General features: G+C 35.2%; 6 protein-coding genes, 1 long non-coding RNA gene and 1 pseudogene across 9 annotated transcripts; 7 read left to right on the top strand and 1 right to left on the bottom strand.

Annotated features, from left to right (window-relative positions):
• Positions 1-1830: 1830 nt before the first annotated feature.
• On the top strand, positions 1831-2818 carry LOC132600090 (uncharacterized). The gene is made up of 2 exons (XM_060313211.1): positions 1831-2017; positions 2108-2818. Exon 2 carries the CDS (start codon positions 2171-2173, stop codon positions 2813-2815), a length of 645 nt encoding a protein of 214 aa, XP_060169194.1. The 5' UTR covers positions 1831-2017; positions 2108-2170; the 3' UTR covers positions 2816-2818.
• Positions 2819-13333: 10515 nt separating this feature from the next.
• LOC132601064 (5S ribosomal RNA) lies at positions 13334-13451 on the bottom strand (annotated as a pseudogene).
• Positions 13452-17059: 3608 nt separating this feature from the next.
• On the top strand, positions 17060-18956 carry LOC132645950 (heavy metal-associated isoprenylated plant protein 35-like). Its single transcript, XM_060363222.1, has 3 exons — positions 17060-17288; positions 17406-17481; positions 17659-18956. The coding sequence occupies exons 1-3, from the start codon at positions 17238-17240 to the stop codon at positions 18624-18626; spliced, it is 1095 nt and encodes a 364-aa protein (XP_060219205.1). The 5' UTR covers positions 17060-17237; the 3' UTR covers positions 18627-18956.
• Positions 18957-27873: 8917 nt separating this feature from the next.
• On the top strand, positions 27874-30808 carry LOC132600089 (uncharacterized). The gene is made up of 3 exons (XR_009567116.1): positions 27874-28633; positions 29405-29455; positions 30522-30808. It is a non-coding gene; the product is annotated as an uncharacterized LOC132600089 (long non-coding RNA).
• A 278-nt stretch (positions 30809-31086) lies between these two features.
• LOC132645949 (uncharacterized) lies at positions 31087-35647 on the top strand. Of its 2 annotated transcripts, none has more exons than XR_009584203.1 (3): positions 31087-33472; positions 34244-34294; positions 35361-35647. XR_009584203.1 is itself a non-coding variant. In XM_060363221.1 (3 exons), the coding sequence occupies exons 1-2, from the start codon at positions 31133-31135 to the stop codon at positions 34264-34266; spliced, it is 1458 nt and encodes a 485-aa protein (XP_060219204.1). In that variant the 5' UTR covers positions 31087-31132; the 3' UTR covers positions 34267-34294; positions 35361-35647. The 2 variants fall into 2 exon arrangements, 1 of the variants encoding a protein (XP_060219204.1); XM_060363221.1 differs by having other exon boundaries at positions 31087-32567.
• Positions 35648-36965: 1318 nt separating this feature from the next.
• On the top strand, positions 36966-38560 carry LOC132645948 (glutathione S-transferase U7-like). Its single transcript, XM_060363220.1, has 2 exons — positions 36966-37521; positions 38037-38560. Exons 1-2 carry the CDS (start codon positions 37201-37203, stop codon positions 38394-38396), a joined length of 681 nt encoding a protein of 226 aa, XP_060219203.1. The 5' UTR covers positions 36966-37200; the 3' UTR covers positions 38397-38560.
• Positions 38561-48367: 9807 nt separating this feature from the next.
• On the top strand, positions 48368-50889 carry LOC132600088 (glutathione transferase GST 23-like). The gene is made up of 2 exons (XM_060313210.1): positions 48368-48907; positions 50343-50889. Exons 1-2 carry the CDS (start codon positions 48590-48592, stop codon positions 50706-50708), a joined length of 684 nt encoding a protein of 227 aa, XP_060169193.1. The 5' UTR covers positions 48368-48589; the 3' UTR covers positions 50709-50889.
• A 13004-nt stretch (positions 50890-63893) lies between these two features.
• On the top strand, positions 63894-67236 carry LOC132645947 (ferritin-like catalase Nec2). Of its 2 annotated transcripts, XR_009584202.1 has the most exons (4): positions 63894-64324; positions 64898-65123; positions 65352-65791; positions 66881-67236. XR_009584202.1 is itself a non-coding variant. In XM_060363219.1 (3 exons), exons 1-3 carry the CDS (start codon positions 63978-63980, stop codon positions 65730-65732), a joined length of 954 nt encoding a protein of 317 aa, XP_060219202.1. In that variant the 5' UTR covers positions 63894-63977; the 3' UTR covers positions 65733-65959. The 2 variants fall into 2 exon arrangements, 1 of the variants encoding a protein (XP_060219202.1); XM_060363219.1 differs by lacking the exon at positions 66881-67236 and having other exon boundaries at positions 65352-65959.
• The last annotated feature ends 4634 nt before the right edge of the window (positions 67237-71870 follow it).

Here is a 71870-nt window from a genome sequence, read left to right as displayed (position 1 = left end):
GCATTCCGATTTTGAATCCGGCAACCATGGTGAAGAAGCTCCAAATGAAGAAGCTAGTCGTTTTTTTGAACAGTTGAAAAAGGCTAGTCAGCCTTTATATGACGGGAGTCCCCACTCTCAATTGTCTATTGCTGTTAGATTATTAAGCATCAAAGCATATTGGAATGTTCCTCAAGGTGCAATGGATGCTGTGATTGGCCTTATACATGAATTAGTTGACCCGAATTTAGAGATACCTGAAAATTACTATAAGGCAAAGAGACTAGTGTCTAAGTTAGGACTCTCGTCGATGAGAATTGATTGTTGTGAAAATGGATGCATGTTATACTATAAGGATGACGAAGGTCTAGAATCGTGTAAGTTTTGTGGAAGAGCTCGTTTTAAGCGGACTCGTAGCGGGAAGAGGGTTGCCGTTAAGGCAATGCATTACTTACCTCTTACACCAAGGTTAAAGAGGTTGTACGCATCAAATAGCTCCGCTCCTCATATGAGGTGGCATAGTGAAAATAGAAGGCCGCCTGGTGTTATGTGTCATCCATCAGACGGAGAGGCTTGGAAACATTTTGACACAACATATCCAGACTTTGCGGCTGAACCACGAAACATTAGGTTGGGTTTATGTTCCGATGGATTCACTCCACATTCTGTTTCTGCTACACCATATTCTTGCTGGCCTGTTTTTTTAACACCATATAATCTTCCACCTGAGTTGTGTATGACTAGTCCATATATATTCCTTACTTGCATCATTCCTGGCCCACGTAATCCAAAAGTTTTGATTGATGTACACTTGCAACCTTTGATTGATGAGTTGAAAATGTTGTGGGTTGAAGGGGTTGAGACGTTTGACGTTTCTCTTAAGCAGAATTTTAATTTGCGGGCCACTTTAATGTGGACTATTAATGATTTTCCTGCCTACGGGATGTTGTCTGGGTGGATGACTGCTGGAAAGTTAGCCTGTCCTTATTGCATGGAGAATACTAAATCGTTCACTTTAAAGCATGGCAAAAAAAATTCATGGTTTGATTGTCACCGTCAGTTCTTGCCAATGGATCATGAATTTAGGAGTATGAAAAATGCATTTAGGAAGAACAAAATTGAACGAAGCTATCCACCTCCAAGACTTTCGGGAGTGGAAATATGGGAGAGGGTTGAGAACTTTCCAAAAGTTACTGAAGAACCACCGTACAAGTTCGATGGGTATGGGCTTGCACATAACTGGACCAAACAGAGCATATTTTGGGAGTTACCATATTGGAAGGATAATCTTCTCCGGCATAATCTTGATGTTATGCACATTGAAAAAAATTACTTTGATAATTGGATCGGATGCATCAGAATATTCCTGTAATAACAAGTAAGTTAGAGAAAATTATTCCACCGGGGTTCTTCGATGTGATGGAACATCTTCCAATTCACCTTGCGGAGGAAGCTCGACTCGGAGGCCCAGTTCATTGTCATTGGATGTATCCCGTCGAGAGGTAATAGGTGTAAATTTTTATTTATTTCTCTCTGCTAATTTATTGTAAAAAAAAATAACGCTTAAAATAATATTATGTAGAACTATTGGCAAGTCTAAACGGGGTATCAAGCAGAAACATAGAGTTGAAGGATCAATTTGCGAAGCCTACCTTGCTAAGGAAACAGCTCATTTCTGTTCTTACTACTTTGGGAATGATGTGCCATGCTTGCGAAACAGACCCAATCAGCATTATGAAGGAGGTGATAATGATGCTTTAGCAAAGCCAATATCAATCTTCAATCAACCGAGTTCAGGTTCAAAAAAACGTACAAGACAATTTAATGATAGGGAGTCTAAATCTGCATCGATACATGTCTTGCTAAATTGCCCGGAAGTTCAACGATATTATGAGTAAGTTATTATTATTTTGCACTAAATATCCAAGTACAAAGCATAACAACTAACTCAAACTCCATTTTGTCGGACAACTACTTTGTGCATCTAAATGGCATTGAAAAAGTGTACGACCAGTTTGGGAAGTGGTTTAACAATTATGTAAGTGTTACAGCCTTTTCACAAAGCTAATATAATTTAAAAAGTGCGCATTATATTATTGCTAACTTACTATTTCTTAACTACTAATAGGTTTACAGTACAGAGTATGGTTACCATGACCAACTTTTAAAGGACATATCTTGGGGACCCGGTATGGTCTATTCTATGGACAAATATGTGGTAAATGGTTTTAAATTTACTACCGAAGAACGATCTAAGCATACAAAAACTAACAACAGCGGGGTTTGGGTTAAAGGTGGTGATGGAAACCAAGCCGGGGTCGATTATTATGGTGTAATTAAGGAGATCCTAGAACTGGAATATTCTGGTGGTGGCAAAAAAAGAATTGTACTTTTTCGGTGCAAGTGGTTTGATCCAACCCCTAATAGAGGTACAAGGGTACTCAAGCAGTATAACATCATAGAAGTAAATCACACGAGGGAGTATGCGGCTTATGATCCTTTCATTATTGCACAAAATGTTAGACAAGTGTACTATGCTCCTTATCCCTTGCGTCCAGATAAGTCTGCTTGGTGGGTGGTAATTAAAGTCAAGCCTGTGGGTCGAGTGGAAGTGGAGAATGTGTTGCCTGTTGCGTTCCAGGACGACGACATATCAGTTGTTCACCAAACAGTTGACAATGAGTTAGAAGATGATTTAGAGCATGCAGAACACATATTGGAAGAAATAAATGCAGAAGATATTAATGCAGAGGTGAACGAATGTAATAATGAAAATGAAACAACTGATGAGGAAGAATGGTCAGAAGAGGGAGATAGGAATGGGGATGACGACTAATAGCAATTAGTAAGTATTTTTTTTTAGCTTTATTACTCGATTTTCGAATACTATCAGTGTTTTGAAATTGTTCACTTTTATGAAATTACATTTTTGTGCATCTTTATTCTTCCTCCTTTGCCTCTTAAAAGCATCCTTATGTTTATGTTGTTTCTTTCTCTTTTGTTTCCTTTCAGATACCTCAACGAAGACATTCTTTGAGCCATTTCGACATTTTTTAGAGATCTAAGAGGGGTAATGCACTTGACAATCTTGACCGAGTAGTGGTACGTTTTATGATGTTTTCACTTTTGTAGAATTTTACCATGTATTGAGGCAAACTAACATATCTGTGTACCATGTATACCACTGGTATATCTGTGTATATCAATCTGTTATTCAGACAAAATTAGAAATATTTTTCTCCTTCTGAAAGTATCTAATATTTACACTGGTACTGCATTTGGTATACAGTATAGTTTTCTAGCAAAAGGGTATCAATTGAAATCCCCTGCCTAACCTGTATCTGTCATTATTTGGAAATAAGAGATCTACTAATTACATAATGTTTCTTCATAACAAAATGTAGTGTTATGAAGAATGGTGGTCAGTCGTGTGGCTTCCCTTCTTGAGTCCTTTTGTAGTTGCTGGTTTGTTCAGGCATGTAATATGACCATATCGGGACTGTTTATTTGTATCCCCTGGTTTCATGAATCGATAAGTAAAGAATGCATATTTTGGTTGACCTTTCTAGACAGCTTTAGTCTCTTTACTGTCATACTTTGTTAGATGCTTTACATGTTGTCTTGTAGTCTTGAAAATAAAGGTGGGAACTTGTTTGAACGACCTATTATCATGTTCAAGAGTTTCAAGTTGAAATCATAGTTGCTTTATATTCTGGACGTATTTTATTTTAAAAGTTGATGTGCTTTCAGCTGGATGTTTAAAGCTGAGATCTGTGCTGGTTTCTGCATCTGACCAAAATTAAGCACAATAACCAGCAATACTTCATGTTTTGTCTTAACTCTTAAGGTCTAATAACAATTAATATATGCACTTTACAGACAAGTTTTCAGAAGTGCATGTGATGGTCTTTACTAAAGTGTAATGAAAATCATTTCTTTTTTACCTTATAAGAAACACAGAAGATAGATTTTTTTTTAAAAGGAATAGAAAAACTTAGATCAGTCTGTTGCAATATTTTTTTTCCTTAGGCTGTTGATGTCTTATTTGTCTGTTTTATCCTGTGATGATCAGTGGCAACTGATGCATTTAATCACCAAAGCAGTATCTTTTAGCCTGCAACCTGCAGCAAATAGTCACTGCATTTCTTCAACAGAACTGCACATCTGCAGCCTACAGGTCCTATCCTGTGATTTTTACACATGTTCATCTTGTGTCTCCTTGTTAAATCACACTAGCAGCCTGTTGCACATTACTCCTTATTTCCATTCTGATTTTATGTAACACCTCCAGTCTTAGTTAGCATTATCCACCAAAGAACACCAGATCTTTGTTCTCATGCCATTTTCCTGAAAACCAGCATTGCACCTGTGCTAATCCAAGTGCCCATATATGTTCCCTTTCTGGTGTCCAGCAGCAGCAAAACACTGCTGTTGTTCAAAGTGTCCCAAATCCTTTGCACAACCTGTATTTTTTACTGTCATTTTCTGCATTCATTTGTCTGCTGCAGTATTTATATATATATATATATATATATATATATATATATATATATATATAATCCCCTCCTGGTGCACAGCAGAAGCATTCTGCATTTATGCTTGTGCACCAACAACACCAAATCAAAGCTGCAAAGTGACAGTATGAAGTTGTTCCTGTAATGCATATCTAAAAAGGATAGGCATTAGCATGTGTGTGTAGCCACTAGCAGCTGATGCATCTCAGCCTGCCATCTCCTACTGCACACAAACAGAACAGCTGGTGTTGCTACACTGATTCCACTGTGAATTTGTGTTGTTTTCCTTGTGTTTCTAGCCTGTAGAGAACCAGTTCTCAGCACCTCTTGAAAGCAGACCTCTTTCTTGTAATTACTCCTTGTAGATTCCTCCAGTTGTACACTCAATTGAGATACCAACAGCTATGTATATTTGACTCAGCTGAATCATCTAAGCAAACTTAGCCAAGAACTCCACCAGATTTATACAATTTGTATCAGGCCACTCTCAATGCCTCCACCCTGATTGTAACCAAATGCCCTCATCCACCAAGTAATTACGTTAGAGTAAGCACAATATCCAACTTATACAAATTACTCCTGAACCACCTGCTACACATATCAATCTGTATCTTCCCTGCTGTCCACAATGTCCTTTTTTTTTTTTTTTTTTTTAAATGAAGTTCACTAGGCATTTAGGTGCCTAAGGCTGATTTTATAATTTTTTCTCAAAACAGATCCAAAGGTCCTTACAACTGTAGCCAAAAAGGCTAATAAAGAATGCAAGAATTATACTAATGACCAAAATAAGCCTTATAAGTTGACTTAAATTGGTACTAAAAATTGCTAAACTATGAATATGATAAAAAAGATGAAACATGATAACATGAGCTGCTAAATCCACTGCACCAACAATCTGCCACTTGCTTGCATTTTGAACTATAGCGTGTTTTTTTTTTGGTAGCCAAATCTAATAAAGTGTATTAGAGTAACAAATATGTATTACTACTACTATGTATTGCTTTTCGATTAATTTATATTTGCGATACTTACACATATTATTGTATAGATGGCAGGTGAAAAAAAGGGTAAGAAAACAAAGAAGGCTAAGGAGACGGGGGTTTCCCAAAGACCACCACAAAACCTTGTGATTAGAGATAGAAGCTCGTCGCCACATCTCCCACCACGCGGTGCTCCATTGCCTCATGATCCCCTCATGAACGGCATTGCATATAGTCTTCCACCTCCATACAGCTTTGGTTGGCCCTATATGGCTCCACGCGAGGGCTTTACTGAGGCGCCTCCCCAGAGCCCGTCGATGATGTCCACACCAGGTTATCCTACCCCACAAGGCTTCACTCGGTATACTTCCGGATCTCAGCAGGCTACGTCTAGTGGTACTCCGACGGCCACTCCCAGTCCGACTGCATCACATCATTCTTCATCATCTATTGAACAACACAATATTACGGGTCCAGATCTTCCAGAAAGTAGTACTGCGCCTCACACTCCTACCGCGAATGACTTACGTGGAGGTTTAAGTGCTTCACAACTGGAATCTTATGATTCATCAGGGCGACTGATCATCGAGCCTACAGGATACGGGTATGAGTTTCCTTCTGCTAGAAATGCTCCTATCGCCAGTTGCCTTTATCAAAAGATTATGCACTAAATCAATTCTAAGTGTTTAATTTTTATATTTTTGGTAGTTGGTTACCAGACAAAGCTTCAAGACTCCTTACGGATGAGATAGAAAAACTATTTAAAGGCTCACCTACTTGGGGCCAGATGTCACCAAACCGCCAGAGACAGATCTATTATGCATTTAAGGTATATGCATTTATTATTTTTAAGTGTACAATCCGGTTATATTGATCGATTCCTTATTATTAAACTCATTTACTTTTCATTGCAGGAAAAATGTGTCTGGCGCCTGGAACATGAGACGCAGCTAGCCCAAAACTTCAAGAAGAAAGCTCAGCGCTTACTAAGTGACATGTTAGGAAGGGTTCATGAATCTAACAAGAAGCCCAAGTGGATCCTTCCTGAAAACTATGCCAAGCTACTTCATTACTGGGCAACTAATGAAAGATTCTTACAACGAAGTGACATAGGGAAGAAGGCTAGAAATTCGACAAAGGGTGGCTCCCTACACACTAGTGGGGCTATGAGCCAAGAGGCCGTGAGGAGGAAGCTGGCAAGTCTACCTTAAGTGTACTTGTAGGATTGTGAATTTACTTTATTTTCTTTATGTCTAATCAATTTATTATTTTGTAGGAACTAAAACGGGGGACGCCAGTGCCTCAAGATGAGGCGTTCAAGATCACTCACGTGAAGAAGAAGGCAAACACTAATGATCCAGACGAGTGGTGTGACGAACGTTCTAAGCAGACCTACGTAAGCTTTCTTTTATCTACTTCATCTAGTTTGTATATAGATTGAAGTAAACTGAATACTAGTTCACATCATCTTGACAGTATTTTAGTAGGAAAATATGCTTGTGTTGACAATGGCTGGAATCATGATAACAAAGTGAAGAGTAAAATCAGTAGTTAAACTTGTTTTTTTTAAAGTCACTGCCACAATAAACATTTATATAACTTGATATATTATACCACATCAAATTAACTTACCTTCGTATTCCTTTTTCCATTTCATGCTAATGAGGTGGTTAGAGGGTTTCTACAACAGCTAATATGTCTCAATGTCAAACAAACTGGGGCTAGCTATATGATTCTTGTTGTCCATGTCGCTTCATTTGAGCTCATCTCAAGCTGATATTATACAAAATAAAATGGTTGGAGAGTTTTTAGTGACAGAAAATTGTGATGATATGTGACACCAACTGTTTGGCTCTATTTTAAATTAGTACTGTAGAGAAAGATGTCAAGAAATGTGGAAGTGAGTCCTATAAGGAGCTACTGATATGTGACACCAACTGTTTGGCTCTACTTTTCGGATTACTACTGTAGTACTGTTAAATGAGCTTATGTGAGTGATGATGCATTATTGGTTAAATGCTTGTGAAGCTTTTGCCTCTGTTGCTTTGCTGCAACTTTGCAGCAAGATCTAATCCTTAGTTGTGTTTAAATCACTAATCTCAAACTTGTACATGAAATCCTTAAGAAACCCGTCAATTCCGAGCTCTCCAAATCTTGTACTTCAGGCTTGTGAAATACATCAAGTGCTACAAAGTTCTTATTGGTCGAAAAAAATGGCGGTCGTTATGAATTTGATCTATGATTTTCGCAATTGCATACTAAATTAAAGAATATGAAGTGAAAGGGAACTAATACGAGTAGAACCAACATCTTGTACATACCAAGTATAGTACTGTTTATAGTTTATGTTGAGTAATGAAGTTGATATTCATTCATTTTTCTCTCGTCCTTTTTGTGAATTTTTTGGTCAAAACTGAAAATTTGCAACTGGAATTTTTACACAACCTGCTTTTTTGGACTATAGAGACAGGATTCTCAAAAATAACCTATTGATATAAACTCTATGTTTCTACTTCCCTGGCAACTACTTAGCTTCCACCTTCAAAAGGAAAAAACTAATTAACCCCATCCTGCAAGTAGCTAACATCAATCAACAAGGGTAACTATTCAAACTGAGAAGTGTTTGAACCATTTAACTTGGCTTCGTCCTGCAATGTGCAGCTGTAGGGCTGTTTCTTTCGTTCTGTCCGCATTGCTCCTGTTTACTTGTTGAAATTTTCTAGCATTCCTCTTAGCCCATATGTGATAAACTGCAACAGCAAACACAAAAGATCAAAAAGTTGTCTATTCAGTTAATATTTCTTGGAGAATCCCTCACATTTCTTTCATTGAGAGGTTTCTTCCATGCTATCATATTGAGCATTTGTTCTTAGTGTGCTAGATCATTTGTACTCATTTAGTTTATTATCTATAGGCAGACTTTTTTTTTTCCTCATGTTGTAGTTCCAAAAGTAGTGGTTGAAGACATTCTCAAAGAACATGTAATGTTAAGAGAATCCCAAACAATAAAGGCTAAAAGAATATAAATCTGAAAATTAAATTTTTAGTATTTTACTTGTTAGTTTCTCCATGAAAATCCTTGGAAAGTGGAATAAGGAGTATACGACATTTCTAATTTTTGTTTCCAAATAGTTGCCTTCTAAATTCTTGAACTACATGTTTGGAGACCTGTGAGACAATCATTTGCATTTTGCTGTATCAAACGTCTCACCAGTAAATTTGACCTCTTGCAAAAAGAAAATTGAAGTGTTTATATGTCAAGATACCAAATCACAGTTAGAAGAGAATAAAGTAGCTTTAATTTATATCAGTTTTTGTCCTTATAGAAGGAAATTGTAAAAGTAGAGTTTTTCTATGCAGGAAGTCATAAATAATGGAAGTAGTATTAGTTTTCAATCAGATGTACTGGTCAATGTAGCATTTTGGCTTATAATGACTTGTCCCTTGTGAAAGTAGTAGTAGTAGTTTTCAATCAGATTTACCCAGTGATGGATACGATTGTAAAAGAGACTTTGAAGTCTGACCATTTAAATATGGCGTGTGCGAAGGTAAATTAGAAAATATTAAAGGTCCAACATTCTAAAAATCATTAACTGAATCCTATATGAGATTTTCTCAGACACGTTTTCTTTTTTGCTATTAAATCAGTGAACTTTTTTTGTTTTGTTTCGCTTTTGTTGTGCACACTACTACTATTCCTGTCTCTAAGTTGTGATGCTATCTTTTGTACATCACAAATGCTTGAACAACTCATATATTTATCCAATAAATGCTGGTTGTAACTTCATAAAGTTGTGCGAACAAAATCAAGATACAGATATAAAAAAAAATAACTGCATGAGCCGAACATTTTTCGAATGTATGCATTTAACGTAAAATTGAGTGTGACATATCAACATCTCTCTTGCTGGTGGCTATGATATGATTTGAGACTTTGAGTGGTCAGTACAGCTCAAATTCTGAACCAACCATATGCCATTTTGAACTTTTACTCTGCATCCTTCTACCAAGCCAAGCAACTTCATTTTCCCAGCAGTCAATTTGCCTATTTATGCCCATCCAGTGAAGAAGTTTTTTCCAGATAGTTACAAACTACTACTAGGAAAATAGCCACATCTACATTATGGTACAAATACAAAGAGTTACTCTGCTCTTCAGATTAGAGGGAATAAAAATGTGAATATAGGTACTCTCGAATTTTATAGTACTATTCAGATAATGGGCCTTCAAGCACGATTTGCTGAATCGCAGCACCTCCAACCCTGTAGTTCATGTATTCTTTTTCGGGGCCTTCATCTTCTTGTGTCTATTGATGTACTTCATTCAGCCATAGAGAAAAAGCGATACTTTGCAGGTATTCTTATGTGATATATCAACCTGTGACATAAATTGGGAATGACAGTTTGGTGCCTAAAGAGAACTCCTCATTCCTTTTATGCACTCTGATGGACACTAGAAGTCACATGCTACTGGTGATGCGGCCAAATTTGGCCAAACATCTCAAGTAAAAGGGATCTTCTTTACTAGTGGTCCAATTGCATATGTGGATGACAACCCTAACTATTCTATTTATAGCTCACCTGAAGCTAGATGGTTAAGTTTATTGAACTGGGTTAAACTATTCTTTTAGTTGAATTGTTAGTAGTATTGATTTCAACCATGTTCTATTTTGGTTGTTTACTAAATATTTGATAGTTTTTTCTATTGAATTCGAGATTTAACTTGGTTGCTAATTTTACTTTCTAATTTCAGAATCAATTTCAACATTCAAAGGCGGAGTTTCTTCGTACTCAGCCACCCAACACACAGCTGGCAGAAGAACAGATGGAGGAAAGGTGGCTTGAGAGTGTTGGTGGTCCCACTAGGTTTGGCACAGCTTACGGAATGCCACATCGTGCATTTCGTCAATACCGGTCGCCCTTGGAAGGCCTACATTCTTCCAATACCATGTCGTTTGATAGAGTGAGGGCCATGGCCATGGAGCAAAAGATTGTCGAGCTATATCTAACCACCTGCAGGCCTCAGAGGAAAGGGAGAGGCGAAGGGATATGCAGTTTGACGGTATGAGGGCCCAATTAGACGCATTACTTGCTTCGAGGGGGATTCCCTCATGTGCTGATGATGCTCGTAACCCCCATACTCAATCTAGTGGTGCGGATGATGATGGGACTCACGTGTCAAACACACAAAGGCATGCTTGAATGTTAATGTTGTGGTGGATTTGTGGATTGTGTAAGTATTTTGTGGATGTTTGCGACGAGTGAAGTAGTCTAGTGTTGTAGACTAACTTAGTGTAGATTAGTTTAATGTTTTGTGGATGTTTGTAAAGGTTGAAGTAGTTTAATGTCTCTTTTGAATGTTTCAATGACGTTTTGATTCAACTTTGAAGTAGTTTCGAATTCAATTTGATGTATTGGTGGTTGTAGTATATGTGCTTGTTTAAGTAGCTTAATGTTTTATGTATTTGTAGTAGTTTGGTGAATTGTTGGCTGCTATTTGAATTGGTTTTAGTTGAATACTGCATTGTTTTCATCTTGACAGGGGGCAGCTGGAATGGTAGTTAGTTTTTACCAAATTTTTTCCAGAATACCGACCTCATGAGGTCGGTTTCTGGAAAAAAAATATTCAGAAAATTCAAAATAGCGACCTCATGAGGTCGGTTTTATGGAAAAAAAATTCAGAAATTATAAATTACCGACCTCATGAGGTCGGTATTATGCGAAATTTTCTACAAATTACAAATTACCGACCTCATGAGGTCGGTTTTATGTAAAATTTTCAATAGAAATTAGAAATTACCGACCTCATGAGGTCGGTTTTCTGTAAAAAAAAATCAAATAGAAATTACCGACCTCATGAGGACGGTTTTCTGTAAAAAAATTCCAAAAATTAGAAATTACCGACCTTATGAGGTCGGTTTTCTGTAAATATTTTGCAAAAATTGTAAATTTCCGATCTCACGATGACGATAATCTAAAACAATATATTACACAGTCATATAAATTACCGACCTCATGAGGTCGTTAAAATCATATCATTATATTATTAATATAATTACCGACCTAACGAGGTCGGTAATTTATTTAATTAATACCCGACGTAAAAACTGTTACCGACCTCGTGAGGTCGGTATTTTGCGACCTCGTGAGGTCGGTTATATTACCGACCCACTCTTTTCCGACTTAATTTTGAGGTCGGTTTTTGGCCAAAACCGACCTCATGAGGTCGGAAATAGCTATTTTTTTGAGGTCGGAAAAACGTGTTTTTTTAGTAGTGAGTTAGGATTTGGCCAAGGAGAAATTCCTTAATCCACTAAGAAGATGTCCATTCTATAGTGGCAACCACTCATTGCTAGAATTTCTTCTTGGACTGCAAAACAACTTTCATATGCTGGAAGAATTCAACTAGTGCAGTCTGTTTTATTTGGTATACAGGCTTTCGAGGCACAGCTACTTAAAATCCCTTCTAAGGTGATGAAAGCTGTTAAGGCTCACTGTAGGAGTTATGTTTGGTCAGGGACAAATTCTATTACTAAAAAGGCTCTAGTATCATGGGACAAGCTATGTACCCAATGGCGGAGCCACGCTATGCCGAGGGTGTTCATCCGAACCCCCTCGGCAGAAAAAAATACTGTTTTTATAAGGTTAAAATTATTTTTTATGTATATATAGTAGATGTTGAACCCCCTTAGGCTTCTTCGTATGTTTACTTTTTTATATTTTGAACCCCCCGGAAATCCTGGCTCCGCCACTGTATGTACCCCAAATGCGTAGGAGGCTTAAATCTTATCAACTTACATGTGTGGAACAAAGCTGCTCTTATAAAAAAAATTGGGATTTAGGCCATAAGCAGAATAAAATGTGGATTAAATGGGTGCATATGTACTACTTAAAAAATCAATAACTGGAGACCATCACAATTCCTAAGAAGGCTAGCTGGATGCTGAGAGATTTTTGCAACACAGTCTATTTGGAATGATTTGCAACACCCTCTTAGAACTGACAAGAGTATAATGAGCCAGATATATCTACGGCTCTTGAAATAAAATGTGAGAGTACCATGGAAATGTTTGATGTTCAGGAATGCAGCAAGACCTAAAGCTATTTTTACATTGTGGCTTCATATTCAGGATAGGCTCCTTACCAAAGATAGATTGATAAGCTGGGATATGACCATAGATCCTAAATGCGTATTCTGTAATGCATTCTTGGAAACTAGAGATCATTTGTTTGTTCTTTGCCCCTTTGCATGCTCTCTCTGGATAGATTATTTCTTGGCTACAAAGATATCATCCAAGACCTACAAATTGGGACAACCATCTGCAGTGCATAATTAAGAGCAGCAAGGGGAAGAGACATGCTGCACAAGTGATGAAAATGGTATATACTGAAGGTGTTCATGCTATATGGATGGAGAGAAATCAGAGGCAATTTGAACAAGTGACCAGGACTGTGGAAGTAGTAGCAAAGGAGGTGGCATTTACTTGCAACATCAGAGCAGCACCTGGTATCGAAGACTACTGCAACGGTGCATCTTCTAGCTGCTAGTTATGACCCTATAGTTTATGTACGTGTATCCCCTGTTATGACCTGAGCAGTTGCACCCTTCCTATTGGGAGATTGGCTACCTGTTTTAGTGCCATCCCCTTAGCAGGTTATGATTCTGTGCTTTGTTGTTTTTTGGCAGCAGGTTGTGTAAGTCTAGCTGTAGCACTGTAATATTCACATTTTAGCAATTGATAAAGCTAAGTTAATTACCAAAAAGAAAAAAAATTGAAAAAATACCCATTTGAAGAAATATTACCAGTTAGTTTTGACAAAAAAGAAAAATTTACTGTTTTTTTTTTGGGTTAATAAAAGAGGGATGTAACACGAGGACTTTCGAAGGGTCACCCATCCTAGTACTACTCTCCAACAAGCACGCTTGACTTCAGAATTCTGATGGGATTCGGTGCGTTAGTGCTGGTATGATTGCATCCTAGGGGGTCACCCATCCTAGTATTGATTCAGTACCCTTTAAAGTTTAAACACACTTTATTATTTTTTTGATTTCAAGGTGGAAGTTCATGACGTTTATGAATAGAGCAACATAACATTGATTCTCAAGTTTCGACAAAGGTGCAAATATACCCCTCAACTTTGCGATTTAGAGCAGATATACCTCTCGTTATAAAAGTGGTGTATATATACACGTGTCATTATAAAATGGTGTAAATATACCCCTGCCGTTACAAAATGATGCAAATATAACCTTTTCGCTGACGGATTTTTTTAAAAAAATTATTTAGGTTATTTTTTAATTAAAAAAATGCTACGTGACTTTTAAAAAAAAGTCTACCTATTTATTTTTGAGTAGACATATTTTTCTAAAGTCACATGGTAATTGTTTTTTTTTTGTGTGTCGGACCTGGTTTGTTTAAAAAAATATCTCCGTGACTTTAAAAAAATAAGCCTACCAATTTTTTTAAACGAACCAGACCTGATCCACCAGAAAACAAAATTACTATGTGGCTTTAGAAAATTATGTTTACTAAAAAAAATGGTAGGCTTTTTTTTAAAGTCACATGGCGTTTTTTTTAATTAAAAAATAATCTAAATGATTTTTAAAAAGAATCTCGTCAGTGAAAAGGGTATATTTGCATCATTTTGTAACTGCAGAGAGGTATATTTTGCACCATTTTGTAACGACAGGGGTATATATACACCACTTTTGTAACGAGGGGTATATCTGCTCTAAATTGCAAAGTTGAGGGATATATTTGCACCATTGCCCTTTTTAAAATCGGTAAAGGGCCAAATATACCCATGTACTATTGCAAAAGGGTCAAATATACCCCTCGTTATATTTTGGGTCCAAATATACCCCTATCGTTATACTTTGGGCACTAATATACCCCTCCGCCGTTAAAGTTGTCCATCTTGGGCATCCTATCCTACGTGACAATGATATATGATGAGGTGCATGCCACGTGGCATTGCCACCTCATCACCTCTAACCCATTTTATTTCTCTCATCTTCCATCACTAGAACTTCCACCACTCCACCACCATTTCCACTATTACCACCATATAGTTAGAGCTCTAGAATTTTTTTTATCCATTCTGCCTAGTATTAAATAGTAATTTATTACTGGTCTGTTATATTATATTGTTTGAATATACATGGTACCTAATTCTTTAACCATATATATGTTGAATAATGATTAATATACATAATGATTTTCAGAGTATATTAAAATTATAATTCATTGTTCTGTTATTTTATTGAATATGTGACAAATACTATTAAAATAGGTAACTTAAGTGGACTTTTTATTGCCTGAGTCGATCGGATCTGGTTGAGAGGTGGTTGAGAATTGTGAAGCAGTGGCGGTTCAATGGTGTTTTCAGGTGGTTGGTTGCTAATGATGCAAAACTGCGAATGGTCCACAACCATTATTCCTTAAGCCTCACCTTGGATTTTTCATATACCTTTACCAGGGATGGAAATTTTAGTGGTGGAAGATGGGAGGAATAAAATGGGTTAGGGGTGACGAGGTGGCAATGTCACGTGGCATCCACCTCATCAAATATCATTGCCACGTAGGATGGGATGCCTAAGGTGAACAACTTTAACGGTGGAGGGGTATATTTGTGCCCAAAGTATAACGGTAAGGGTATATTTGGACCCAAAGTATAACGAGGGATATATTTGACCCTTTTTCCAATAGTACAGGGTTATATTTGGCCTTTTTCCGTTTTAAAATTCCAAATGATCGACCATTAATCGACCTAAGGATCCCAAAACTTTTTGAATCCTCTGTGAAACATCTTCGAATATGTTAAGAAAATTTTCCTAAAATAGATTCCACATATACACGTTTTCTTCCTTAAAGTCGAGCTTCCAATACGGAGAAATTGTGGTAAGGACTCTATAGTGGAATTCAAATCTTCTCTAGGTCCATTGAGAGTTACATATCTCTCATCGTAGAAATCAAAGTCTTAACCCAAATATAATTAATGATATTTCAAGTGTGAGGTACATAAAACCAACTGCTTTCTTGTTTTGTACCATGATTAATTCGTACAAACGCAAGTAAATAAATATATTTTCTAGCAACTTTTTTTGTTTACATGCTACATTCGCAAAAGTTTATGGAAAAGTTAAAGAACAAAGGCTAAAGCAAAGCTTTTCTTTTGGTTTTCATGAAGGAGTATCCGTAATTTAATTTTTAGTTTTCTACAATTAAATATTATTGCAGTGATGGTCCCTTTCCCTTTTTTTCCAATCGTATGTTTAGATGAAATTTCACATTAATTTAAAAAAAGTTGTTATTACGTGTTCCGTCAAAGATGAAAGTATAAGTATGCTTGCACGGCTTCTTGCAAAACAAATAAAAATGTTGTGCTTGATCGACAAATTTTCTTTAAATATTTTTCACCTGCAGCAGTAATTCTTTGATTTTCAAAGGTCATTTTTCCAACTCCAAAACTTTTTTATTGGAGTATACTAATACTTTTGGTCTCTACGTTATTGATAAATTGAAATATGGTCCTTATAATATGCAATTCAGTTAAATAACTAGATATTTTACACCAAACGAACGAAAAATATCGATGGTTTTGCTCATTCAAGGTTTAATAAGCATTTCTTGGGTAAAACTATCTTGACAAATTTTTAAGAACTTTTGAGAAAAAAAAGAAATATTCACACAAAAACATCAGTAGTAACAACATACTTAGTGTAGTCTCACAAAGTGGGTCTCTGAGGGTAGAGTATACGCTGATTTTACCCTTCTATCTTGAGAGATAGAGCGCTATTTTCAGTAGACCCTCGGCACAATATTACTCCCTCTGTCCCATATTACTTGGTCACTTTCCCTTTTGCATGCACCTTAAGAAATCATAAATAAAAGATGTATTTTACTATCTTACTCTTATCTCTTTCCAATAAATACATTATAATCAATATTGACTATTTTCAAGAACATTTAATACTAAGGGTAAGATTTAATTAATTTTATCTTAATTTTATAATGAACAAGTAATTTTGAGATATATATTTTTAGTAACATTGCTAAGTAATATGAGACGGAGGGAGTAGTACAAAATAACGTTTTAATTAAAAGAAAGATTCTTCAAAAAATCTTCTCCAATTTTTTCAAATAAATTCTTTTTGTTCCTTTATTCTATTACTTCCCAAGTTTCGAAGCACGCACGTTAATTGATACTACTCCCTCTATTTCATAATAAGTGACTCTTTTAATTCATGCACACTCTTTAAGAAATTAATTACTTCTAAAAAATTATGAGTATTGTTACTAATTTATCCCCAATTAATGCTTAGAAAAAGAAATATTATTTAATGATTTTTGATTAAAAATAAAGATAAATTTAGAAGAATAAAATTAATTTCTTCTTAAAATTTTAAAACGTCACTTATTTTGAAATAAAATAAAAAATTAAAAAAGTCATTTAATATAAAATGGAGGGAGTAACATTTGCATTTAAAAAAAAAATGATTCAGGAAATTATGAAAACAGAATTATGATTCAATTGGTATGTAAGTCCCGAAACTCAACAGTATAAAATACACTCCGTGTAAACACCAACATAGCTTCGCGCTTTTCTCTATGCACTCTACTCTCCCTCACTTTCCGCTTTTCCTCTCTCTTGAATAAAGCCTTCTCTCCCTTCACTCTCTCTTTAGAGCAAACAAATCTTTTAATTCCTCTTCTTCACCCAATTCCTTCCTCCTCCTTCTTGGCTTATAGTCTAGTAAAGCAATGGCAGCACAAGACGGTCAAGAAGACCACCCTGAACGCCTCAACTACAAGGTTTGTCTTCTTAACTTCTTACTTCCATTCTTCTTTGTGTTTTGCCTCAAAGCCCCCCCCCCCCCCCCCCTCCCTTTTTCTCTGCTACTAATATTTTCTTCTGTTTTATTTCTACAGACATGGGTCCTGAAAGTTTCCATTCACTGCGAAGGCTGCAAAAGGAAAGTCAAGAAAATTCTACAACAAGTCCATGGTATTTATCCCCCCCCCCCCCTCTTTCCTTTCTTTTCTTGAGCTTCATAACATGGTTTTAATTTGTCTGATGATAAAAAAAAAGTATCTTTTGAAATTTCTTTATCTGGTTAGAATGAAGTTTGAAAGTTTCATGTTGGTCTGTCTTGAAAGTTGAATTTTTATCTCAACTTTTCAGGGGTGTATGCTATAGATATTGATCTCAAGCAACAGAGAGCAACAGTTACTGGGGACGTAGAAGCAGAATCTTTACTCAGGAAACTACAAAAGTCTGGCAAACACGCCGAATTAATACCCCAACAGTCTACTGATCACAAGGAGAAAAAGCCTTCTAAACCCAAGAACAAAGATAAACAAAATGGCCCACAAAACAAAGAAGCACCAACAACTAGCCAATCCGAAACCAGTAACCACAAAGATGTCAAATCAACTGAGAAAAATGTAGTACCCAAAGAACCTTCTGGAAAAACTCAAGATGCTAGCAATGAAATACCCAGAAAGAGTGAACAATCCAGTACCGGTTCAACTAAACCGGAGGAAAAAACCGGCACCGGCTCTGCTGATGAACCGGCAGTGTCTAAGGATAATGTAGGCGGTGATGAAACGGTAAAGGAATCAAAATCTGAAGGGAAAAAGCCGGTAACCGACTCAGCCGGTAAACAACAAATTCCTAGTGATAATGCTTCTGCTAGTGGCGAAAAAAGCGGTGGTGACCCAGGTGATGAAGCAAATAGCACTATTGGCAAAAAGAAGAAAAAGAAAGGGCAAAACAGTAACACCGAGGGCACACCATCAATTGTTGTTCCTGCTGGTCCACAATTCGAACATCATGACATGGGACCACAAATTTCTGCTCCAGCCAATCATAGCCCTCCACGTCATCCAGGTTATCATTATTACCCACAGCAGGGACCTCAATACTACGCCCCACCACCAGCATACGTTGTTAGCTACAATACCGCACAACCTACGAGCAACTATACGGCGTCATATTATGCTCCAACACCTCCAACTTCGTATGCGTATACGTATTCTGGTCCTGTTACGGTACCTCCACCGTCCGATGTGGATACGTATCCACGCCAGCCGTTAGATTCGTTTGAAATGTTTAGTGATGAAAATCCAAATGGATGCTTTATTATGTAATGGAATTACATGTATAACGGCTTATACTACTTGTATAACTACGGGTTTTGTTTTCGGTTTTTTATTGTAGATATTTAAGTATGAAAATGCAGAGATTAGGGTATAATTTAGAAAATGCCAGGTGCTAGTGTTGGGGGGCTTTAATCTTTTAGTGGGTTGTTGCTTCTTTGTTGAATGTTTTAGCTTTATTTTAGTAGACTATATTTCGTTTTTTAGTCTAAAGTTAGCTTAGCCTTCGTAATGCTTAGTTGTATTTTGGCCCTTTTGCCTCATTCATCTCCCTTTTTCCTCTATAATTATGTGTAATTAAATTTGCTAATTTGTCTTGCTTGATCTATTATTAAAGATTTAAGTATTCAAGATTAATCACAAAAGAATAAATACACGCCTATAACTTTTAACTCATGAAATATAAGGAAAAAACATATTGAAACATGATGATATTCCAAATTAAATGAATACATGACACATGTTACCTAGTATTTTTCATCCAAAACAAATTAATGCATGACATTTTTTATTGCTATCCATAATTGATTACTATGTACTCTCGCCTAAACCTATCGCTTAAGTATGGTATACCGATGAGGTTTGGTATAAATAATTGGTGTACTAAAGTTCTTTCCAAAGTATAATGCCTTGGGAAATAAAGTTATTCTCTTTCCCAATTTGAACTTGATAGTAATGCGAAAAGCAAATGATATTTTCCTTTTAACTTATGAGTAGTATACGATTTTCTTTTACAGCAATCTTTTCAAGTGCTTTTGTTTTAAATATTTAGAATATTTTCTGTAATTTCATATTAAAAATTGGAGCAATCAATTTTCAAATTAAAACAATTTAAACTAAGAAGTTTGACTTTCATATTGTAGAGGAAGCTTAATAAGTTCGATAAATATCAAATTTGATTTTATCCCATTTTATATTAGTGAGTGAATATGTGGGCTATTAATCGTTGTTTAGCACGTTTCATGTGATAACCGGAATCTATGATCATGTGAAGAACATGAGAAAATCTTGCAACAATAACATTATGAGTGTATACGGTAAAAACCGGATGCGAGGCAAACCGGTGGAGCGAGGGGACCGATTGATCTGTCTTCTTCGTCATTGGAACAACCAAGCCCGGTGACCCGAGCATTCATGGCCGTTGGTCCGTATAGCCGTTGGTTCGAGTAGCCGTTGGTCCGTGTGGCCGTTACACGCGAGCCACGTGCCAGTAGCGTCCTGTCATGGTCAACTACCCACCATGCGTGTGTCAGACGGCGCCGTCAGTCTAATCCCACCAAATCCGTGCAGAGTTGTCCTTATTATTATTATTTTATTAATTCATATTGGATGAAACCCATGGAAGTCACACTATAAATAGGGCATATCCCCCTCCTTTGTAAGGGTTGACTTCTTTATTTTCTAAGAACACTTGCAATAGAAAAATATATATGCAATCTCTCTCTTAATATCTGATCCGGCCAAGGCCGTTTGTTTCCATTTACGTTGTGTTTCTTCCATTAAGTATTCAACATGGCTTCTAAACGTTCATGTCCGTAGCAAATTAAGCAAATCACCGTTACTAGCCGTTTTATTACCAAATACTCACACGCTTATTTTCCGCTATTAAATATAAATCAAGATCTAAGCACATATCCTATACCCGCGTACAAATTCAATTGGTTTCCCAATTTCGGGGTAAACAATGAGAGGCTTCTAATGTTAGAGGTCAAAGCAAGCAGTGAACAACTTGGAAGAAATACATTGGACTTGTTTGGGGTATAAATAGGAGTATTTCAATATTACAAATATCAAATTTCAGCGTTTGCGATATCCATTGAACATTATCTTACAATATTATACACTTATACATAATTTTTATTTTAGTAAGTTTTTTTAAGTAAAGTTCGTCTTATGAGATTTATGCATAAACACAATTTTAGTATAACAAGACCTATTTGGAATAAGCTAATTTATTTGGGATCTTGTAAATTCACTCTTTTCACACTTTTCACATCGAAAATTATAGTTCCTTCTATATATATAAACACTGATTTACCATGAATATGCAAGAAAAACTTTATGGCCAATTTTTTTAATACAAAATTAAGAAATAATGATTAGTTTTGTAATGATACTTCTTCCGTCTCAAAATATTTTTCGTTTTATTGATCGAAGATAAAATTAAGTAGCTTTTTCCTAGTATGCCCTTGTATTAATTACATCGATCAACTGATTTTATGTGTTCACATACCAACATTTAAGAATATTCATCATTAATGGAGTAAATATTTATTGAGGAGAGAGAACATGATGAAATATGCTAACGGGGTAAAATAGTCAAAATTACTACCTTTATAAATGCTTTATTAAGGGTCGTATAAATAAATAAAAAATGCGATAAATATTTTGAGATGGAGAAAGTAATTAAAATGATTTTAGTTTCTACTTAATGATAATCTCTATCACACCAGCTATTCAATAAAATACAAGTTATTTAATACCCCTAAAAATTAGGAATATGCATTATCTAGTTGCTGTATTTGGGCCAGCAAATCCATGAGAGGTTTAATCTGATGTGTAAAGTGAAGTTGGTGATGTGCAGAATTGTAAGAAGGTTAGGCGAGAGAAGGGAAGGGAAGTGGTCCTTGTTTTTGGTGTCTCTTTAGGAAAGAGACACCTTTCATCAAAAGTCACAAATACTGGTTGAGGTTTTGATGGTTTCTTTTGTCTTTTGCCCTTGTTGCTTAACCTAATTATGACACTAACCTCTTTATTCTCTTTCCTTCTTTCTCTCTCCTTCACTTCTTAACACTCTTTTTTTCTCATCCGGTGTGTCGGTACACATTAAAACTCTGATTAAATTCGAATGGCATATTGCATGACCCAGTTTTTGGGTGCGCCACCAACATAATTTTTTCTGTATCAGGGGACTCGAACCCATAATCCCTGATTAAGCGTAAGAGGAATCTCAATCATCTCACCACACCTTTTGTTGGTCTTCCTAATACTCTTTACTTTCTCTGGTTTAATATATGTGAAGATGTTTGACTAAAAAAAAAAATTATCTTTTTAATTTGTGGTTTAAAATGAGTTATAAATTGTCTAATTGATAATTTGAAAATTAAATTGTTATTAAATATTGAAAAATGTGTTATTCTTTTGTTACCCTAACTAGTCGGTCAATGTTACTGCTCTTTCTTGGACTTATAGTTTGTAATGATGTTTGTCACTTTGTGTTAGTTACTTTGAATCTTGAGACCCCCATGTGATCAAAAGCAGTTTGTGTTGTTTGGTTCTAACCATCACTTCTTTTAACAAACACAACGACTCGCCTTTGTCTTTGAGTGGTGACAAAAAAAGATCCATTTTGACTCTAGTTTGACTATTTGATGTCCTATTTTAAATGCTTTCAGTTACTATCAGAATTTCTTCAGATCTAGTTCTAGTTTTAGTTGGATGCTGGTCAAACTCCGGACTTCCCATAACAAAATTACCAAAAATAGAGCTGTTATTAAACTCCAGGGGACAAAAAAATTGCGAGGAAATTTTGTGTATTTGGATTTCCATAGAAGATTTTTTTTCGAAAAATATTGTAGTAGTTTTTTGAAAATTGAGCTCTAATTTTGGCTTTTGCTTCTGTCAAAAAATGTAGTTTCATTTTTTAAGCAAATTTTTTATTCTTAAAAAGCACATAAGAGTTTTGAAGTTCTAATTTTTTCTCGAAAAGCTTTGATAGCAAAATTGAACCCAAAAAGTGAGGCGCACTTGTTGAATAAGTAGGGAAGAGTTAAAAGAAAGTTTTTTATTGCCTCTAACATCACATTTTCCATGAAAAGAATGAATGAATGACATCTTGGAGTTAACAACCGCACTCATGCTTGAAAATCAATGAATCTATGGTGCACTCAAAAAGTCTGAACTAACGGTTCATGAAGTAGGTAACTAGAGAAAATTATTAGGCGATTTCTTTTCATTAGAGGAAAATAATTATGAAAATTTATGCATATACATAATTGTGCAATATAGTAATTCCGCATGTTTTTTTTATCATCGTCTAATTATAATGTTATTCTTAATAAATCATGTTTGGTTGAACAAGTATGATTACATATGTAATATTATTCTAAATAAAAGTTAATTAAAAATGAGACAAACTTTTAAAATTAGATTAACATGTAATTAAGTTTTAATATGTAATGTGTGTGTGTGTAAATGAAAAAATAAAATAAAAAATGAATTCATATGGTAATTACGCTGTGACATTTCTACCAATTCGCCGGTTACTTTGGAAATTGGAAAGTATAATTACTTCCCCTTTATTACACCTAATGTTATGTTGACCGAATAATTTTAACCCGACAAAACGTTAGAATATATTATACCTGTATCTAATTATAAAACGGCCTTCCAAGCATATCCTTGAATTTTGAAGGCAAAGTTATTTGCTACTTCTGTTGGTGGAAGGTAATAACATAATCAAAACGAATTAAAACTGATCCAAACACTATCGTGATACAAATCAACGAAATTTTGTTTTATGATTTTGTCTTGCAAGCTTTACAACCATATAAATTGCTATCTTGTCCTTAATAAAAATTTGGTTGTCTAATGCTTAATGATTGACAAAGTATCTTGAAGGTAATTATAACATTGGGAAAGAAGGGAATGATCTGTAAATTTTCTCTTAGCAACTCATCATCAATTATTGATCTTGAAGGCCTTGGAATAATGGCATCTGTTGGGGTCCTCAATGTTTTGGAAAGTTATCTTTTGCTCCATTATTCCTGTCATCATTTGCTTTAATTTAATGGTCCCAGAGCCAGAGGACTCAATACTCTCACTAAATTAGATAACTTGCTTGATAGTTTCTCATTATTAGAAGAGAAATGAGAAAAGAATACTAATAGAATCAAAGGGTAAAGTGTTCTCATTTTCCGACAAGTTTAAATTATATAAATACTATCGGTGTAAGAATTTTCACGTAATCAAGTCACTCTGACATGTTTTAGTAAACGGGCTGTTTTATTTTTAAGATTACAGATCTCGCATTTTAAAAAAGCTTGCCTTAAAATATTCTTTGAATATATATATATATATATCCTCTTCTCTCTCAAAGTGTAGTGTGGTGAGGTTTTGCCTCACAGACAGAGTGGGAAATTGGGAGAAAAATACTTGGATCATTTCCTTCTAGTTTGCACTAAAGTGGCTTGAGTAGCCTTCAGGAGTGAAAGCCACTTGACTGTATGGAGAGGAGTTCACGAATGTTTTTTTCTCATCGTGTAGCCGGAGAATTTGATTACCACTGCATCCTTATATATATATATATATATATATATATATATATATATATATATATATATATATTTATATCCTTTTATAACTAATTGAACGGAGAACTACCACTTGTTGTCCACTTGTCTATCCAAGCAATGGGTGAAGTGAATGTTCTCCATCCCTTTTCTTGATTTTGAAAAGGTTGATTACCTAGTCTAGAAAGTGTATTGACTACAACCTCCTAAGTAATTATATATTTCTCCGGTTCTAATAAAATTGATCCTCTTAATTTCTTTAAGTAAAAGTCTCGTTTATTCTTTTTTTTTTTTTCTCAAAAGTTCCGAAAATCTCGCTTTTTCAACCATCTAAAGTATTATATGTTCAATATTATATACGTCCTGTCTCAATTTATATGATACTTTTTTTTAATCAATTCAAAGAGAATGACATTTTTCAATAATTAGAAATAATTTGAATCTTAAATTTCTTCTTTTACCCTTAATCAAAATGATTTTCTAGCCATAAAAATTTATTTGGCTTGTTTTAAATCACAAAATTCAAAAGTCTTCATTTTTTTCTTAAATTTCGTGGCTAGTCAAACACTCTGTATAAATTGGAACGGAGGGAGTATGACTTTAAATTTAGCTTGACAACTTATCAGCTATCTGTTTTCTCAGTTTTGCTGAACCTCTCACATTTTATAATCCTTCCTTTAAAAATTATTAAAAAGAATCGAAGCATCTAATTCAAAGAGCGTTGAGTTGAGTTGTCTGAGATCATTAATTTTAAACTATTTTGGAAATTCTTACACAATCTGTGTTGGGACAAATAATATCTTCTCTAACACGATCTTGCACATATAAAAATCTGTTATAGAACTTTAAATGTGAATCTAATTAGTTTTTTTTTTTCGTGAAAAGGTAAAAATGACTAAATAGGGTGGAGAGAGTGCACACGCTCTTGAAGAATATGTCTAAATCAAATAGAAAGACTAACTTCAATATGCTAAGGAGTTGGCTTAGAGTAAAGTTAATGACTTAATTGATTGAATTAAGAAAGACAACCCTTGAACAACTATGAGCAAAATAGAGAGAAGTTATTGTGATAGAATATTGAGAGAAAATAATTGTGAAAATGGACATATTAAAATTTAGTCCTAATATCACGTGAAATGATGTTGAAAAATCCCACAACATGTGAGAAATGGATGGAGGGTATGCTTATATGATCTTCCTTGGACAATTATCTCCTCATAAATTAGCTTTAGGGTTGAGTTAGATCCAAGATTAATTTCATTATATGGTATCAGAGCGGGACCAATTCAATTATTGTACATCGATGTTTGACCCCCATTTTAAATTGCCCATGCTTTAGATGTCAAGCACTGAACGTGAATGTGGTGTTGAAATGTATTACATCGGATAAAAAGGGATGGTTTGTCTCCTTTCTTATATGGGCTTGGGCAAAGAATGCCATCGTGCATTTATGTTTTGTTTCCTACATCATGTATATTAATGATATTTCTTCAAAACACATCTTAAATTATAAGTTTAACGAGGCGTATGCTACAATGTTTATTGTATACAGCTCAACTAATAAAGTCAGGAGTTCAAGTCTCATGTCCATCTTGCTATTTTTCATTTATTTTTCTAAAATTTAGCGCATCCATCGGAGCTGGCCGGTCTAGTGTCCCTTCTTGCTTCTTAAAGAAGTACTTTACTTGTTTGATTTATTCTCAAAATCTCCAAGTCTCTCACATTGAAATCTATATTCTACTTTTAAGTAAGAATTATTAAAATTTTAAAAACAATTTAAACTACTTTTAAGCAAAGACTCGGAATGCTCCACAACTAAGTTTACCCATTCAGACTCGCCTTTGTTCAATTATATTAAAAAAAAAAAAAATGAGCACTTCGATGAAGATTGATAGCATCATTCAAGTAAGTACAGATTAAGATCGTAGAAACATGGGCTTGTGATATAGCAACACCTAATTCCAGACCGGTTAATGCAAGAACTATAAATCCCAGTCCTTTTTTCTAATTTTTTTTATCAGACTTTCTAAACCCATTTGATATGATATAGCTTCCAAGCTTCCTAGCCGACTACACTAGGGCCATCCAGCTGGAATTAAATCAAACCGACGAAGCCGCCCTTGCAGCTAAGATGGAGGAGTTACAGAATAGGGAACTTGCTCGCTCGCTTCAGAATTCCGTTTAGATAGGAGGACCCCTATTAAAATTTTAAAAAGAATTTAAACTACTATTTTAAAAGTATAATCAATTTAATAATAAGAATTAAAGATTAAACTGTCAAATTTAAATTATGGAGTCATCTTTTTTCGTAATAGATCACTTCAACTTCTTGAAATGAAATGAATCTTCATCGCCAAGGCGTTTACTTCTTCATTTGCTTGCAAGTGCCCTGAGAATTAAGCTCTAGCACTTACAAACAAAAAACATTAAAAAGGAAGAAAGATTAGTCGTTCTTCAACATCCTTTTTTCTCCCACCAATAAAAGTGCACGTAGAATATTCATTTAGTCTTTCATACTTGCTATTTCTTAGGATGAAAAGTACGTATGTCTTTTGTTTTTTAATTAGAAGAGTTTCACTTTGTTGCATCTTGATAAAGTGAAGTGAGTCTACTAATTAGGAAACCGTGACAAGAGCAAAGATTTATTGATTGAAATGAATCTCGAGAAGTGGAGGGATAATTGCCACTTCCTTATCCTGGAGGATGTATTCCATCGACTTTGTTCAATTCTTGTTCCATTTATTATTTGATCATCTTTTCGGGGTAAATTAGAAAAGAATGTAATGCAATCTTCAAATATTTAAGAAATTACTGCATTGTACAATATTAAAGTGTGTAAATTTTACTGGCAATCATTCAACTTTGATTCCTCCTCGCCGCTTAGTTAAAGTAAAGTACAGTATATTTTTTAGAATCTGACTTGGTTTATTCCAAGCCTAGTGTATATAGGTTTTCAGACTTTTACGTTTCAGGGGGCCCGAGGCCCATGGGGAACAGAAAACAATTACGTTTGAGCATTGTGTCAAATTTTTTGGGGAAAGATCACGGATGTCCTTTAAAAAAATTACCCGCCCATACCCTTATTATTATTTTCATGCTCGCAGAAAAGATTAAAAATATTTATTCGAGATTATAATACCAACATGATATATAAATATACTGAGATGGTATTGTGAAAGATGCTTCAGTCCTTGTCTTAGTCCTTCATGCTATCATCATGATATATAAATATATTGAGACGGTATCATGGAAAATGTTTTAGTCCTTCTCTTATTTCTTCATGATACCATCATGGTATATAAATATACCGAGACGCTATTATGAATGATCATGTTCATTTTTTAAAAATGACTCATTTTTTTGAAAAAAAAAACTCTATGATATCATCGTCTTATATACATATATCGTGATGGTATCATGAAGGATTGCTTCAGTTTTTCAATGAGACACTCCTCAGGACCATGGTACCATCATGGTATATAAATTGATGGTATATAAATATACTGAGATGGTATCATAGAGGATTGTTTCAGTCCTTCTCTTAGTCTTCCATGATACCATCGTGATATATAAATATACTGCGATGGTATCACAAAAAGAAAGGAGTTTGGCCGAGGGGTATGCCGGCTAAATATTTTCAGCCGGTAGAGGTAGAAGCGAAAATAGTTTGGGAGAAGGCATGAGCGGATAAATATTTTATATTTTAGGGGCAATTAGTGATGTTTCCCTATTTTTTTTGGATTTGTAATGCTTCGTTAACAACGCTTTACCCAGAATATGTTTTTAAAACAGATGAAGTAAGAAACTTTATATTATTAGTACTCCCTCCGTCTCAAAATATTTATCGTCCTTATTAAAAATGCTTACCTCAAAATATTTGTCGTTTGACGAGATTAAGTAACTTTATCCCATCTTACCCTTGTATTAATTAGCAACATTTATGTTACATCCCGTATTTTTGAACGTCAGATTATTTGTAAGCTGAGGTGGGGCCCACACGTCAAGATTTTTTTTTTATTTTTTTTGGGACATGTGACAAATTATATGAATCACATATGTGAAGTTAAACACAACTCAAGAAGGACCCTTGGGCCAAATCAAAGTGGAAGTCCTCCAAACGAATATTTTTAAGAAAACGTTTTCGGGTGACCTGACTTTGGGGGGCAAAAACGGTATTATATGTTTGGAATTTGGAAAAATACCAAGAAGTAGAAGTTGTAGATAATTGAATTATCTTTCCAACCATAGGTCGTGGGTTCCCAGGTGACGTCGGTACAAGGAGATATGGACGTTTTAAGGTCGAAAGGTCAGTGGGCTAGGCCCAACTCGGGACCAACCGAGTTGGCCCAAAAAAATGAAAAGAAAAATTTAGGCCCAAGGTGAGAGGGTGGCCGGCCATACCTGGTCCAAGCCCACCAAATTAATTAATTTCCATGTGGCAAATTAATTATAAAGGGATCATTATCCCTTAGATGATTCAAGAAACTTAGAAGGAGAAAGAACAAACAAAACAAGAGCAAAAAAAAGGGCCATTTCGGGTTTGGCCATAGAAAATTCACCCCTCCAAATCTTCCTCCAAAAATTATTTTCTTGTGGTATTCCTACTAATTTAAGGGTCCTTTACAACTTGGTGTAATTGTTTTGGAAGAAGGAGCACTTATTTCTTCAAGTTGACAACTTGTTCAAGTGAAGGAATTGTAGAAAAAGGTAAGAATCAATTCCTTTTTCTTATGTTATGAAGGTTTGTTTATGTTGTGGTATGTGGAAATGAGTAGAAATTATGGAAATAAGGAAGTTTGCAAAGTGGGTATGTATATATATATGTAGCCATGAGTGTATATATGTTGTATACATATATGAGTTGAATTTTATGTTGTATTCTAGTTGTGGTTATGGTGAAAATTATATTGGGAATGAAAGTTGAATGAATTTTGGTTGAAGTTGGAATGTAGAAGATTATGTCACTTTAGAATGATTTTGTGATATTATGGAAATGAAGTTGTTAAGATGTGAATTATAATTATGGTTGATGAAATTGGAAGATGGAAATATGTTATGAATATGTAGGTTGAAGATTTGAAGTTTTGGGTGAATTATGTTTTGGTGGAAAGTTTGTATATTTTGTATATCTTGTGAATATTTCGTAGAAATGATATGAAATATTTCCAAATTATATTGTGATGATCTAGATTAATGATGAATGTGAAACCATTGAGATTAGTTTGGAAATTGAAGTTGAAATGAAGGTTATGACATTATGTTGGAAAGATAGCTAGTTAAGTTATATTGTGTTTATAGTGATTGTTGTTGTTGTTGATGTTGTTGTTGGGTTGTTGTTGATTGTTTTGGCCGAGTTAAATTCTCGGGGATGCTATATGTATAGGGGAGATGCTGCCCAAATTTTTGTAGGCAATTATGAATAAAGATTGAATACTTAAAGATTGAAAATTGAGAATTGGTAAATGTGACCAATTGCAGATTTTGGGCGAAACGGGAATTGAATTTGGAAAGGCGTAAAGAGCATATAAGGTATGTAAGGCTATCCCGATTCTTCTTTTGGCATGTCCTAGGTGTACTAGGATCGGATTTGAGCCTCGGAAAGTATTCTGCTCATCGGAATCTGCATTTGAAAATACCCCTTTTTCATTCAATTGAATTGAACCCTATAAGTATGCTTTATTGAAAGAATTGTGCAAACTTCCGCAAATTGTCTAGAAAATTTTGGAATGTCCCTAGAACCTCCGTAGGTGACTTTATAAGCTTAAAATACGTAATTTGAGCCCACCGCTTCGTTTGTCCCGAGGTGGGCCCACTATTTCCAATTTTACCCTTTATGTGTCTATGACTTGTCTTCGAGCGTTTCGTTAGAGATACTCTAACTACTCCTTTATCTACTAAATAAAAACTATTTTAAATATTTCATTAAGTCTTATAAATTGTTTTGAATCTTGAAAACGATCTCGGATAGATTATGCCTCCGTAACCCGTTATGACATCTAAATTTACTTACTATGTTTCCGTCCGATTTCATTGATTTGATTTGACATTCGATATGCCTCATTGAGTCTCTGGAAATATATATATGGTATTTTTAGTGCATTTAGTTTCTCACTACTCCGTTCGTGGATGCCTCAATGTTTCCCCCACTGAGCCCGGGCCAGGATATGTTGTCAAGCGTAATTCTCTGCATTGTTCGCCGCGTCCCGATGTGAGGGGGCAGGTATACGCGTACATGGGTCTGTGGAGTATGATGTGCCATGTCCGCCTATTCTGATCTGATCTGTTATGGCCATTTTGATATGATATTATATGATACGGGGCCACGCCCCTTTTCTGATTCCTCTGTATTGTGGCACCAGTGTCGGGAGGGTGACCACGTTCTGTCTGCCGAGTCCCGTGGCAGGGATCGGATATGATATGACATATGTTTCTGTACACATTCTGTCTGATTTGGAAATATGCATTTGACACTCTGGATTTTGTACCCATTTTCTGTAATCATTATGATTTGACTTCTGTGATTCCGTTTTACATATTCAGTACATATTTCGTACTGACCCCCTTTCTTCGGGGGCTGCGTTTTCATGCCGCGCAGGTACAGACGACAGGTTTGCTGATCCGCACGTTTAGGATCCCATTTCTGCTATTTTGGGGCGCTCTCTTCTACAGAGCCCATCTTTTGGTACAGTCTGTCACTGCTATCTAGATATGTACTTTGTTCAGGGTATGACGGGGCCCTGTCCCGTCTTATGATTATGATATGTTCTGTAGAGGTCTGTGGATACATCTGTGTGGGTTCTGTACATATGTTTGGGATGTTTTGTTTTATGATAGCCTTATCGGCTTCTGTGTGCCAAGTCTGCTCTTCGGCTAAATTCTGTAGCATCCACTAATGTTATTATTATATTATTATTCTGATAATATGCTAATTTGGGTATTGGGTACGTATAGGTGCCCAGATAGGGCACTGGTCGCGGCCCACGGGGTTGGGTCGTGACAAAAGTGGTATCAGAGCGGTGCGTCCTCGGAATGTCCACAGACCGTGTCTAGTAGAGTCTTGTTTATCGGTGTGTTGTGCACCACACCTATAAACAGGAAGCTACAGGACATTTAGGGTGTTTCTTTTTTTTGAAATCTTAGATCGTGCGATAGAGCTGTGCTATTAGGATGATTCTGTCCTGATCCGTTGTTGTTTTTCTTTCAGTGATGCCTCCGAAAAAGGCGACGGCTGCCCAGAAGAAAAAGGGCGTGGTAGGAGAGACCAGCCGGGCTCAGAAGGGTACTCGGACCCTTGCTCAGATGATGCGTGATATTGCGTCCCGGCCAGCAGACTCTGCTACGTCTTCATCATCAGAGGAGTCTGGGGCAGCTCCACCAGTAGCTCCAGAGGTTCCAGTACCTGAGCCTCCAGCTCCACAGCCAGGGGCTGAGGATCGGGCTATGAGAGATGCGGTCCAGTTGTTGACCAGACTGGTAGCAGGGCAGGTTCATAGGCACGGACTTGGGGATGGTCGTGCAGACAGACGTGACAGTTCGAGAGCTCGTGAGTTCCTGACCTGTAATCCTCCAGAGTTCTTCGGGACAAAGCCCGAGGAGGATCCTGAGGAGTTTATCAGGAAGATGCGGCGCACGTTACATTTGATTAAGGCATCTGCGACAGAGTCAGTCGAGTTGGCTTCGTACCGGTTGTATGATGTAGCAGCAAATTGGTACGAGTCTTGGGAGTTAGCCAGAGGCGTTGGTGCTCCCCCAGCAGTCTGGGATGAGTTTTCTAAGGCTTTTCTTAGCCATTTTCTGCCTCCGGAGTTACGGCGGGCCAGGGCTGACAGATTCTTATTGCTGAGACAGAGGGGCTGCAGTGTTCGAGAGTACAGTATGGAGTTCGACTCATTGGCCCGATATGCACCTGCTGTGGTAGCTACTATGGCTGATAGAATGCACAGGTATATTATGGGGCTGGACCGTTATTTTGTCGACAGTTGCTTGGTATTGGCCGCTCAGCCCGATATGGATATTGCCCGGATTCAGGCGCACGCTCAGGGCATGGAGGACCGGCACAGGGGTCATCAGCCCGATAGGAGTCAGGATCGGAGACAGCCCAAGAGGGCCAAATCATCTGGGTATTTTGAGGAATTTCGGAGTGGGCAGCCTCAGCAGCAGCAGCAGTCTAGCAGGCATTCTTCCCAGCCGGCACAGAGCACACCTCCGCAGTTCTCAGGCAGGAGATTTGATAGCCCAGGGTATTTAGGAGCAGGCCAGAGCTCCGGGGTTTCAGGTTCGCGGGTAGACAGGAGTTCCGGTCAGACGAGGCCACCCAGGCCTCAGTGTTCTTATTGTGGGAGATACCACCCTGGAGAGTGCTACCGTGCTACAGGTGCTTGTTATTCTTGTGGCCGTCAGGGCCATACTGTGAGAGAGTGTCCGTATAAGGGTAATTTGGGAGGTGCTGCGCAGCCTACCGGATCAGTCGCTGGGTCATCGTCTCCTTCGATAGCCATGCGCCCTGCGGGGCAGGGTACGTCGACATCAGCAGGCCGCGGCAGAGGTAGTGGCGGGGCTCCCAGTTCAAGCGGTCCTTCGAACCGCATCTATGCCTTGACTAGTCGACAGGACCCGGAGGCGCTACCAAACGCGGATACAGGTATACTAATGTCTTTTTCGAAATATAAGTGTATTGACAGATCTAGCCTCTACTTGTGATATATTTTCCCCAAAATGCTTACAAGACCCTATAAGATTAATTTAACATTCGAGGACGAATGTTCTAAAGGGGGGGAGGATGTTACATCCCGTATTTTTGAACGTCAGATTATTTGTAAGCTGAGGTGGGGCCCACACGTCAAGATTTTTTTTTTATTTTTTTTGGGACATGTGACAAATTATATGAATCACATATGTGAAGTTAAACACAACTCAAGAAGGACCCTTGGGCCAAATCAAAGTGGAAGTCCTCCAAACGAATATTTTTAAGAAAACGTTTTCGGGTGACCTGACTTTGGGGGGCAAAAACGGTATTATATGTTTGGAATTTGGAAAAATACCAAGAAGTAGAAGTTGTAGATAATTGAATTATCTTTCCAACCATAGGTCGTGGGTTCCCAGGTGACGTCGGTACAAGGAGATATGGACGTTTTAAGGTCGAAAGGTCAGTGGGCTAGGCCCAACTCGGGACCAACCGAGTTGGCCCAAAAAAATGAAAAGAAAAATTTAGGCCCAAGGTGAGAGGGTGGCCGGCCATACCTGGTCCAAGCCCACCAAATTAATTAATTTCCATGTGGCAAATTAATTATAAAGGGATCATTATCCCTTAGATGATTCAAGAAACTTAGAAGGAGAAAGAACAAACAAAACAAGAGCAAAAAAAAGGGCCATTTCGGGTTTGGCCATAGAAAATTCACCCCTCCAAATCTTCCTCCAAAAATTATTTTCTTGTGGTATTCCTACTAATTTAAGGGTCCTTTACAACTTGGTGTAATTGTTTTGGAAGAAGGAGCACTTATTTCTTCAAGTTGACAACTTGTTCAAGTGAAGGAATTGTAGAAAAAGGTAAGAATCAATTCCTTTTTCTTATGTTATGAAGGTTTGTTTATGTTGTGGTATGTGGAAATGAGTAGAAATTATGGAAATAAGGAAGTTTGCAAAGTGGGTATGTATATATATATGTAGCCATGAGTGTATATATGTTGTATACATATATGAGTTGAATTTTATGTTGTATTCTAGTTGTGGTTATGGTGAAAATTATATTGGGAATGAAAGTTGAATGAATTTTGGTTGAAGTTGGAATGTAGAAGATTATGTCACTTTAGAATGATTTTGTGATATTATGGAAATGAAGTTGTTAAGATGTGAATTATAATTATGGTTGATGAAATTGGAAGATGGAAATATGTTATGAATATGTAGGTTGAAGATTTGAAGTTTTGGGTGAATTATGTTTTGGTGGAAAGTTTGTATATTTTGTATATCTTGTGAATATTTCGTAGAAATGATATGAAATATTTCCAAATTATATTGTGATGATCTAGATTAATGATGAATGTGAAACCATTGAGATTAGTTTGGAAATTGAAGTTGAAATGAAGGTTATGACATTATGTTGGAAAGATAGCTAGTTAAGTTATATTGTGTTTATAGTGATTGTTGTTGTTGTTGATGTTGTTGTTGGGTTGTTGTTGATTGTTTTGGCCGAGTTAAATTCTCGGGGATGCTATATGTATAGGGGAGATGCTGCCCAAATTTTTGTAGGCAATTATGAATAAAGATTGAATACTTAAAGATTGGAAATTGAGAATTGGTAAATGTGACCAATTGCAGATTTTGGGCGAAACGGGAATTGAATTTGGAAAGGCGTAAAGAGCATATAAGGTATGTAAGGCTATCCCGATTCTTCTTTTGGCATGTCCTAGGTGTACTAGGATCGGATTTGAGCCTCGGAAAGTATTCTGCTCATCGGAATCTGCATTTGAAAATACCCCTTTTTCATTCAATTGAATTGAACCCTATAAGTATGCTTTATTGAAAGAATTGTGCAAACTTCCGCAAATTGTCTAGAAAATTTTGGAATGTCCCTAGAACCTCCGTAGGTGACTTTATAAGCTTAAAATACGTAATTTGAGCCCACCGCTTCGTTTGTCCCGAGGTGGGCCCACTATTTCCAATTTTACCCTTTATGTGTCTATGACTTGTCTTCGAGCGTTTCGTTAGAGATACTCTAACTACTCCTTTATCTACTAAATAAAAACTATTTTAAATATTTCATTAAGTCTTATAAATTGTTTTGAATCTTGAAAACGATCTCGGATAGATTATGCCTCCGTAACCCGTTATGACATCTAAATTTACTTACTATGTTTCCGTCCGATTTCATTGATTTGATTTGACATTCGATATGCCTCATTGAGTCTCTGGAAATATATATATGGTATTTTTAGTGCATTTAGTTTCTCACTACTCCGTTCGTGGATGCCTCAATGTTTCCCCCACTGAGCCCGGGCCAGGATATGTTGTCAAGCGTAATTCTCTGCATTGTTCGCCGCGTCCCGATGTGAGGGGGCAGGTATACGCGTACATGGGTCTGTGGAGTATGATGTGCCATGTCCGCCTATTCTGATCTGATCTGTTATGGCCATTTTGATATGATATTATATGATACGGGGCCACGCCCCTTTTCTGATTCCTCTGTATTGTGGCACCAGTGTCGGGAGGGTGACCACGTTCTGTCTGCCGAGTCCCGTGGCAGGGATCGGATATGATATGACATATGTTTCTGTACACATTCTGTCTGATTTGGAAATATGCATTTGACACTCTGGATTTTGTACCCATTTTCTGTAATCATTATGATTTGACTTCTGTGATTCCGTTTTACATATTCAGTACATATTTCGTACTGACCCCCTTTCTTCGGGGGCTGCGTTTTCATGCCGCGCAGGTACAGACGACAGGTTTGCTGATCCGCACGTTTAGGATCCCATTTCTGCTATTTTGGGGCGCTCTCTTCTACAGAGCCCATCTTTTGGTACAGTCTGTCACTGCTATCTAGATATGTACTTTGTTCAGGGTATGACGGGGCCCTGTCCCGTCTTATGATTATGATATGTTCTGTAGAGGTCTGTGGATACATCTGTGTGGGTTCTGTACATATGTTTGGGATGTTTTGTTTTATGATAGCCTTATCGGCTTCTGTGTGCCAAGTCTGCTCTTCGGCTAAATTCTGTAGCATCCACTAATGTTATTATTATATTATTATTCTGATAATATGCTAATTTGGGTATTGGGTACGTATAGGTGCCCAGATAGGGCACTGGTCGCGGCCCACGGGGTTGGGTCGTGACAATTTAAGAGATTCTCACCATTAATGGAGTAAATATTTATTGAGGAGAGATTACATGGAATATTTTTTAGGGTAAAATAGTCAAAATGCTACCATTACAAATGCTTTCTTAAAGGGCATGCAAATGAAAAATACAACAAATATTTTGAGACATAGGGAGTAGCTTATTCTAATTTTTGTTGCAGGTAACTTGTCTTATTTTTTAGATTAATTCTCAAGTAGCTATATTGATCTAATGGGAGAAAATAACACAAAGTTAATTCTCAATTCCTGTTCGACTCATATTGTATTTTTTTTTCCCACCCGGTGTCCCGTAACCGCATTGGAGCTCGATTATATCCGAATTCGCGCCGCATAAGGCCCCATTCGGGGGGGGGGGGGCTCCCTACCAAGAATTTTTTCATATTCAGGGCTCGAACACAAGACCTTTGATTAAAGGGCAAGCAGCCCCATCCGCTGCATCACAACTTTTTGCGGTGGTTCTTATTGTATTTCATTGATAGTTGGGTTAAGTTAATCATTTTTCATTAATGTTAATGAGATTTACAACATAAGTGAGTGTTATTTTCCATGTTTGGAAACATAACATTGTTGTTGTCTTATTATGAAGCTTTATGTGGTACCCAAAAGAATTTTGTTAATACAATTCAGTCATAATATCGTTCCCAAATTATGTATGTAAATAACAAAAATATGTATATATACTGTACTCCAGCAGGCTCGAATGCGAGTTCAGTGATTAAGAATGAAGAAATACTTATCAATCCACCACAATTCTTGTTGGTTTAAATTTCCTCAATTCTATGGTACTCCTAATAGCCATTTAAGTACTAACAATTTACTTTAATTTAATTTAACAAGAGGTAAGAGTGAAAACCAGAAAAATTTGTATGGTTTTACCTTTTGAAGTTTTAGCGACTTTTATTTTTTTTATTTTTTTAATCTTTTGTCATTAGTGTTGAAAATATACCAACACTAAAAGGAATTTAAATAGAAAATAAAATATTGTAACGCCATTTCCTTTTCGGTGTCAATGGAATCTTTTGCGTGTTTCCTTTTTTTTTTTTTTTTTCCGCCCTTAAGAAAACAATAAATCATCAACCTTCAAAAAGGACCACAGTGGAAACATAGTTTTCTAACACACAGATGTGACATAAAGCTAGTTTCATTGATTGAGGGATAAGGTTACTGCGGAGCGGATTACACCATTCATTATTTTTTGTTCAAACTCTATATATATACTATTAAAATTATCTATTAAATATCTATAGCTCTTTGATTGTGAACCTAATCATTATTTAATATTTGCTGTAAGAGTTCATAAATAGGTTATTCTGTCCCTAGCCTTGTTATCTTAATTTGCATGGAATGACTTAATTGACTCCAAAGTTATTAGTATCCAATTGAAACCTCACATCATAATTTTGTTGGAGAAAGAATGGAGGAGAGTACAGATCTGAAACTCCTGGGCACAAAAGAGAGTATATTTACTCAAAGAATAGTGTGGGCACTTAAGCTAAAAGGCATTGATCATGAATTTATTGAGCAAGATTTCTCCAGCAGGAGTAGTCCATTGCTTGTGGAGCTTAATCCAATTTATAAGAAGGTGCCGGTGCTGGTTCATTGTGGAAAACCAATATCTGAATCACTAGTTATTCTCGAGTACATTGAAGAGACATGGCCCTTTAATCCTCTATTCCCTGTGGATCCTTTTGAGAGAGCTTCTGCTCGTTTTTGGGCTAGGTTTATTGATGGCAAGGTAATTCTGTTTTAAACCATTCTAATTAATTAAAAAAGATTCAGCTTATATACAATTGATGGTGTAACGAAATTTTGCAATATTAGTGTATTTTAACTTCATGTAAATTGTAATTGGTATTTGTCATATTTTCTAGCATACTAATCTCACTTTTTGTGGGCGATGCAATGGATCTCAATATTGGGCCATCTAACTTGATTGTTGAGATTGATGCAAGTGGTTTAGCTAAAACGATTGAATCACTTGAAGCCAAGCGTTTTTTTTACAATTGTGTGAAGTATGACCAGAGAACCATTTACCAATCAAAATCCAAACAGTTTATTTATCTACTTTTAACAATTCTGTCTAGATAGGTAACTGCTTATTTGTAAAAACTGTTTCAATACTTAAAAGTGTTCTTCAATAATTAAGTGATACTTATTAGCTACTTTTGATCAGTTAAGCCTGGCTCTTAAATAGTGGTTGCATTCAAACAAAGTGCTATGCAATAATCTTCTTTTTCATCACTGATGCAGTTCTATGAAGCAGCAAATAAGGCATTTTTCTCCTCTGGAGAGACTAAAGCAGAGGGGGTTGAATCGGTGGCAGAGGGATTACATATTCTTGAAGGGCAAATAATTGGGAAAAAGTTTTTTAGTGGGGAGACAATAGGGTACCTTGACATAGTAGTTGGTTGGATTGCTTACTGGTTGCAATATATAGAGGAAGTTGGTGAATTCAAAGCAATGGATTCAAGAAAATACCCTCATCTTCATGCATGGATCAATAATTTCATTCAAGTTCCGATTATTCAAGAAAGCCTTCCTAAATCTGATGCTGTCAAGGCTGCTTACAAGGGGTTCAAAGATGTTGCAGCTTTGGCTGGTGCAAATTGAAAATATTTGGGGCGTTTGATACGGAAGTTATTATTTTTCTTAACCATTGTTTAAATACGAAAGTATCTAGTAAGTACATCTTTTTTAGTAAGATGTACTAATAAGAATAAGCCTGGATTCTAGTGTCAAAGTGATAGATGCAGACAAATTTTGGGAGCCCCTTATTACTTTAGCCATTTGTAATTGGAAAAAAGTTAATATAATTTAATTGAATTGTAAAGAACAAGACCAAAATTACACAAGAAAAGCCATCGAATTAGCCGAGAGTACTAGGAGATTTCAAAGTAAGAGAATTCATCGAATAACATAAGAAAGAGTATTTTTACCATCCGAATTTGGTTGGCTCTTCTTGTGTTATTCGATGACTTCACAAATAAAGAACTCTTTAATCTACGAAAGAGATTAATTCCGTCATTATTCTCATTGATTGAGTTGGTAAATATACCATAGTTACAATGTCCTATTAGGATACAAACTATACTAACATAAAATAGAAGATTTACAAAATATTCTTTAATACATATTTACACTATTTATCACACCCCCGCAGTCGAAACGGGAGGTTTACGAACGCTGAGACTGTCCCGAAAATCATCAAATAAGACCTATGGCAGTCCTTTAGTGAAAATATCGGCGAGCTGATATCGGGACGGAACATGAAGGACACGGACGTGGCCGCGCGCCACCTTTTCACGAACAAAATGTATATCCATCTCAATGTGCTTGGTGCGCTGATGTTGGACTGGATTTCCTGACAGGTAAATGGCACTGACATTATCACAATATACTAAAGTAGCCTTAGGGATCGGACAATGTAATTCTAAGAGGAGGTTACGTATCCAGCATGATTCAGAGACAACATTAGCAACCCCCCTATATTCTGCTTCCGCACTAGAGCGGGAAAGAGTAGGTTGACGCTTAGATGACCAGGATATCAAATTATCTACCAAAAACACGCAATAACCCGACGTCGAGCGTCTGGTGTCTGGACATCCCCCCCAATCAGCATCAGTGTATGAAACCAAATCAGTAACTGAAGATGAGTAGAGATGCAAACCATGATCAAGAGTACCTTGAATATACCGAATAATCCGCTTAAGAGCAAGCATATGCGTATCTCGTGGAGCATGCATATGAAGACAAATCTGTTGTACGGCATAAGAAATATCCGGTCTGGTGAAGGTAAGATACTGAATAGCACCTGCAAGGCTCCGGAAATGAGTGGGATCGTCACACAGATCGCCAGAAGAGGCACTGACCTTCGGTTTAGTGTCAACCGGAGTGGAAGAAGGCTTACACGAGGACATTCCTGCACGTTCAATAATGTTCGTAGCATAACTTCGTTGTGATAGAAACATACCACCATTGTGACGGGTCACCGCAATGCCAAGAAAATAGTTCAAAGGACCTAAGTCCTTCATAGCAAATTCTGAGCCAAGAAGGCCCATAATAGAACAGCGGAGAGCATCTGAAGAAGCAGTAAGAATAATATCATCCACATATAGTAAAATGTAAGCCAAGTGGTGCCCTTTGCGATAGATGAACAATAAGTGGTCAGACCTGCTATTAGCAAAACCAATGGAAGAAACAAAGTCAGCAAATCTTTTATACTAAGGTCGCGGTGCCTGTTTAAGCCCATATAAGGACTTGCGCAACAAACATACATACTCGGGACGAGATGGGTCTCTAAAACCCATAGGCTGATGCATATAAACCGTCTCCTTGAGCTCGCCATGAAGAAATGCATTTTTGACATCCAACTGATGAATGGGCCAATGTTTAGATAGAGCTAGACTTAAGACAGTGCGGATCGTTGCTGGCTTCACGACCGGACTGAAAGTCTCACCACAATCAATGCCAACCTGCTGTGTTTTGCCATCACCTACAAGACGGGCTTTATGCCTCTCAAAAACACCATTAGACTTTTCTTTATGAGTAAAAATCCACATAGACCGAATAACATTCACATTAGGTGGACGGGGTACCAAATCCCACGTCTTATTTTAATAAGAGCATCATATTCATCATCCATGGCCAATTTTCAATTCAGGTCACGTAGCGCATCCAACGGTTTACGTGGTATGTGGGACTTGGTAACCGCCGCATGTAGATTAAATGGGTGCTTGGGTTTGAAAATCCGGCGCTGATTACGAGTGACAATGCGTTTGTGGGTATTGGGCTGGACAGGTGGAGAAATGATCGAGTTTTGCGGGGTGGTGGGAAGCTGGTGGGGGAGAGGGGCGGACTGGTCCTGCGTAGAAGACGATGGAGGCTGCTGCCCAGGTGGGGAGGGGTCGGCGTGGTCCTGAGTCACGGGCAGCGACAGAGGGGGACAGGGCAGCGGTGGAGGGATGGCGGCTATATGATGGATCAAGTCTGGAGAGAGGCCATCATCAAGGAAGTCATAAGAGGTGGGAGCCGGAGTATAGATTTTGGAAAACGAAAATTGAGTCTCATCAAATAAAACGTGACGACAAATAATGATTTTATTTGAGGATAAATCAAAACATTTGTAGCCACGATGGTTTGGTGGATATCCCAAAAAGACACATGGAATTGACCGAGGGTGCAACTTGTGAATAGTAGTAGACGGAAAAAGGGGATAACATAAACACCCAAAGACTCGGAGATGAGAATAAGATGGTTTCCGTTGGTAAAGGACCTCTAAAGGTGATTTGTGACCCAATAGCTTACTTGGTAAAATATTAATGAGATACGTCGCCATTTGCAATGCATGATGCCAAAAAGACGGAGGAATGGAGACATGAGCAAGAAGAGTCCGGATGACATTATTTAGTGAACGAATTTTTCTTTCTGCTTTCCCATTTTGAGAGGATGTATGAGGACACGAAAGACGGAAAGATATCCCATTGGATGCACAAAATTTTTTGAATTGACTATTAGTATATTCCCTCCCATTATCACATTGGACATTCTTGATAGGACGTTCAAATTGAGTAAGAATATGGGTCTTAAAATCCATGAATTTTGAGTAAACATCAGATTTTCTAGTCAAAGAGAAAGTCCACAAATAGTTGGTAAAATCATCCAAAAACAGAACATAATAACGATGGCCCATAGAACTCAAAATTGGAGAAGTCCACAAATCACTATGAATAATGTCAAATGGAAACAAAGTTTCGGAAATAGAACTAGCAAATGGCAACTTAACATGTTTACCAAGAACGCAAGAATGACAAATACTAGATGAACTAGAACTATTACATTCAATGCTTTTATTACGCTTAAGAAAATCCAAAATAGAAGCTCCCGGGTGGCCCAAACGATCATGCCAACGGGTAGAAGACAAGGCAGCAAAAGTTGACGGTGAATTGGTGGAAAATTTGAAGGTGGACAATGGATAGAGAGCACCCCTACTATTACATCTCATGGGAGCCATCCCCGTCCGGAAATCCTTCACAGAAAACCCATAAGGATCAAATTCAACACTCACATAGTTAGCAGTAATAAATTTACGAACTGATATCAAATTCTTTATGAGTTTTGGCGCATGAAGGACATTGTTTAACAATAAAGGAGGGTTCGGGGGAGGCAATTTAGCATGACCACAACCTCGAATTGGAATTGAATTACCATTACCAACAACAATGCCAGTATTACGATTGCTCAAATTAAAATAAGACGAGAGAGTACCTTTTGTGGATGTCATATGGGACGTGGCGCCGATATCCATATACCAATTCGAATCGGGTTGGTTCAACGTCATCGTGTGCATGGCCGATTCAATATCCGTCGGAGTCCATTACGTCGGGGGGCCCGCGGCTGCATATGCCTGCTGCTGTGGTCGCGAGCCCAAAATGCCAGGCTGGGCCAGCGACCTCGGGCCAGACGAAGAAGATGGCAGCTGCCACTGCTGCTGTGGCCGAGCCCACTGCGTGGTAGGATACGGGCAAGGGGGAGCCCACTGAGGCATCCAACCCCACTGCCACGGTGAGGAGGGCTGTTGCCACTGCTGCTGGTCACCTGAGGGGCGTCCTTCACGGCGTCGGCTGCCACGGCCGCCGCCGTTATTATTCCCGCCGCTAGAGCCGCGGTTTTTGTTGTTATTTTTGCCCCGATGATGGTGAGAACGACCAGAATTTTTCAGATGAGAAGAGTCATCAAAATCACGTTTGGAATTAGCCACCATAGCCGCGGGTGAGTCATCGTGCATTTCAGCCAACGCCTTTTCCTCAAGGCACAAACTTGACCGAGCTTCAGAGAATAGTGGAAGAGGCTTACTTTGGCGGATGTAGGTACCCAAATTCTTGTATGCCTCTGGGAGTCCAGCCACCAGTTGGAGAACGAGGCGGTTGTCGGTCACCGGAGCCCCCACACTCTTAAGTTGATCGGCCAAGGTCTAGAGACGTTGCCAATACGCCGAAGCGTTTGGAAAATCCCGCATCTTGACATGAGAGAAATCATGTTCCAAAGCAACGGCACGGGAGTTTTTGTTGTCTTGAAAAAGATTACGGAGCCGATCCCAAGCCTCCTTTACCGATAGGTCTTCTTCGATGATTGTATGCAATAAGTGTTGACACCCAATTTTGTCCCGCCTCTCTTCAAAAATACCTATTTACGCTTCTAATATTTTTAGAAAAAATTAAAATATATAGTTATTTTTTACTAAATTATTAGCCTTTTCATTATTCTATTACAGTTACTATTATTATTATTATTATTATTATTATTATTATTATTATTATTATTATTATTACTATTATTATAATTCACAATTTTCTATCATTTCGACATTTTACCAGCTTACGCACACGCATCGCATTTATCTTTGCATAATTAAATAATAGTATTTATTTTACTGTGGATTTTCGAAATATTATTGCACGGTTATTACAACGTCATTTGTTTTTATCTGAGCATTAATGATTGCATATTTTATATAAATAATATTTTAATACAAATTATTTAAATAGGCCTTTGTTTTCCCAATCAACTCATATTATTTTCGGACCAATTCACAAAACCAGTCCACATTTTTATTTATGTGGCCACATTTTAATTCACCCCAGCCCATCCTTTTAATTTTGGCCAGCCCATTCACTTAATACCAGTCCAAAAGAAATTAAACCAGCCCATTATCCATTAACCCGGTCCAACCCAAAAGAGGGACCCGACCCGTTTTCTTAATTAATTGAAAACGGGTAGGGTTTCCTATCCCCTTCATTTTCCCTTTCCCCCTTCCGCCGCACTTTTTCCCCCCTTCTCTCTCTTCCCTTCGTCTCTCTTCTCTCCTCTCCACCATGCCACTCCCCCCCACTTCCGTTTGTCTCCCCCACGCTTTTTCCTCTCCCTCTCTCTCTTCACCTCCCTTCTCCCCTCCATTTTCGCCCATACCCTTTCTCCTCCTTCCTCCCTCTGCTCCCCCACGTTGCCCCCACTTCACCTTGTCGCCCACCACACCTTGTCCCCCCACGCTCCTTTGTCTCCCCCACGCTTCTGCCACCCCACGTTCTCCTGTCCCCCCGCTCCTCTCTCTCTTTCTCAAAACGAAAACCCTAAAATTTCCTTATAAGTACCGATTTTTTGATCCATCTGAGGGGATTTTTTGGGAAGGTGAGACCCCCCTCAAGAAAGAAGGGATTTTTGGAATTCAGGAAATCCCCCCTAAGAATTAAGCTCTCATCCGTACAATAACCCTTTGAAAATTTAAGTCTTTTAGCCTAAAATTCCATAGAAACTGAAGATGTTCGTTTTGTTGCTAAACATACTCTAAGCCAAAATTTCGATTTTTATCAATCTCTCTTATTTTTGGGAACTGAGTTTTGAAGTGTTCGAGGTCATATCGAACCCTTCGTCTCACTTCGCTGCACCCGAAGAAGGTAAATTTCCTTCCCTTAAGTTACTTTTGGTATTTGTTGTAATGTGTGAAACTGCTTATGGGTTGGTTTGCTTAATTGTATTTCAATTTCGTTAGCAGTTATTTTAGTCGTATTAAACATATTTGATCCTGTTTAGTTCAGTTCTGTGATTGTGTTAACTTTATATGCAAGTTTAGAATTAACCTGGTGCTTTAAGCCTATATTTGTCGACTGGTATGCCATTAGATTAATCATGTGTTGGTTTAAATTAGGCGGCCTATTAATCGTGTTTGTATGCATCAGCCTTCTTCCATGATTAGTTAGTCTGCATCTTGTCTGATCAGGGTCTAACAAGGACTGTTATCAATGCCTATTTGATTTGCCTTTATGTACTGGTTAGAAGAGGATATTGTTGCTGTGCATTGGATAGATTATTGTTTAATGCGTTATCATTTCCCTGGGAGTCTGAGTGATTAGGCTCTATCCTAAGCCTTAATAATCTGGAATATCCTGAAAAAATGTAATTGATGTCTGGCAGTCTTGGTATATACATATATGATTCGAACTTGTGAAGTATAACTTTGTGTTTCATTCTGATTTCACTATTAGAAGAGGATGTTGTTACTGTGCATTGGATAAATAGGGATGTATGCTAGTATAGGTAAGAAATATAGGCATTTGAAATCAATCGCTTCAGTTTTCTGTCTGTCAAAAGAATTTGCCTTTTGTGAAGAATGAAAAGAATCCTTGTGATTGTTTTAAAGAAACTGGATTGATACATTAAAGATATGTGGTTAAGGAATCCTTATATTAGGCTAATCGCAGTTATGCAATAGAGTGTATAAAATATCAGTTTTGAAATAAATTATGTCTGTTTTAAATGGTTGTTCAGTTCAGTTATTTGGCATGGGTTAGGTATCTATCAATTTTTAAAATTCTATTAAGTATATGTTAGTCCCAATCAGCTGAATCTGCCTGGTGTGTGAGTTTGCTGCTAAATGATTTGGTTTTCTGGTTGTGGCGGATTCATGGAATCATTTTAGAATGGTAGCTGTCCAATCAAACAACCCCATTTCTAAAAACTGGTCTTAGTTCGAAGCCTGAACGTGCATCTTTATCTATGTTTAGTTTCAGCTTTCTCTTTGTGTGTGTCACAAAATGGCAGTTTGGTCATCAGTTGATCATACATCACAATGCATTAGAGATGAACCCAGTAGTGGGCCTGTTTATTCTTTCTCATTGAACCTGTAGCTGAGTTAGCATTGTCTAGGCATAGTAAATCTTACATTTCATGTAATTAGTCTCTGCAGCTATGTCCAAATCTAACCATTGTGATATGCTCAACCTGAAGATTCTTGCTGCATCTTAATTACCATTCAAACATAATAATTTGTGCATTCTCTGAAAGGTTTAGCTAGTCTATTATAGACTACATCTGTTTGTTGTTTGCTGTTTGCTAGGGAATATTATTACTATGATAAAACGAATGTTATACTTCGAAAAGGGAATCAGCTGCTTATTAGTTCTTTTTTTACAACAAGAGTAATACTACATTTGATCCACTCTATGAGTTTAGTAGAACAACTGCTTCTATTTGCTGAAATATTTGCATATGGATGTTTCGATGTAGCTGATGAAAATCGCTGTTGCAATTTTAAGTTTGCAACTCTGCATTTGGGTTTGGCAGATCCTATATCGTGATATAATAAATATATATACGTATACACCTTGTATTGTTTTGTTTTTGTGAGATAGATATGCGTATACATTAGGTATACTTAAGTATACACGATGTGTACGTAACCCAGTTGGTTTATTCTGATTTTATATTATATGTGTTTAGACCTATTATTGATTATACATTAATCCTTTTCTTTTCATTTTATGCATGACAATCGCATACGAGTCCGAGAAACTCGTTCCTCCTCCGCACTCGATGTTGGGCTAAAATCCCGACGCAATCTCTCTCCCGTGTCAACCCATCCACAGCAAAATAAAAGGAATTTCTGGGCTAAGCCCAATAGCAGCAGCAGATTTGCAGTGGCCAGTCAAAATGGACCAATCCATTTAATTTCCTGTTGCTGAGCCCATTCCCAATTGCAGCATTTTTTGTTTTAGAATGGGCTGAGCCCATTTAAATTACATCTACTCCTCTATTTTGCTGTTGTGCATTTAATTTGTATTGCATGACTAACTCGTTATTTTGTTTTTATCTTCTTAATTTAGATGAACCTTAGATGAATTAGTAGGTTTAGTTTTAGTGATGGGTAGTTAGGAGGACTAATAATTAATTCCATAAGTTATTCTCTTCTTTTCATGTTAAAACTATTAATATTTATTTGGAATAATTAATTCCATAAGGTCTAATATTTATTTGGAATAATTAATTCACAAAATGCCATGACTATATATTTTAAGTTAAAAGGAATCATATTTTATTCTTACTATCTAAACATTTCAAAACGTCATTAATATGCAAATATAAGTTCAAATACATTCTATGAATAATTTTTCAAAGTTTATCCAATAATACACTTCTTTTATCTAAGTATAATTAATATAAAATAATGAAAATTCATACCCTATCCATCACATTTTAAAGAAAAATAAGTTTAGGTATTTTTACATCACCATATTGATATAATACAAAATTTTGTCTAAAGTTCACATTTTGCTATAGACGAGTTGTTATATTTTTGCAAGTCCTATTTTTTAAGAACATTATTACATTTTTCATTCAAGGTTTTAGCATGTTCGAGTCTTATTTTAAATAGCCTTTAAAATCTTCTTGTATGCAACGCATCATATTTTCTACAAGTATTATTTCAAATGACAGCATTATTACTTTCATATGAAGTCTTAGCAACATTTTAAGCTTTATTTAAATAGCATCTAAAATCCTCTTTTATGCAAACTATCTTTTATAAGTTTTATTTCTAAATAGCATTTGATTTAAAGCCTTAGTAATATTTACGAGTTTATTTAAAATGGCATTCAAAGTCCTCTTTTATATGAATTTCCATCTTAATTAATTAACCTAAGTTTGGTCGGATAACCGTAAGTTAACGGATTCTAAAGGATGCCTAACCCCTTCCCTTTAGGATAATATAGAGCCCTTACCTAGAATCACACTGGTTAAGCAGACTACTAATTGAGGTTTAGTTTTAACTTTGCCTTAGTTAACCTCTAGGTGTCCTAATTCACCGTTAAATTAATTAGGTGGCGACTCCTTAAAACACAAAAAAATAGGAATCACCAATACGTCATACTCCTAAATAAAACCCGGTTAAAATGGGGTGTGACAATAAGTCCGTGGATATAGTTGCATATACCCATTGAAGTACCGTGGCATCCAAAGTGGACCACAACTCCTTTTCGTCGTCGGTGGTAGGAGCCTTCTCCTTTCCGGTTGGCAGAATGTGGGAAAGGACACGGTGAACCGGGCATGAAGTTTGAATAATTCGGCCCAAGACGAATAATGATCCGTTTTCATCTCAAGAATGATTGGGATGTGATTCTTGATGTTGGAGACAGCCAAAGCAGGATGTAACTTGGTGTCTGCCATTGATGGAAGACAAGAAAAATGGACGGAAATCGAAGAAGAAGAAGAAGAAGAAGAAGAAGAAGAAGAAGAAGAAGAAGAAGAAGACGTCGGAAAAGTGGGTATAGGATGTCGGAGAATTAGGGCAGCGGAAGAGAAGGAAAAAAACCCTAGTATCTGATACCATGAAAGAGATTAATTCCGTCATTATTCTCATTGATTGAGTTGGTAAATATACCATAGTTACAATGTCCTATTAGGATACAAACTATACTAACCTAAAATAGAAGATTTACAAAATATTCTTTTACTACATATTTACACTATTTATCAATCTAGTTGCATTAACAGATAAATGTTAATCATTCTTCAAATTAAAAGAAAATAAACAACAGATTCCCAAAACGAGAAGAACCAACCTTACATTCTAGTCTTTCCAAATACTGTTGTTAGATAGTTAAATCCCTAATTTTGCAGCGAACGGCTTTAACTAGTCCAATTTTCCTTTTATTTTTTTGGTCAATATCAGAAAGTTTTGACATACAATCTAATTGACATTTGGGATGTACCACAAAGGTATATTCTTTAGTTTTATTAAGAGGTAAATACACTAGAAAAATACAAATAAATTCTCTAAACTTGGTATAATCAATAAAATTTTACGCGCTTATAACAGACCGTTTGTCGTTACATTGATTTTTCTAATGATTGAAGCTTTGCACAACCACCATTTTTTTCTACTATTATTTATTCACCTGTTGCAGTTGAAGATGCTGTCTTATTAAGGAGTCCAATAGAAGAATCATATTGGTCATAGAAGCAAAGGTAATTGCATGAGTACTAAAGCAGATCTGAAGCTGTTGGGCACCAGAGTGAGCCCGTTTGTGTGGACAGTGATTTGGGCACTAAAATTGAAAGGCTTAGATTATGAATTCATAGAAGAAGATCTGTCAAACAAAAGCCCATTGCTTCTAGAAATGAATCCTATTGACAAGACTGTTCCAGTACTAGTTCATGGTGGAAAGCCAATATGTGAATCCCTTATCATTCTTCAATACATAGACGATACATGGCCTCAAAATCCCATCCTGCCTAGAGATCCTTTTCAAAGAGCCTCTGCACGATTTTGGGCTAACTTCTCTGAGGAAAAGGTAAGCTCACTCCACTATAATCTTGGATTTAGAGTGGGTGAGCTTTTATTCATACATTTAGTTTTTTCTCTTACGTATGCTTACACACTTGCATATAAGGTTTGAGCTAAACACATTGAGTTTTGTTGAACTTGTTATGTCTACTCTAGACTCACCATGGTGAAAGACACCGTCTAACTTAGAAATAACTCTTTTGGGCCGCTTTTCAGACTTGTCTTTGAAAAATAGTCATTATCACGTAACTTCAAATTCCACAGGTGAAACTTAATGAGAATGTCTTATAATTTTTCTATGATATTTGAAACTTTATGACATTGATTATTTTTCAATTTAAAGACTGAAAAGTGATTATTTGTGAATATTAGCCCTGCCTAATAGGTCATTTGCACTTTTGTTCCTATTTTGTGCTGGTCTTAATTTTTGGCCCTCATAACAAATAATTTTGTTATTGTTGTTGTTATAAGTTTATAGTTTCGCATCATAATATCCACAAGTTATAGCCCCGCCCTTAAAGAAGTTATGTCCTCCTAAATATAAGTTCGATTTTGAAGGATAAAAAATAAAGACCAACCCATTTGAAAGGCAAACTCTGATATTAAATGCCCTAATAGGGCCAGGGGCGGCTCAAGGCCCAAGCAAGTGAAGCCTCTCTTTTTAGGCCCCAAAAATCTGTTTTTTTTTGTTAGGAATGCCCATCAAAGGCACTGGTCTTTAATTTTTATTCCTCAAATTGGTGGTCTTTAATTTTTTCCCTTCACTAAAAAACCCTTTGGTTTCAGGTTCGAACTCCCGCTTAGTAAAAAATTTAAAAAAAAATCCGTAAAGTAGAGTTTGGATTCGCAAGGCAGAGTTTTGTTACCTGTCTTAAGGCAAGTTTGAAACTCTGCCTAATCAGGCAGAGTTTGAGCCTTAAGGTAGAGTTTTGCCTTCAGACATGACAAAACTCTACCTTATGGTGAAGGCAAAACTCTGCCTTAAGATAGTGGTTTGCATTAAGGCAATTTTTTTTTATTCAATTGAAATTTTGTAAAATTATGCCTTAAAAGCCTAACTTTTGCTACGAAACTCTGTCTTGCGATTTTTTTTTTTATTGAGCCGGGGTTTGAACCCAGGACCTCGGTGTATTAAGCGACGGGCAAAAATTAAAGATCACCAATTTGAGGGACAAAAATTAAAGACTAGTGCCTTTGAAGGGCAATCGTGCAAATGACCCAAAAATTATTACTTTAGAGTTATAACTTAAATTTTGAAGAAAAAACAACGAAATCTATAGAGAAAAGAAAAACAAAATCATTGTGAAAAAAAAAAATCATTGTGGAAAAAGTATGCCCCCATCCTAAGTTTGGCTTTAAGTTACTAATTTTACTGACTCGCTTCTGAACCTATCACAATTATTTTTCTTTTATTTAAGGAAATATTGTTGAATATGTTGCAGCTATGTGGACCATCAAGAGATGCATTTTATTACACTGGAGAAAAACAAGCCAAGGGGGTTGAAACAATGAAAGAGGCATTGGGAATTCTTGAAAGTGAACTAACCGGAAAAAAATTCTTTGGAGGAGATGAGATTGGATATGTGGATATAGTAGTAGGATGGTCAACATACTGGCTCCAGTTTGTGGAAGTAGCTGCAAAGTACAAGGCAATGGACTCAACAAATTATCCTCAAATGGATAGGTGGATGAAAAACTTTTGGGAAGTGCCATTAATTAAAGATAATATTACACCTTATGATGGAATGCTCAGTATCTACCAGGCTTATAGAAAAATGTCTCTACTTGCTTTTGCCAATGATAGATAATAGAGTTTGTTTCTGGGATATTATTTCCATTTGTCTCACTTTTTGATCTTTGGTTTTGTCTCTCTGTACCAAGTCCTTTAGAGTAATTGTTTGTCTTAATTAAGTTGCAAAAATAAACAAGAAAATGTTCCTTACAGTAATTGTTTGTCTTAAAAAATGAGAATGTATTTGATTTTCCTTCTTTTATATTCCCGGGTAGACTGACAATTAAGTAAGTGACAAATTAAAAAGGCGGTGCATTTATTTGTACAGTATATGTTTATTTCAATAATTACAACCAACACCTTGCCAACATCTCACTAGTCTAAGGAACATCTATCAATGAATTGTTTTTACTTCACAAGGAATAAAATGACTCAAAAAATTTCATATTTCTCTAGTGTATCACTATTTCAGTACATTTCCTTAATAGATATGCCACTACAATATTAAAGTCATTTTAGCTCATGCTTCATTCTGGGCTAGTCAAATGGACTGGGCTTTAATTTTTCTCCTTCAAATGGGTTGGTCTTTAATTTTTGTCTTTAAAATCGAACTTATGCCTAGCGGGGCATAAGTTATTTAAGTAAATTGACATAACTTGTGGATATTATGATGCATAACTTATGCCCCTTTAGGTATAAGTTCGATTTTGAATGACAAAATTAAAAACCAGCACAAAATAGGGATAAAAGTGCAAATGATCCATTTTGATTATTTATCCACTGGCCCAAAGTAGTTCAAATTGTTGACTATCCAGCAGATGGGCTCACTTGAAAAGTCCAAGTTTATATTTCCACAGTACAACGGACTTTTTAGTTCAGGTTTGCTAATTTATTCCAATTTGATACAACTGTAGTTAAATTAAGGCCCATTTGGAATGAACATTTAGCAATTAATCACCTCCTAACCCAATTTGCATTTTGGTACTGTAAGGAATTCATTTGTCAAATTTTGCTTTGTCAAATTCATGCCACTTCACCCAAGGAAAAAAAAGGGAAAATTTACTTGACATAGCTATCTCTAAGAGTTATTTATGAATAATAACTACACTTTATATTTAGGAAAAAGGGACAAATATATTTTTATCTACTTTAATTTATTGACTAACTTTGCCCCCCATTAGCCAAAGTAGTCAAATATACCCTCCCGTTACAAGTTGGGGCCAAATATACCCCTACCATTAGCAAAATTTCAAAATATCCCTCATTTCTAACATATTTCCACATAAATAAGTCTAGTCACTGGAATTGGGTGACATGGACACCACATGGCATTTAACTTATTATATGTGGTGTCTACGTGACAATTTTTTTTAAAAACTATCTGGAAAACTAATTTTTCTAAAAACAAATCTGTTAAAAATGGTTTTTTATTAAAAATTGGATATTTTTTTTTAATTTTATAAAACTTGCTTCTCAAAAAAAAAAGTATTATGGAAAATTGGATTTTTTTATTAAAAAATCTGGAAAATAATTTCTTTAAAAATCAGTTTTTCAAAATTTTTAAAATTAATCAGATTTAAAAAATAAAATAGGACACTTTTTATTAAAAAAATTGGAAAATGATTTCTTTAAAAATCAGTTTTTCAGATTTTTTAAAATTAATCAGATTTAAAAAAAAAAACAGGACACTTTTTTTAAAAAAAAATATTTTATAGTTTTCTAGATTTTAAAGAAATCATTTTCCAGATTTTTTAATAAAAAAATCCAATTTTCCAGAATATTTATTTTTAAGAAGCGGGTTTTATAAAATAAAATAAAAATTCAGATTTTTAATAAAAGCCATTTTTAATAGATTTGTTTTTAGAAAGTCAATTTTCCATATTGGTTTTAAAAAAATTGCCACGTAGGCACCACATAGAATAAGTTAAATGCCATGTGGCGTCCATATTACTCAATTCCAATGACTAGACTTGTTTATGTGGAAATATGAGAAATGAGCCGTATTTTTGAAATTTTGCTAACGGTAGGGGTATATTTGGCCCCAACTTGTAACGGGAGGGGTATATTTGACTACTTTGGCTAACGGAGGGCAAAGTTATCCAATAACTAAAGTAGAGGGGTATATTTGACCCATTTCCCTTTTATTTATTACAATTCGTAGCTATATTTTCCATCCGTAGCTACACCCTTAAAATACATCTTCCACGCCTATAAGCCCTTTTACATTCTCTTTTTGTCATTCTTAATATTACTCCTACAGTTTGAGACTCACAAAAAAAATGTTCCAACCAATAGATGACGGTTACACAAACGGCTACCACCACGACAGCGTATCAATGGAAAAATGGTGGCGGCGAGAATCCTCCTCCATCATCTTCGCCGCCGGACTAAAAATACCGACTCTTTGCCTGAAAACGAAGCAACAACCACCGCCATGCTACCGGCGAGCAACGACGCTCTTCTATCTTTCCATGATCTAGTCCTATTCACGCCGGAAATGGCAGCGAGAATCCTGGCCGCCGTGGCCAGATCTGGTCCTTTAATAGGATTTGAATGCATTTTTCATTTTTTTGAGTTCACATAAAGTAATATTTTGTATTTCATCGGAGATCCGACTGGTGTTATTGTATTCTTCCTTTTTAAATACAGTGTATTTTGTATTTCATCGGAGATTCGGCTAGTGTTATTGTAGTCTTCCTTTTTAAATACAGTGTATTTTGTATTTTCGCCGGAGTTATGACCAAATTTGACTGTATTCTTCATTTTTGTCATTTTTTGAGTATAAATACATTCAAATACAATCGAATAAATTCCACTGAAGCGACGTCAGGCAACGACTTTACTGATCTGAACTCGAATACATTTAAATACAACCAAAATAAAAGGATTACCAGTATACAAATGCAATGAAATACACAACTTCTTAGTGGATTTAAAGGATTTACTCCACTGTGTTTTTATGATACATGATTTCACTGTATTTAAAAATACGAAAATACAGTCGAAACTCCTTCGCGTATTTAATGGATTTAGTCCACTCTGTTTTTACGATACATGTATTTCGCTGTATTTAAAAACACTGAAATACAACCGAAACCACATAAAAGGTAGCTACGATTTGTAAATTGCAAACTTGTTAGGAGCTTATAAAAAGTAGCCGTTTATGTAAGTTTAAAAAAAAAATAAAAAAAATGATGCCATTTAGAATGTGCACTTACTAATTAATCACCACCTAACATAAATATTGGTCCTCCAACAGGGCCTATCAATGTTTAGCCCTAAGTTTCTTTTATGGTGAGTAGAAATGGTTGCAATTCGATTCCCACAAGGGATTATAGATCATCAACACAAGACACATAATATTTCATGAATCACGAGCTATTCGCGATTTGTAAATGTGTGTCTGTGTTTTTTTTTCTTTTTGAAAAATTATAGCCAAATAGCATTCGTCCATCTAGTTTACAAAATATTTACATATTTTACAAGTAGTGTATACTACACACACACACACACACCCCTATACATACCTATACACAACATATAAATACATATACAGACAATGTGTATATGTAGTGTATACTTCGGCCATGCTTGATAAACTAGATGGGTATAATTACATAAGTTTTCTCTCTTTTTTTTTGTGTGTGTGTTAGTGTTTTATTATAAGTTTTGTGTTTGTTTCATGTCACCGTCTCACGAATATCTCCTTGCATCTGGTTGAAAAGCAAAGAGTGGGTTCTATTTGAAAAGAGTAATATTTCTGGGGCAACATATATCACACCAAAATCTCATACATGAACTCGAATGAAGACTTGCAAGTGTGGAAAAGCGTTTTTTTTTTTTTTTTTTTTTTTTTTTTACATGTAATCCAAAATCTTAAGAAAATTATGGATGATGTAGTCCAAAAACTAGTACTCCTACAATATATACATGCCTGGTGGCAATCTATATATAAAATAAGGCTAGACATAGACAAGATGATGTGACACCTCTCTATGACCTCCATTCCTATTTATCTTTTTTCTCATTTTTTTTTGTAATTTTCTCTGTTTTCCCATTTATGTGCTATAAATAATAATGTATGAAAAAGCTCAAAAGTCACTTATTAATCTCTCCTAATTAACATTTTACTCTAACATATGAGCCATTTTGTAGTATTTACTTGCATCTTAAATTGCCATTGTGTACTTTCTTTTCTCTCTCCCACTGTAGTATTTACTTGCCTACTAACCTCCCACAATTTACTTCCTCAAATGTAACCTTTAAACCCAATGCTATAAATCCAACGAACATAAGTTGATTAGTGCATAACTGTTTGGCAAACACATCTTTTGTCCAATCCATTGTAGTTATATACGATTATATTTTCTTCTGAGTACAATTTTTTTTTTATTTTTTAGATTAAACTATGATTAGAATTAGCAAATGTGACTGAGCAATGCCAATTTCTACTATTTTGTCTTGCATGTTCTAAAACCTCTTGGATTCCCAGAAAATCAGCATTTCTTCTATTCTATCAAGTGTATGTATTCCATCTTATCGTTGAAAAGGCATTGTATGATTGTATTCTCCATTATTTCTATCGATTTGCGCGTATCAATATTTATATAGATGAACATGTATTTATAGATTAATATTGACAACTAATAACATTATTCAAGGAGTTGAAAGACTCAAGTAGCTTTGTTTAAAGTTCTTTAATTGCTATATATCTATTTGATTGTAGTTGTGTACATATTTCTTTATGATCTGCCCCAATTTTGTTATGATCAGCAGGACTAATCCATTTAGAAAAATATTTTTGCTTAAATATATTTCCTTTCTGTAATGTTAGTGGAGTAGCTATATCAATGTAAAATAGAAATGAGATTTTTTTGGTAAATGATAGTTTGTCAAATTTGACTGATGAACTTTTTTAGATTTTTACGCACTATTTTCCCATTTTATTTGATGCACAACATTAAAATCATGCTATCAAACAATAAAAGGAAAAAAAATTGATTATCTTTTGCTTTCATCTTTTTCCTTCAACAACTAATTTTCAAACTCATGTACTAAGATGGATACCACATAAAGATTTTTCAAATTTTTCTTTTTCTATTTCTAACTACTTGTTTTTATTTTTAATTAATATGAATAATATGTATATTAATGTCTGCGCGCTTTGAAAACCTTTGAAACAATTTCGACACACTTCTCCTTCTTTACCTAAAGCACGAGAACGATGACTAATACCAAATTAAAAAATGCAATACTTCGTGAATAACCTAATAAGTATTGCGATCCACTTTTTTGAAAAATCTCATGAATATTATAGAAACCATAAGAGAATTGCACAAAATGAGAGGGTCCATCGGGGGCAGAGAAAGAGAAAGGGATTGGCCAACTAAGTAATTGTTTGCAAGCCCGCAACTATTTTATACCAATGATTCTTCTTTTGGATTTTCTTTTTTTTTTTTTGTTTTAGTTTGTTCATTCATGCATATTTTTCACTTATATTATTTTTTCGTATTGTCTAATATATTTATTTTTATATACTCATTTTATGGAATTTTAAAGGAGTTTTAGATTAATAAGAAGCATCCCATAATATATGTAGATGTTTCAACTAATTATATTTGATTGTTTTAGCTCAAGTTGTGTGAAGCGAGGGACAATTTACTGTTAGTATTACTGAACCTAATTATTTTGCTTGGAACCTTTGGTAATAAAATTTGTCGTGAAGTGAGACAGAACTTAAAAATTTAAGGTGTTAAACAAGTCATAACATTTGTGCGGTTATACGACTTTTGAAACTTGTGATCGTAAACTTGCATAACATTTGTATCGTTATGAAAGTTTGTCATTAAATATGCGGAGAAGGGCCAAATATACCCTTGTACTATTGGAAAGGGATCAAATATACTCTTCGTTATATTTTGGGTTCAAATATACCTCTACCATTATGCTATTGGTCCAAATATATACCATTCCAATGTTAAAGTTGTCCAAGATGGACATCTAATCCTACGTGACACTAACATTTTATGAAGTGGATGCCACGTGGCATGGCACCTCGGCACCTCTAACCCATTTTACTCCTTCCCTCCATTTGTTCTTCTACCATTAAAATTTCCTTTCCCTCCACCCTTATTGCCACCAAGCCACAGCAACAATGGGAAGGCAGCAAATAGAGCCAACTAGTTTGCTAGAGATGTTAGCCATAGTTTTTTTTTTTTTATTCTTGTTCACTTAGCTGACTAGCTACTTTTTGTTGGAAAAGTATTGACATTATTGTAACTTATTCGAAATTCCTGACGGTGGCATACCAGTTGGGAAATTAAGATGGTCAAAATACAGTAACAATAATTACACTTTCTATGATCTTTTTATCATCAGTATTCACACTATCTATATCGGTTGTGAATGAAATACTCTTTTTTTCCTGAAAAATTGGAGGTTAAGTATAACTGGTAAGAAGGTACAAAGGAGAGCAGAGGAAAGCGGACAGACTACCTGAGAAAATATTGCATCTATGCAAAACGACTGCTCTTCCAATTTTTAAGGTCCAATTGGTGGCAATGATGGTGGAAATAATGGTAGAGGGGAATGAAATTTTAGTGGCGGAAGAACAAATGGAGGGGAGGGGGTAAAATGGTTTAGGGGTGCTGAGGTGGCATGCCACGTGACATTCATCTCATCAAATGTTAGTGCCACGTAGGATTAGATATCCACCTTGGACAACTTAACAATGAAAGGGTATATTTAGACCAATATTATAACGACAAGTGTATATTTGGATCCAAAGTATAACGAAGGTTATATTTAGCCCTTTTCCAATAGTACAGGGGTATATTTGACCCTTTTTCATTAAATATATAAAAATGTGTCACTCTTCGAATGGACTAATAAGGAAATTGTGCCAAATAAAATTAACCAGCGCAGTATTATTGGTAAAAACTTATCCGCACCGGGTGTTTACACCCGACCAATAGATAAATAACATGTGTCACTCCATATAACTACAGTTATTAGTACTTAACTATGGTTAAGTATCATGTGTTTTGAAAATGATTATTACTCCCGCTGTGCCATAATAAGTGATTTTTTAGACTCATGCACACCCCTTAAGAAGTTGCTCACTCCTAGAAAACTAGGAGTGTTTTTACTAACTTACCCCCAATCAAGCTTTACTACTTTCTAGAAAAAGAAAAGATAGTTAATGAATCTTGAGTCTTGACTATTTAAATAAGGATAATCTTGGAATAATCCGTTCAAAGTCTTCTTGAAATCCTAAAGTATCACTTATTTTAAAAAAAATTAAAAAGCCTAAAAAACCACTTATTATGGCACGAAGGGAGTAAAATATATAATAATGTAAAGAATACTTAATAATTCTTGTAATTCTCTGTTATGTTCTAACGTTAACGCCAAGTAAATCGATCAAGGAATATCAATAAATTACATAAGACGAAGATGCAAAACTGTTCTACCCTTAGGCATACATTTATATCAAACTAGTGAATTTTGCCGTGCTTCGCGCGGTTAAGAGAACAAAAAAAATATTAATTTATATATCTATGAAATACAAATCTTTTGCAATCAGTACTTTTTGATATTCAAATGATATAAATGTTACCTTGATGATAATTATTACGTCTTTAATTTTATCTCCTATATATTTTCTAACAAAGACTGTATCATCTACACTTTGTGAATCTCGATTTGTAAATTTGAGTGATCTTCCAAATAGAAGTACCATAAACTTTTTTTTTTCTTTTGTGCTCATAGATTATATATAGATTATAGATGAAGTACTCCAACATGATGCAAAATATAGTTTCATCTAATTTTTTCCTTACATAGTCTTAGTACTTCATCTACTCTTATGATATTACGTCTTTTAGTTTCTTTCAGTTTTCTTTTTATATTACTACGTCTATTTTTTTTAAACTTAAAATAGTGTATGTACTTTTATAGCTTTTTTTCCTATTTCAAATGTCAAATTAAAAACAAACAGAGAGAAAGGTGGTTAAATAAAAGAAAAATAAAACAAAAGGAAACACAATTTGAAACTTATGGGATTTACTTTTGCATTTCACTTCCTTTACTTTTGCTATCCGCTGCAGTTTCCTCCCCATTCTTGTCCAATCATCACACTAAATCTATTCTCTATTCCAAAAAGAAATTCATAAATTTGCTCATTTTCCTTAATAACCATTTCAATACTACAAACTTTTGATATAAACTAAAAGAGTAGAAAAGAAAGAACTCACACTTTATGCTGAGCATCATCCCACGCTTCAAAAATATAGCTTCAAAGGAGATCCTGAAGACTTCTGATTTCCGTTTTATTGATATCTTTGGAGAAATGAGATTTAGTTCTTATTTTGTTAAATCTTGTGATGATTTCTATTGACATAAAAAGGGTCGAATCCACACAGGTACTATTCTAATGAATTTGTTCATAGAAATAAATTATAATTTTGATTCTTCAATTTACCTGAGGCCGTTCTGTTCTTCTTGCGATGATCACTTGGGGAGTAACTATTATATTTAGAGTTGTTAAAACGGGTCAGCCCCGCCCAACCCAGCCCAAGCCTCGCGGGCCAAGGAATTTGAGGGGCTGGAGCGGGCCGGTCCTTCATTTGAACGGGCCTTAAAATGACTAGCACAACCCAGCCCTACAAGGGCCGTGGGCTGAGGTGGGCCAACCCTTTTTATTTTTTAATATTTTTTTATAAGAATAATTTTTTTTCAATTAAGTATACCAATTTGTTAACATATTTAATATATGATTATATGGAAGTACATAATTCTACGACAACTTATAGCATATTCAACACCTATACATTGTCAAGCACATTTGAATCCGTTTGTGATAAAATTATCTTAATTGACATCTTCATCTTCGTCTACAGCCATATGCAAAATTAATTAGTTAAACATTATCAAATAACTACATTTCAGAAACTAATCAGTATTATTTAAATTCGCTTAATAATATTACCACCTTGAATTTGGTAAAGCTCAACAACTAATTCAAGTAACAAATTTTGACAATTTCATGATGGATGCAATTTTTATATGTGGTGATTAGATATTTTAGTATTTGGGTACACTTGGTGATTAGGAATTTGGTAGTAGAGATTTAACGCTAACTGAGAAAAGTATTGTAAAATACTAAGACTAATTCGATAATCACTATTCCTACTTTTTACTTCTTTTTTTGATTTTATTTTAAATTTCAAGTTAAAATTAAATTTGCAATCACGAATACAACTTCTGTACTTGGTGATTTAGATTTAAAGCCAGTGAGTAAGATACTAAAACTTAGTAACTTACACAATCTTCTTTTAAACTTTTAATTTAAATAGACTTTCGGCCCACGGGCCGGCCTCGGCCCATCCTCGATCAAGCCTCAAGGGCCAGCACGCTAACTTGAGCTGGGCTTATAAGCCTCAGTTTAAATGGACTTAAATAATCTTAGCCCAACCCTACCCTAATAGCGGGCCGGCCTCAAGAGCCAAGCCTATTTTGACGGCTCTAAATTTATATTCATGCAAAAAAGTTATTTGTTCAATGACCCTCTGATCATGTGCTCCCTAGCCTAACTTTTAGACTGTTTTTCTAATTGGTTGATTGCACTAAGTTACGTTGTTGACACCTTTACAATTTTTTATTTCATCTCCCAATTCCAACAATAAAGTTGTCCTTTCTGTTTCGACTCTTTGTTACCCTCCACAATAAATAAATATGATGGGGAAGAGGAAAAGAAATCAATGAAAGATGGGGGAAAAGAAAAAGAAAAAAAAAAAAGAAACTTACAGGGTAAACACAAATACAGTCCGTAATTGATGTGAAATTATTGCGTAACCGATATGGCATTAAATGATTTTACCGATCAGTGTTTAATGAATCTCAATAACTAAGGCATAATATGATTAATTCTTTAATTAAAAAATAATGGAAAGATAGGAAAATTTCAAAAAATTAAGAAAAAAGATAAATGACAATGCTGGTCATAGAGAGGTGTTACATCACTTTATCTATGTCTAGCTTTATATTAAATATAGATTATACAAATTGTACAACAACACAAAGATGCAGTTTACTACTACGTATTATTGAGGCAAAGAAGAAAGAAATAAAAAAGAAGAAGACGTAGACTACTTTTCCTTCCTGACAGTTTCGTGTACTCAATGAAAATATAAAGAAAATTTCACACTTTATATAGAGCCCGTTTGGATTGACTTATAAATTGCTTATATATTGATTATAAGCTGTTTTTAGTTTTTTTAAGTGTTTGGCTGGCTAGCTTAAAATCATTTTGTGCTTAAAATAAGCTCAAAAAAATAATTGGGCCCATTTGACTTAGCTTATCTAAAGCAGCTTATAAGCTGAAAACAGCTTATAAGCCAAAAAAAATAAGTTAGACTAACCCAACTTATTTTTTTTTAGCTTATAAGCTGTTTGCAGCTTATAGACATAAGCCCATCCAAACAGGCTCATAATAATTTCGGTTGAGTTTTTCTTATTCTTTAGCAACAACTAATATCCCAAGATTACCTGCAAAATGGTTTAGCCAATCTATACTCTTTGATTGAGTTTTTGGGCATAATACTGTATATATCAAAAACAAATTCACTTTTTTTGGAATTTTTGAAGTTGGAGTTGGAGTTGGAGTTGTGTTTAGCCATAGTTTTTTAAATTGTAGTTTTTGGTGAAATGTAATTGTAAAAAAGTGAAAAAAGTGATTTTTTTTTTAAAAACAAGGTTTTTGAGTTTTTGGTATCGGAATACAACTTCAAGTTGTATTCGGAATATTTATGGCCAAACGGCCAAAAGTGAAAAAAGTGAAAAAAAAAATTCCGAAAAAAAGTGAATAATTTTTATGGCCAAACGGCACCTAAATTTCCAGTTGCATCATTGAACAGGTAACATAACTTCCCACGAAATCACAAATGAAAACAGAGAGCTAGAAGAAGAATTGCGGGAGAATAAAGAAAAAACAACATTGGCGGCAACGCTAAAATTTTCAAACTTATGTTACTCTATATATGATACCCTCCTTTTAATTTATTTGTAAAAAAAATTCCTTAATAGATTGTAATTTGTCTTCTATGGTTAACTTAATTAAACTGTATGTAAACATCTTGTGCGAGTAAATTTTTACCGTATTTATTTAAATCGACTTTTTTTCCAGTTTAATTTGACTTGATTTTTCATTTTTCCGTGAACAACATAAATTCAATGTACATGATGGAAAATGGATCTTTTGAATTGCCGTGCACGCCTGAAGAAGAGGCAAGGATCATTCAGGAGCTTATCAGCAAAGCTGAGTCCAGTTTGAGAGATGGCAATCGCTATTACGTCATTTCTAGAAGTGACATTGAAATGAATACACAAAGAAATTCAAAAACATTCAAACTTTGAAAGTTTAGGTAACTCTTAAACTCTTCACCAAGTATGTAAATTTCTTAGTTTATTAGGGAACTCTATAATAAAACGTGTCTATTATTTATTAGACTAAGAAATTTTGACTTTTCATAGTGTCCAATTCAAATTAGAACTTTGTGGCCTTTAAATTATGATGAGAATATACGTATAGAGATAGCATGATTTTCTTAGTTTTATTTTCGAGAATCCTTTTTATCTACTCGTATATTCAACTTAGTGAATTCTCTAATTTGATCTTTTATAGAGATGGTATTCGAGTCAGTTTGCGCGTACCTTAATCTTTAATTTACTTTTATGATGCTCGCAAGAATAATAAGTATTTGCATAAATAACATTTTGAAATTAGAATATGATACTAGAAGGGTGTGATTTCCCTATTAAAAATGATGATTTTACTTCCATTGTTAGAAGTAGAGGCATGATTCTCCCATTGAATCTTTATTTTTGCTTGTAAAGTGAGATTTTTTTGATTAAAAATGATATTATTATTATTATTATTATTATTTTTATTTTACTAATAAAATATTCTTAGTCCATGAATATTTCTAATATATATATAAGTGGCTTGGGGGTATGAACACAGTTGCCCAAACTTGTACCAAAAGCTTAACAAATTGTACACGTAATGAATGCTTGTACCATAAGCTATATAACTTGTACACTTTACCCAACTATTTTTTAATCCCACGAGGACATTTCTAATATGTCATAGTACTTAATATTTATTCCATAGACGTATGCACTTCAATTTTAATTCTCCAACACATTTATTTCCTCCGTGCACTTTTACTTGTTCACTCTTGATTTTTCGCGTTCTTGGAAAATATAATATGTGTGTGTCCAAATTACTTGTTGATTTCTAAAACCACAATAAAATTAACCCTTGCTAATAAATATTCTTGAAAATAGTCTATTGGAGAGAGACTATGACAAATGTCTAAGTGGGATAAAAAAATAGTTGGTTAAAGTGTGCAATTTATATAACTTTTGGTACAAATTTGCATTGTTATTGTTCGTCCTCTTTTTATGTTTAAAGTATTAAGAAAGAAGGAAAACCCGTTTTCCTTCTTTGTCAATACTTTACTTATCTTACTCTCCTTTGCATTATCTGATTATTGTTTCTTTACATTTATAAAATGTATTACTTTATATTTTCATTTCGGAATTAAAATTTGGTGATTTACGATATAACATATCACATTTCTAATATGTCATAATACTTAGTATTTATTCCATAGACGTATGCACTTCAATTTTAATTATCCGACACATTTATTTCCTCATTTTTTTTAATTAATTTAATAAAAATATTTTATTAGTTTTGCTTTTAAAAAATACAATATATACAACAATGGTTCTTATGTTTGGATTTGAACAGTTAATTGATTGAGACAGATATCAACTTATCGGTATACATATAAGATATTAAACAATTTAAAAGAAAAAATCTAAAATCAAAATATTAATTTTCCCTCACCTTTTTACTAATTTTCTTTTTTTTTTTTCACATTGATGAACAACTTTCATTATCATGACTATGACAAATTTTTTAAAATTATTTACAAAATACAAACCTTAAAAACAGGCTAATTAAAGTAAATAAACATGTTCAGCCCGCGCATCGCACGGGTATATATGGCTAGTATACATATACGTGTCTTTCACATATACTGTTATCAGTAAATTACATTTTTAATACATGATCTCATAAGTCACATCATAGGGGTAGGGTTGGTGGAGAGGGTGAATGAAGATTTTGACGTTTCTCGAATAAGCTTTCAACTTCAGAAACCAAGAATATTATATATTGAACCAAAACACACATATCACACACACAACAATTAAAAATTAAAAAAAAAATCCTTTCTTGTTCTACATTAGCTTGATTATCAATATCAAATTAAATATGGCTCTTATATCTGTCTCCACCTGCTTCTTGATCATTTACATGGTCGTTAGTGAAACTCTCTGTGTGTCATTTTCATATGATATAAATACTTGTCCATCAGGTTACCCAGAGAAGGGAGTGGCAGTGGACAAACAAGACATAGACAAGATGCAATTTCCAGTGAACTTGGAGTTCTTGGAAGCTGAATATTTCTCATGGGCTACTTATGGATATGGTCTTGATGTAGTAGCACCAAAATTGGCTATGGGTGGGCCTCCTCCTATTGGTGGCCGAAAAGCAAATCTTGATCCACTTACGAAGAATATTATTATGGAGTTTGCTAATCAAGAAGTCGGTCATCTAAGGTTCATTTTTCTAATTAATTTCTCCCTTTTGTCTGTCTATAACAAGAGTTGTTAGGCTAAAAGTGTTTTTGTTTTGCATTTTTATTAGTAAGTTTAACTTTTATATGTTGACTGTATAAAATAATTTTTATACTATTATATCTAAGATCACCTAAATGATGATTACTTATGATGTTCAATTATAAGTGGAGCTAATTACCAAAACAAATAGTGTTTGAGTTTTATGTAATGATGGTGTAAACTATTTATATAAACAGGTTACTTATAAGACAATTATATGCAAATATCTATAATAACTATTAGTGCTGCTATTTATAATAGTAACCTGATAAAATGGCAATCAACTTTTGGTCGAATAAGTTATATATTGGTACTGTAAATAATATTTCCACTACTATTAGTATAAAAATTAAGGCAATCAAGCTACTACAGCGGGTTATATTACACTGATAGGATAAATTCGTTTGCATCGGTATATTTAACAATTTGAGAATATATGTGAAGATATTGTGAAACACTTGATTTCTAGGTCCTTTTGTTTATGTTTTTGATGCTCTGTGTGTGGTTGTTCAGGGCACTTAACTCGACAGTTGGTGTTTTTCCAAGACCTTTGTTGGATCTAAGTGCTAAAAATTTCGGAAAGATATTTGACGAAGCATTTGGATACAAATTGATACCTCCATTTGATCCATATAGAGACAGCTTGAGCTACATGTTATCCTGCTATGTAATTCCATATGTTGGATTAGTTGGTTATGTTGGTACCAATCCCAATATCAATGGCTACGAAACCAAAAGGGTAATCATTTAATTAAATTATCCTTATTTCTTTCTTAGCTGAGTAATTAACGATTATGTCCCATTTTAACCGAAGAATTAAGCGAGCAAAAGAACAAAATTAATGTCTTCTTGATATTTTAAAGCAATAAATATTTTCAGAATTTTCTTTTTTTAAAAAGTGACAGATAAAACGAACGGCAGATAGTAGTTTTTTTCATGCGTACAACAACTTTTTTTCCTTTTGCAGCTTTTGGCAGGATTATTGGGTGTTGAATCAGGACAAGACGCAGTTATCAGGATGTACCTCTATGAGAGAGCGGCACAATTTGTTTTTCCCTACAAACACACAGTAGCTGACTTCACGTCTCGTATATCAGAACTAAGAAATAAATTAGCAAAATGTGGGAACAAAGACGAAGGCCTATTTGTTCCGCCACAACTTGGAGCAGAAAATCGGACAATAAGTAACGTATTATCGGAAGATTTTAATTCAATTTCTTACAAAAGAACTCCTGCTGAGATTCTGAGGATCGTGTACGGCTCTGGTGATGAACATGTGCCTGGTGGATTTTATCCTAATGGTGCTAATGGAAGGATTGCCAGGGAATTTCTGAAACAGCCATATTGAGAATAATTAAAAAAAGAAGAGGGTACCTTGAAATAAAATACCTTATCTATTACTAGTAGGTAAATAAACATGCATGATACTTTATCTATTACTAGTATATACTAGTCATAAGTTAATAAAGCTAAATAAGTGCTTACATGCAGGGGTTTGTAGCAGCTCTACATAAAAGCAGAATTTCAGAATAAAAAGTTACTAATAAATATTATTCTACTATTTAATTTCCTTAATTTTTTTCTTTTTTTAATATTAATGGTTTTCCTTTCTTCATGGATAAAATTCGCGAAGTACTAATACTAATTACTGAGTATGGTTGAAAAATTAAAAGATTCAGTTCATGTGGACATATGTTTATTTTAGGCAAAATTCATACATTTTACAGTTATCAAAAACTGTAAAATATACATTTTAATTATGCTAATGTTCAGATAGACTCCTTTTCTTGGCAGATGTGACTCTCCTCAACACTAACAATATTGTGATTTTCACTCTTTAACATCAACACCATCAGCTAGCTAGCGAGTATCTCACTTGTCTTAAAGTGCATAAATGGACAAACGTGTCTAATAGGCACAGTCTGCAATATGAAGTGTCAAATATATATTATGATAAGAAATAAGGTGCCAAAATAAAATATTATGCTAAATTTGAGAGTTGGTTGTCTAGTTATTCTGCCTTTAGGAAAAACAAAATTGTTGCATCCGTATTCCAGATCCCTTTAATTTGCCCCTTAATATCACTTATAAGGAATCAAGAGTTGTGCTCCAATAGATTAAGGACAACATCAAACACTACATTAGAAATATCAATATATCAACTACACTGTATTTTTACGTAATACTCTAGTAGAAAGTAGAGAACATTAGTCGTTATTTAAGCAACCATAAATAACAGGAAGTCAAAAGGAATAATACATATAATTTAAAATAAAAACTCGAATTTATTTCATGATAAGCTGAATCAAACATTATTCCTAGGAACGGAAACTACTTGAAATTCATAGAAACCAAAATAACAACCCTAGAATCATGAATCTTAAAAAAGATAATCCTTCTAATTAACTTAAAGAAAAATATGTGATCAATAAGATATTGATCCAACACTTTTCTTCATTAGTGACTCTTAATTCTTCTCTCCATTGTCACCCTTAGGTGGAGATGGAACTGGTGGATGCATGAATGGCCATGGATGATGGTGAGCCCATTGATAAGGAAACCTAGGATGAATGAATGGCCATGGCCGAGGATGTATCCATGGATGAGGATGAAAACCACTAGCTGGCATTGGAGGATGAACGAATGGCCATGGAGGATGAGGAAATCCATGAGCAGGCATTGGAGGATGAGGATGGAACCATGGATGGTACCAATCTAGTCCTTAATCATTAGCATGTGTAGTTGCACTTTCGTCATGTGAGGATGAATCGGTTTTTTCACTTGCAAAGCATAAGTTCACTAGGAAAATGCAAATGAGAAAAGTAACAAGGCTATTTTTCTTGGCCATGGTTGTTGGGTCCATCCCATAATTTGAGGAAGGAAACATCTCCCTCATTTTAAGGAAGAAAATATTTCCCTTGTTTTGAGGAAGAAAACATATTCCTTGTTTTAAGGAAGAAAACATCTTCCTTGTATTTGGCAAATTGTCAAGTGCTTGCTTGAGTCACAAATGACATCAATAGGTTCATTTCATCCCTATAAATAGGAAAGCCTTCTATCATTTGTAGCATCACCAAGAGCAAGAGAGAAAAACAGTAAGGAAAACACTTGAGTGAGATATAGGTATTCAGTTTAGGATTGGTTTTTTGTTGTAATAGTTGAGTGTGAGAGTTGCTCCTCCTATTGTAATTCTGTTCCGGTTATGAATAGAAGACTTTTCCAATCCTAACAAAGGTTAATAGTAACGAACTGTTTTTTTCGCACTCTAAAGATGAAATATGAAGGTTAATGTAGTCGGGTATTTATAGGGTTGTCAAGCAAGAGACTCATTTGGTTCAGAAGAGTGTTTTAGTTTATCCAATATTTGATTTTTTGTTGTTGATAATCATAGAGTTAAGTTTATGTACAAGCAGAATTCTACGAATATTTGTATTTGATCAGAAGATAACAGTGATCGATTGGATCACTGGAGTTTGTTTGAAATTTGAAAATAATCTCTTTAATTACTAGAAATTTCTAATTCACCAGAAAAAACAAATAATTGTTGCAGTAGTAGGGTCATAACAGCTTTATATAAGAGCTGTATTCAAAACAAATAACTAAGAAATATTGTTCGGATTAATTTCCTTAACGTGCATGCTGATAACAATTTTATATAAATATTTAGAGATGTCACGACCCAAATCATGGTCTGGGCGTAACACGGCGCTCGGTGCCTTGCTGCATGTGACCGAGCAAATCACATGGCTTGTTGAATCAACATGGGGCATGAGTTGATGCGGAATATAATATAAAACTTGAATAGTCTGAGTAAAACATGTGACTTGATAGTAATACTGAAAATACTGTTTAAACATGGTGCAGAAATAGTCCGAAAATAAAACAATAAATACTGAGCCAATGCTGGCTATACGACTCTGAACATCTGACATGAACATGATTGACTAGTCTATGAAACCTCTGACAAGAGCCTGATTGCTAAACTGTTTACCGGGACAAGGCCCCCGGCATACCTTAACTGCATGACCGAAATAAACATAAATAAAAATAGCACCCCCGAATAGAATAGGGCTCACCAATAGCTGATACGTGCTGAGTCCTAACGAGATGATCCGTCATCCTATAAATCTGCATCGTGAAATGCAGGCCCCCGGGCAAACAAAGGCCAGTACATTCGAATTGTACTGATATGTAAAGCAACTGAATGAAATAAGCATGACACATGAAATAATAGAATTGAAACTGAAATTGTATCTGTAAGCTGAACATGAACATGAGTATATCTGAGAACATGAGTATATATATATATTAAAACATTTTAAGTGGGAGAGCCTTGTTGTAACCGACATGTAACCACCACGTAAGTACGTTGCGTCTGATCTCTGCCCGACCAGCTAAGCCATCCTGTACCTTGCCGGGGTGCAAGACATGAACATAAACATAAACATGAATGGATCCAATAACTTGCAATGGGTAAACATGAAGGTATCGTCCTAACTGGACGGAGCGATCCTTATCCTACACTAGGGATTTTGTTGTAACGATTTTAGCTGGGGATATTTTCTTGGGATTTATCTGGCGATTTTGTGAACTAGGGAATTACTTGGGATTTTGTTGCTGCAGATTTACCTAGCGATTATTTTTTGGAAATTTACCAATGGATTTTATTACCTAGGGAACCACCTGGGGCTTTTGTTGCCGCGATAGCTGGAATTATTTCCTTGAGATTTATCTAAAAAATTTATTACTTAGGAAATTAATTGGGGATTTGTTAATGTGACTTTGCTTATTTACTGACGACCTACCCGGCTTCTATACCAAATTCTTTTTTAATACAAATTCTATCTCTTTTATATATTTTAAATTTATTTATAGTAGATGTAGTTAAAATATTCATCGCATATAAAGGTTAATGATATTATATTTATTTAGATTAAATATTACATTTTTTTTACACATGATGGCCGAGTAAAAAAAATTCAATACTTCATCCGTTTTAATTTTAAGTGTTTTAATTTGACTAAACACATAGATAAGTAATAAAAAAAGGTTTTTGAATCTTGTGGTTTTAAACTAAAGATGTGTGTAATGTACCAAAATTTATTTAATTTTAATCTTGTTGTTTTAAACTTAATTATCATGTATGATGTTTGAATTGAAAACTTACTAAATTAAATAAAAGCACACTTTTAATTTAAAAGGGAATGTAAGCTCGCTTAAATCGGAGGGAGTAATAAAAATAATTGTCATAAACCTTATTATATTTAATAGTAAGAATTTAATATTATTGATGTAAACGAATATGACAAAGCAAAGATACGATCACATCAAACATTCGGCAAGTGATCAAATAATTTTATTAACAAACATTTTCTCTGTTAACTTCTGACAATATTGAAATGACTTGATCAAAATAATTTAACTAATTTTCTATTGTCCATGTGTACTGAAACTGATGTAATTTAATTATAGTATGTGACTTGAATTATATTAATTTATACTTGTTAGTATTGATATTTAAGTATCAAGTGGTCTTATTATTCTTTTTTCAAAGATCATTTTAATTACTAACTCTTAACATCCTTAAAAAGGTTAATCTTGTATTCTTTGTTAGAATTGGTGTAGCACTTTTGAAAACTGCTATAATGAAGATATATTTTATATTGAAAAGGAGTTTATTATGCCAATGTAAATTGAAAAATAACAAAGAGTTAAACTAGTATAGTCATAATTTATTCTACTTTCTCTTACTTGAATTGTTTAGTTTTAATTTGGATCGTGGAAATTTTAATTTGATACAAAATAAGACTTAAAAAATGCAAATAAGGAAAGAAATGAGGATAGTAGAGAAACATAGTACCACATCGGTTAGGAACATAAAAGATCCACCCCTTATAAGACATGAGAGACACCAATCCACAAACGTAGCTACTGGTGGGGGTATTTACAGGTAAACGAAATTCAAGTGTGGTTAGCTGAATTTAGTCTCCAGTTGGTAAGAGGTTTATAGGTTTAGTGGTGGTAGTAGAGTTTGATTTGTGTGAATGGTAAAATGAAAAGGTTTGGTGTATGGTAAAATGAAAAAATATTGCTTTTGGTGACAAGGAGCAGTTGCGTGATAATCATCATCTAATAATAATAACAATTATGAGTAAGTATTACTATCTCTACGTGTATACCTAGAGGTGGTAACCGGTTTGGTCTTACCGGTAACCGGACCGGTTAAGTAGAGTTTGATTTGTGTGAATGGTAAAATGAAAAGGTTTAGTGTATGGTAAAATGAAAAAATATTGCTTTTGGTGACAAGGAGCAGTTGCGTGATAATCATCATCTAATAATAATAACAATTATGAGTAAGTATTACTATTTGTACGTGTATACCTAGAGGTGGTAACCGGTTTGGTCTTACCGGTAACCGGACCGGTTAAGTAGAGTTTGATTTGTGTGAATGGTAAAATGAAAAGGTTTAGTGTATGGTAAAATGAAAAAATATTGCTTTTGGTGACAAGGAGCAGTTGCGTGATAATCATCATCTAATAATAATAACAATTATGAGTAAGTATTACTATCTGTACGTGTATAGCTAGAGGTGGTAACCGGTTTGGTCTTACCGGTAACCGGACCGGTTAAACCGGTTCCGGTTAACGATTTACCGGTCCGGTTCCAATATTTTGGAAACCGGAACCAAACCGGTTTAACCGGTAAAAAATTTAAAAAAAAAAAAAAACTAAAGTATATAAGTAAGTATATATAGTATATAGTACATATATATAAGTATATATAGTACATATAGTATATATATATTAAGTTATACACATATATAAGTATATATATTTATATATATGTACTATATACTATATATACTTATAGATTTGGGTATACACATTATCACTAATCACTGTAGTACATAATCTCACAAGTCAAAGAATCAATATCAAAAATATTGATTTGATGGTAAATTCAAAAAATAGTGGTAGTAGTAGAGTTGATTTGATGGTAAAATCAAAAAAATATTACTCTTGGTGACAAGGAGCAGTTGCGTGTGTGATAGCAATCACATCTAAAATCGGAAAACGATGAGAAATGACACTCACAAATAGAGAAATGATAGTAACAATTATGAGTAAGTATTACTATCCTGTACGTGTATACCCATTATCACTAATCACTGTAGTACATAATCTCACAAGTCAAAAAATCAATATCAAAAATATTGATTTGATGGTAAATTCAAAAAATAGTGGTAGTAGTAGAGTTGATTTGATGGTAAAATCAAAAAAATATTACTCTTGGTGACAAGGAGCAGTTGCGTGTGTGATAGCAATCATCTAAAATCGGAAAAGGGTAAAAAATATCCTTAAATATGAGAAATGACACTCACAAATAGAGAAATGACTCACAAATTGCGTGTGTGATAGCAATCATCTAATAATAATAATTGAGAAATGACTCACAAATTGCGTGTGTGATAGCAATCATCTAATAA

This window comes from Lycium barbarum, chromosome 6 (genome assembly GCF_019175385.1).
Source record: "Lycium barbarum isolate Lr01 chromosome 6, ASM1917538v2, whole genome shotgun sequence".
Classification (NCBI taxonomy): Eukaryota; Viridiplantae; Streptophyta; class Magnoliopsida; order Solanales; family Solanaceae; genus Lycium; species Lycium barbarum.
This window is presented reverse-complemented; position numbering and strand designations above follow the sequence as displayed.

Coding starts and splice junctions, on each gene's coding strand:
- LOC132600090 (XM_060313211.1), top strand. CDS start 2,171: ATGGTCTATTCTATGGACAAATATGTGGTAAATGGTTTTAAATTTACT.
- LOC132645950 (XM_060363222.1), top strand. CDS start 17,238: ATGGCAGCACAAGACGGTCAAGAAGACCACCCTGAACGCCTCAACTAC. Junction 17,289..17,405: donor CTGAACGCCTCAACTACAAG/GTTTGTCTTCTT, acceptor TTATTTCTACAG/ACATGGGTCCTGAAAGTTTC. Junction 17,482..17,658: donor AATTCTACAACAAGTCCATG/GTATTTATCCCC, acceptor TCAACTTTTCAG/GGGTGTATGCTATAGATATT.
- LOC132645949 (XM_060363221.1), top strand. CDS start 31,133: ATGCCTCCGAAAAAGGCGACGGCTGCCCAGAAGAAAAAGGGCGTGGTA. Junction 32,568..34,243: donor GCTACCAAACGCGGATACAG/GTATACTAATGT, acceptor GACCAATTGCAG/ATTTTGGGCGAAACGGGAAT.
- LOC132645948 (XM_060363220.1), top strand. CDS start 37,201: ATGGAGGAGAGTACAGATCTGAAACTCCTGGGCACAAAAGAGAGTATA. Junction 37,522..38,036: donor CTAGGTTTATTGATGGCAAG/GTAATTCTGTTT, acceptor TCACTGATGCAG/TTCTATGAAGCAGCAAATAA.
- LOC132600088 (XM_060313210.1), top strand. CDS start 48,590: ATGAGTACTAAAGCAGATCTGAAGCTGTTGGGCACCAGAGTGAGCCCG. Junction 48,908..50,342: donor CTAACTTCTCTGAGGAAAAG/GTAAGCTCACTC, acceptor AATATGTTGCAG/CTATGTGGACCATCAAGAGA.
- LOC132645947 (XM_060363219.1), top strand. CDS start 63,978: ATGGCTCTTATATCTGTCTCCACCTGCTTCTTGATCATTTACATGGTC. Junction 64,325..64,897: donor CAAGAAGTCGGTCATCTAAG/GTTCATTTTTCT, acceptor GTGGTTGTTCAG/GGCACTTAACTCGACAGTTG. Junction 65,124..65,351: donor ATGGCTACGAAACCAAAAGG/GTAATCATTTAA, acceptor TTCCTTTTGCAG/CTTTTGGCAGGATTATTGGG.